At 43.4% G+C, this 51,239-nt stretch overlaps 2 protein-coding genes across 3 annotated transcripts; one reads left to right on the top strand and one right to left on the bottom strand.

The window, feature by feature from the left end:
- Positions 1-1,306: 1,306 nt before the first annotated feature.
- On the bottom strand, positions 1,307-10,371 carry baxb (BCL2 associated X, apoptosis regulator b). 2 transcript variants are annotated; one of them, XM_045714919.1, is made up of 6 exons: positions 10,238-10,371; positions 9,181-9,211; positions 6,350-6,514; positions 4,185-4,323; positions 3,973-4,077; positions 1,307-3,462 (listed from the first exon to the last, which is right to left on the bottom strand). In XM_045714919.1, exons 3-6 carry the CDS (start codon positions 6,508-6,510, stop codon positions 3,319-3,321), a joined length of 549 nt encoding a protein of 182 aa, XP_045570875.1. In that variant the 5' UTR covers positions 6,511-6,514; positions 9,181-9,211; positions 10,238-10,371; the 3' UTR covers positions 1,307-3,318. The 2 variants fall into 2 exon arrangements, with proteins under 2 accessions (XP_045570875.1, XP_014047852.1); XM_014192377.2 differs by lacking the exon at positions 10,238-10,371 and adding an exon at positions 9,386-9,678.
- Positions 9,726-27,355, top strand: aldh16a1 (aldehyde dehydrogenase 16 family, member A1). The gene is made up of 17 exons (XM_014192367.2): positions 9,726-10,152; positions 16,292-16,391; positions 16,553-16,679; positions 20,235-20,392; positions 20,541-20,618; positions 20,817-21,004; positions 21,487-21,645; positions 21,965-22,123; positions 23,140-23,296; positions 23,386-23,461; positions 23,697-23,802; positions 23,986-24,116; positions 24,227-24,394; positions 25,479-25,683; positions 25,870-26,055; positions 26,185-26,310; positions 26,435-27,355. Exons 1-17 carry the CDS (start codon positions 10,066-10,068, stop codon positions 26,600-26,602), a joined length of 2,379 nt encoding a protein of 792 aa, XP_014047842.1. The 5' UTR covers positions 9,726-10,065; the 3' UTR covers positions 26,603-27,355.
- The last annotated feature ends 23,884 nt before the right edge of the window (positions 27,356-51,239 follow it).

Raw genomic sequence — 51,239 nt, forward strand, 5'->3', positions numbered from 1 at the left:
TTCCTCTTTCTCTGTCAGCCAGTGGTGAGAGGATGGGGGGGAATATGCAAACTGAAACACTCTTTAAAAAAAAAAAAATGTCTATATCACTGTTTTATGTTCATTTTTTTGTTGTAATATTTTTAGTTTTTACTGCAGTGTGGCTTGACTGAATTGGTAGAAATACACTGGCTATCTTTCTATGTGTATTGCACTTGAAAGGAAAGGGAGGTGAAATGGGCTCAGTTTCATGAGTCCGATATCTTTCCTGATACACATACAACAGTTTGGGAGATCTCAGCAGTGCTAGTAGCATTGTGCCAATCTGTCCATTCTGTTCCATTTGTACATGTCCATCTGTCTTTTGCATCTGTACATCTCTATATATCATTCTGCCTGTCACTTCTTCTGTCTATAACAGTAGATGTATATTAATCTACCCCTCTAGATGCAGATACGTCAATATCTTTGTTTTGTATCAGTTGTTTTCTGTTAATTGTCTTTATTTGGAGCTTTTACTTAATTTCTTATCATTTGGTGCCTTGTTTTACTCTTTTGTCTGATTCATGTTGTCGGTGATTTGTTTTTGTGAATTTTACATTTCAAAGAACATTGCACTACTAGCGCCAATGCAGCTAATGTTTCTATTGGTCCTGCCAACTGTTGTGACTACATCGCCGCTAAGCGAATAAGGCACTGGGTGCAGCCATGCCACTTTCCTATCAGGGGAGAAAGAGAGGGAAGACAGAGACGGAAGAAGAGGAGGTTACTACAATAACACTGAATGGGGTTTATGCTATAAAGACTGATGCTGGATACAATTTTAATGTCATAACACAGGAAAAAAATAAAAATAATCAAGAACTGTATAAAATATATTTCAATGGAATGTTTATTATTTACCTTTTATATTTTTGAAATGTGTAAAGAAAAAATACGAATAAACCGTAATAATTTAACCAAGTTTGTGAAAAAAAGACACTTAAACACAGTTCTATTATTAAAAGTATGAAAGTTTGAAAGTGAATGCTAATTAAACTGAAAAACTCTTCTCCATTACAGATAGGAAAATAAAACAAGAATAATAAAACGAAATACCCACAAAATTAACTGGAAAAACAAACGAATCCAATTTAAAGATAAAACGTCAAAAACTCTATAAAAATATTAAAAGCTTATGCCAAAATTTTCTATTTGTGTCCTGTGCATTTTTTTGTACATTTAGCTAACAATTACTATCACAACTGATATTATGGAGCTGACTGACTGACTCATGTTGAGGACTTTTAGGGGTCATAGTTAAAACATGATTATTGCAGAACAAACATCATCGTTAACTCATATTTATTTTGTTTATCCTAATAAAATGTCACATTTAATACATTACATTCAAGTCAAACGTCCCAGACGTTTTATTCATTATCAAAATACATGTTTCCTACATTTTCATAAACTTAAAAAAGATTCAATCGGTATTCATGTGTTATTTCTGTATAATATTGTATTGAAAAATAATATGGCAATTCTGTTAAAACCAACCACATAACATGATGCTTGGCTGTCTGTTAGACTTACACTGGTTTCTCATTTCAGGCACAGATACCCTAGTCTAGCAGAATACCAACAAACATGATGATATACCCTTATGGGAAAAACCACATGATTTCACATGTGAAATTTCCACATTTTGCACATATAACATTTTATTTCACATGTGAAATTTCACATGGGAAATCATTTGAAACCATGTGGTTTTGGAACACTTCATGTGATATACATTTTTGTTGTTGTTGCAGTTTCACATGTGAAAATCACATTTTCACATTTGAAATCATATTTACACGTGAAATAACTGTTCACATGTTGAGCTGAAATGTTCACATTTCAAAACAAAAAGAGACACATGCGAGCTCAGTTCTTCACATGTGAAACCATTTGTTCAACAGAGTTCACACCACCCTTTCATATGTGAGAATATCATGTTTTCACCTCACATGTGAATTGCAGTTTCACACGTGAAAGACTTTCAAATGTTGTGAGGTGTAGTTTCATAGTATCACATGTTGATATTTTGCAATTTCATATTATCACGTGTTGCTTTAACATGTTATCACATTAACTTCCCATAAGATCACATGTTAAACACGTGATCATGTGAAATTCATGTATTTTTTTCCCCGTAAGGGTAGTGAGACAAAATGTACTGAGCTCTGCCCCAACACTTTGGGTTCTTTACTGTAGGTCAATATATACAGTGCCTTCAGAACGTATTCACACCCCTTTGTGTTACAGCCTGAATTTAAAATGGATTACATTGAGATTTTGGGTCACGGATACACACACAATACCCCATAATTTCAAAGTGGAATTATGTTTTTAGATTTTTTTAAACTAATTATTAAAAAATGAAAAGCTGGAATGTCTCGAGTCAATAAGTATTTAACCCCTTTGTTATGGCAAGCCTAAATAAGTTCAGGGGTAAAAATGTCCCATAATAGTTGCATGGACTCATTGTGTGTGCAATAATAAGTGTTTAAAACAGAATCATTTCCTACACCAACATTAGACAACTATACCGAAAACCCTCAAATTACTGAAATAAGTCAATTAAATCAATGAGAGAAAAGTCAGATTAACTGATGACTAAAATAGCAGTGCAGATGACACTTTTTTGCTAAGTGCAGAGATGTATAGAGTATTTTGTGTAGATCATTGACAAAAATAAATGTATTAAATCCCTTTTAATCCCACTTTGTAACACTACAGAATGTGGAAAAATGAGTTTTATTCGATTTAAGCCTTATTTTACCAGGTAGGTTTGACTGAGAACACATTCTCATTTACAGCAACCACCTGGGGAATAGTTACAGGGGATGATTAGGTGACCGTGATGGTATGAGGGCCAGATTGGGAATTTAACCAGGACACCAGGGTTAATACCCCTACTCTTACAATAAGTGCCATGGGATCTTTACTGACCACAGAGAGTCAGGACACGTTTTAATGTCCAATCCAAAAGACAGCACCCTACAAGGGGGAATGCCCCCAATCTTTGCACTGGGATCTCTTTTTTTTTTTTTGACCACAGGAAAGATTGTCTCCTACTGGCTCTCCAACACCACTTTCAGCAGCATCTGGTCATCTTATTTATCCTGAGCAAACCAGAAGGTAGGTAACTAATAATACATAGACTAGATAAACAAATGTATTTGTGTGTGTGTGTGTGTGTGTGTGTGTGTGTGTGTGTGTGTGTGTGTGTGTGTGTGGCACGCCCACACGTTTGCGTGTCCTCACACAATTGCGTTTGAACCGGAGTGGAACTGTGTGTGTGTGTGTGTGTCAGGTCCTCCTGGCCAGTTTCCAGGTGATAACACTACCCAGTATGACACCTCCGAGGAAGACCAGGATGAACCCTGAGGACCAGGTGTTCATAGAGGACATCTTCTCCACCTGCACACGTGCCAGCTCAGCAAAACTGTTCATCTGGGTGGAGAGAGAGAAAGATAGGGGGGGGGGGGAGAAAGAGGGGGAAGAAATAAAGATGAGGAGAAAGGGGGAGAAAATAAGGGGGAGAGAAATAAAATGGAGAGAAAGAAAGAGGGCAGAAAGAAAGAGAAATCAATGACAATCCAAGTTCCGTTTTCTCTAACAATAGTTAATACCACATAATTTATTTTTATGTAACCTTTATTTAACTAGGGTTGTCAGTTAAGAACAAATTCTTATTTACAATGACGGCCTATCTCGGCCAAACCCGGGCCAGTTGTGCAATGCCCTATGGGACTCCCAATCACTGCCGGCTGTGATTCAGCCTGGATTCGAACCAGGGACTGTAGTGACGCCTCTTGCACTGAGATGCAGTGCTTAGACCGCTGCGCCACTACTCTACAACCAATACCAAGTTTATATCAATATAGAATATTGGCAATTTGGTTTATTTTAATACAAAGGGGAAACACTTGGGGTCAGCCTCTGATGGTATCCATATCTTACCCATCCTCCATGTTTCTGGATCCAATCCAGTAATTTGTTTCTGAAGTACTCCAGAGTCCACTTCAGAATGTCCTTCACTAACTGGGGGATGTGAGCAATCACCACCTAACAGAGACGAAAAGACTGATTTAATACACACACGCACACACAATTGTTATTATTATTATTATTGGACGTACAGTACAAAGTAACAAGAACACTGTATAACATACCTTGACAGCTATCCTCCCTGCTACGTAAAACAGCACAGCAATTCTCTCCCAGGTGATTTGACTGTCCTCAAATACCTTTTCTACCAACTTCCAGTAGCTGGTCTTGCTGGTCATTTTCCCCACCATTCCATCTATCGCACTGGAGGTAGGGTAGGAATTAGACTACTGACTTAGACCATTGTTAACTAACACACAGATGGACACACATACAGTACCAGTCAAAAGTTTGGTCACACCTGCTCATTCAAGGGTTTTTCTTTATTTTTACTATTGTAGAATAATAGTGAAGACATCAAAACTGTGAAATCAATCAAAATATATTTTATATTTGAGATTCTTCAAACAGCCAACCTTTTCCTTGATGACAGCTTTGCACACTCGTGACATTCTCTCAACCATCTTCATGAGGTAGTCACCTGGAATGCATTTCAATTAATGCCTTCTTAAAAGTTAATTTGTGGAATTTCTTTCCTTCTTAATGCATTGAGCCAATCAGTTGTGTTGTGACAAGGGGAGGGGTATACAGAAGATAGCCCTACTTGGTATTATGGCAAGAGCAGCTCAAATAATCAAAGAGAAACCACAGTCCATCATTACTTTAAGATATGAAGGTCAGTCAATACGGAACATTTCAAGAACTTTGAAAGTTTCTTCAAGTGCAGTCGCAAAAACCGTCAAGTGCTATGATGAAACTGGCTTGCATAAGGACCGCCACAGGAAAGGAAGACCCTGAGTTACCTCTGCTGCAGAGGATAAGTTCATTAGAGTTACCAGCCTCAGAAATCGCAGCCCAAATAAATGAGTTCAAGTAACAGACATATCTCAACATCAACTGTTCAGATGAGACTGTGTGAATCAGGCCTTCATGCACAAATTGCTGCAAAGAAACCACTACTAAAGTGGAAATTTGTCCTTTGGGCTGGAGTCGAAATTGGAAAGTTTTGGTTCCAACCGCCGTGTCTGTGAAACGCAGTGTGGGTGAACGGATGATCTCCGCATGTGTATTTCGAACCGTAAAGCATGGAGGAGGAGGGGTTATGGTGCGGGGATGCTTTGCTGGTGACACTGTCTGTGATTTATTTAGAATTCAAGGCACACTTAACCAGCATGGCTATCACAGCATTCTGCAGCGATACGCCATCCCATCTGGTTTGCGCTTAGTGGGACTATCATTTGTTTTTCAACAGGACAATGATCCAACACACCTCCAGGCTGTGTAAGGGCTATTTTACCAAGAAGGAGGGTGATGGAGTGCTGCATCAGATCACCTGGCCTCCACAATCACCCGACCTCAACCCAATTGAGATAGTTTGCGATAAGTCGGAATGCAGAGTGAAGGAAAAGCTGCCAACAAGTGCTCAGCATATGTGGGAACTCCTTCAAGACTGTTGGAAAAGCATTCCAGGTGAAGCTGATTGAGAGAATGCCAAGAGTGTGCAAAGCTGTCATCAAGGCAAAGGGTGGCTATTTGAAGAATCTCAAATATTAAATATATTTTGATTTGTATAATACTTCTTTGGTTACTACGTGACTCCGTATGTGTTATTTCAAAGTTTTGATGTCTTCACTATTATTTTACAATGTAGAAAATAGTAAAAATAAAGAAAAACCCTTGAATGAGTAGGTGTTCTAAAACTTTTGACCGGTAGTGCACTCTATATTCATATTTCTTTACCTACCCAGCAAACCAAAATTGGTTCTGTGAAAGTTCCCAGAACATTCGTTAGGTTGCGGCAAATGTTCTCATAACACAAAAACTGTCCAGTTGTGCTGATGATTATACAGTGTTTGTATAAAACATTTGCCTGATGTTGCAAGAAAGTTCCCAGAACACATTTAGTTTTTGTTATTACATTACCTGGAAATCTAAATGAGAACATTTGGGGAATGTCCTGTCGTGATTATTACAAATGTTGTTCACAACATTTTAGTGAATGTTAGGAGAACATTCCAAGGATATTTAATTTAAAACATTTTCTGAAGTAAAAAAGGCTAATGTTAGATAAAGCCCTAACTAGAACTTAATGTGATTCGTAGATAATGTTATGGGAATGTTCCCAGTTTGCTGGGTAGTCTTTGCATCAAATTCATCAATGTGAATTCACATGAATAATAGTTTGAGAAATTGAACAGGTACTGTAAAACACAAAGCAATGGCAACTGACTCGTCCAGCTTCCCGTCCTTCTTGACGGCGTCTCCGATGGTCCGTATCATCATAGCTAGCTGTGACACAATCTTCTGCTCCTGATCACTCTCCACCTCCTGGGTTTCTGTGGAGACCACTACCGGGATGTCTGATGACACCTCATCCAGCTGCTCCTGCATCACTCTGGGGATGAGAGAGCATTCTGGTCCAGAACCACTCCTTCTTAGAGCACATAACTGGGGAGTGGGGCTGGGGCGGCATGTAGCCAAGTGGTTAGAGCGTTGGACCAGTAACCGAAAGGTTGCTTGATCGAATCCCCGAGCTGACAAGGTAAATATCTATCGTTCTGCCCCTGAACAAGGCAGTTAACCCACTGTTCCTAGGCCGTCATCGTAAATAAGAATTTGTTCTTAACTGACTTGCCTAGTTAAATAAAAAAATTGGCTACTGTGTGTTCAACTAAACTGCTGTTGTCACGACACACAGTGTCTGACGGTTTTTATTTGTTCCTTGCACTTAGCTGATAACGTAGAGAATACATCATATTTTTTCTGTCTGTTTTGTCAATTCCCAACCCCATGGAAAGTGCATACACGCATACACATCCAAGCAAGAGGCTGGAAGCAGCCAGTGGTATTAAGTACTTAAGTAAAAATACTTTAAAGTACTACTTAAGTAGTTTTTGGGGGTATCTGTACTTTACTATTTATATTTTTGACAACTTTTACTTCACGACATTCCCAAAGAAAATAATGTTCTTTTTACTCCAATTCACACACTTTTCAAGAGAACATCCCTGGTTATCTCTACTGCCTCTGATCTGGTGGACTCACTAAACACAAACGCTTTGCTTGTAATGTATGTCTGTGTTAGTGTTCCCCTGGCTATCTGTAAAGAAAATAAAATTGAACACACGAATTGTGCCGTCTGGTTTGCTTAATATAAGGAATTTTAAATTATTTATATTTTTACTTTGATACTTACAGTTGAAGTCGGAAGTTTATTTACACTTAGGTTGGAGTCATTAAAACTCGTTTTCAACCACTCCACACATTTCTTGTTAACAAACTAGAGTTTTGGCAAGTCAGTTAGGACATCTACTTTGTGCATGACACATGTACTTTTTCCAACAATTGTTTACAGACAGATTATTTCACTTATAATTCACTGTATCACAATTCCAGTGGATCAGAAGTTTACATACACTAAGTTGACTGTGCCTTTAAACAGCTTGGAAAAGTACAGAAACTGATGTCATGGCTTTAGAAGCTTCTGATAGGCTAATTGACATCATTTGAGTCAATTGGAGGTGTACCTGTGGATGTATTTCAAGGCCTACCTTCAAACTCAGTGTCTCTTTGCTTGACATCATGGGAAAATCAAAAGAAATCAGCCAAGACATCAGAAAACAAAATTGTAGACCTCCACAAGTCTGGTTCATCCTTGGGAGCAATTTCCAAACGCCTGAAGGTACCACGTTCATCTGTACAAACAATAGTACGCAAGTATAAACACCATGGGACCACGCAGCCGTCATACCCCTCAGGAAGGAGACGTGTTCTGTCTCCTAGAGATTAACGTACTTTGGTGCGAAAAGTGCAAATCAATCCCAGAACAGCAGCAAATGACCTTGTGAAGATGCTGGAGAAAACAGGTACAAAAGTATTTATATCCACAGTAAAACGAGTCCTATATCGACATAACCTGAAAGGCCGCTCAGCAAGGAAGAAGCCACCGCTCCAAAACCGCCTTAAAGAAGCCAGACTACGGTTTGCAACTGCACATGGGGACAAAGATTGTACTTTTGGAGAATGTCCTTTGGTCTGATGAAACAAAAATAGAACTGTTTGGCCATAATGACCATCGTTATGTTTGGAGTAAAAAGGGGGAGGCTTGCAAGCTGAAGAACACCATCCCAACCGTGAAGCACGGGGGTGGCAGCATCATGTTGTGGGGGTGCTTTGCTGCAGGAGGGACTGGTGCACTTCACAAAATAGATGGCATCATGAGGCAGGAAAATTATGTGGATATATTGAAGCAACATCTCAAGACATCAGTCAGGAAGTTAAAGCTTGGTCGCAAATGGGTCTTCCAAATGGACAATGACCCCAAGCATACTTCCAAAGTTGTGGCAAATTGGCTTAAGGACAATAAAGTCAAGGTATTGGAGTGGCCATCACAAAGCCCTGACCTCAATCCTATAGAAAACTTGTGGGCAGAACTGAAAAAGTGTGTGCGAGCAAGGAGGCCTACAAACCTGACTCAGTTACACCAGCTGTCAGGAGGAATGGGCCAAAATTCACCCAACTTATTGTGGGAAGCTTGTGGAAGGCTACCTGAAACATTTGACCCAAGTTAAACAATGTAAAGGCAACGCTACCAAATACTAATTGAGTGTATGTAAACGTCTGACCCACTGGGAATGTGATGAAAGAAATAAAAGCTGAAATAAGTCACTTTAAACTATTATTCTGACATTCTTAAAATAAAGTGGTAATCCTAACTGACCTAAGACAGGGAATTTTTACTAGGAGTAAATGTCAGGAATTGTGAAAAACTGAGTTTAAATGTATTTGGCTGAGGTGTATGTAAACTTCCGACTTCAACTGTAAGTATATTTTAGCAATTCCATTTACTTTGATACTTAAGTACATTTAAAACCAAATACTTTTACTCAAGTAGTATTTTACTGGGTGACTCACTTAGACATGAGTCATTTTCTATTACTGAAGTAGGATAATTGGGTACTTATCCCACCACTAGAAGCAGCACAGTGTCAGCCACAGGTTTACAGCTAGGTGTCGATATGATGCGTCTTTCTATTTTCTATCTGTGAAAGTAAAACTCACCTATTCAGCAGGACCTCTCCTACTCTGTAATCTGTAGAACAAATAAAACATTAACCAAAATCAGCTTAGATCTAATCAACATTAAAAAATATATATATATATAAATGTAAAATAGAACAGAATCATGATAGCTTGCAATGACAATGTACTGATAACTTGGTAACGTTGTTGCAGCAATGAGACATTGCACTGGCAAGCTAGCTACCTGATGTCTCTACACACGCCATTGGCAGTCCACACACAGCCAGAACGATAACGTTAGCTAGCTACTATCACTAACTTCAGAAAACTTCAGTATCGTAATTGTAGTTATTCTCTTATAACATAAAACTATTATAGCTCTATTTGACAGACGATGGTTGCTGCTGTTTTATCTCTATTAAGAAAATATTACACTCTTTAGAGATAATATGCAGAATCTACAAGCGCAAAAAATAAGAAAGACCACAGACAATAACAAGACCAGACAGCAAAACGAAAGTGGAGAGCAGACGAGAAACGAACAGACAATCGGCGCATGCGCATTGTCAACATGGGTCCACACGCTAATGTGTCGGTGTAGAAACTGACTACCGTACACAACATGGTAGCTAGTTGATTTTAGTCCGACTAGTTAAAGCAAAGAGGGCAGCGACGAAGCTAGTAAAGTAGGGGAGAGTTAGTGCGACAGGGCAGAACATTCCTTCTTTATTCAACACGTTGCAGTTCGTCGCGGGGAACTTTTCTTTTGATATCTGAACTCGCAGACCACAGATTTAGCAAAGCTAGCTAGCATTATTTCTGGTTAGCACGCTGACGGATTACAGAGCAAGCAAGCCAGTGTCTGATATATAGTATTCTTGTTGATCAAAACAAGTTATAAGTTACTTCTTGCAACATTGTGTAATGGCTGGCAGCACCTCCAAGACAATACACGATATCTTTCAATCTATGGAGTACGGACCGAGTAGTTCCAGCACTGCTACTGCTCAGGTAAAAAAAAAAAAAAAAACATGTATTTGCTGCACAAGAGTCGAGATATTAATTGCATAGGTCTAAGTAGTAGTAAGACACATACCTTCGAGGTCAATTTACTCGAAATAAAGAACATTTTGTTAGAATTTCACCCATGTAATGACATTTAACCTCTCTCTCTCGTCATGTTTTAGATAATAGGATTTATGTTAGCTGGCTATTACCATGTGAAGTATATTACGGTAACTAACTCAAAGGCAGTCATGTGAGAAATGGTCTTGGAGATCAAGTTGGATGGGATATTCTGTAGAGAACAGCAGTCTGTCTGACTCTTTCAACAGCTAACCACCTAACATGTCCAGATTACGTTTCAGAAATGTAGTTTTTGCTAGATTATGTGCAGTATGGTGTGCTTGGAACTAGTGAAACGTGTATCCTGACCGCCCTACTCTCTGTGTTGGAGGTGTCTGTCTCTGCAGCCAATCAAATGTGACCATAGCCCAACTCAGAATTGGTCTCATTCATGTCTACCTGTCCAGATTTTAATAGGTCTACATTTATAAATAGGGCTGACCCCAATTAGTCGATGTTTGGACACACCTACTCATTCCAGGGTTTTTCTTTCTTTATATTATTTTCTAAATTGTAGAATAATAGTGAAGACATCATCTATGAAATAGCACATATGGAATAATGTAGTAACCAATAAAGTGTTAAACATATCAAAATATGAATCTTCAAAGAAGCCACCCTTTGACTTGATGACAGCTTTGCACACTCTTGGCAATCTCTCAACCAGCTTCATGAGGTGGGTCAGCTGGTCAGCAGTTTAACCTGTTATGGCTAGGGGGCAGTATTGACACAGCCGGATAAAAAACGTACCCGATTTAATCTGGTTACTACTCCTGCCCAGTAACTAGAATATGCATATAATTATTGGCTTTGGATAGAAAACACCCTAAAGTTTCTAAAACTGTTTGAATGGTGTCTGTGAGTATAACAGAACTCATATGGCAGGCCAAAACCTGAGAAGATTCCATGCAGGAAGTGGCCTGTCTGACAAGATGTTTCATCTAGGCTGTTTTTATTGAAGATTTAGGATCTTTGCTCTAACGTGACACTTCCTACGGCTCCCATAGGCTCTCAGAGCCCGGGAAAAAGCTGAACGATATCGAGGCAGGCTCTGGCTGAAACACTTTATCGCGTTTGGCAAGTGGCCGCTCAGAGTACTGTGGGCTTAGGTGCGTGCCCGAGTCGACCGAATGCTTTATTTTTTTTTCGTCTGTTTACCTAAATGCAGATTCCCGGTCGGAATATTATCGCTTTTTTACGAGAAAAATGGCATAAAAATGGATTTCAAACAGCGGTTGACATGCTTCGAAGTACGGTAATGGAATATTTAGATTTTTTTTTGTCACGAATTGCGCCATGCTCGTAACCCTTATTTACCCTTTCGGATAGTGTCTTGAACGCACGAACAAAACGCCGCTGTTTGGATATAACGATGGATTATTTTGGACCAAACCAACATTTGTTATTGAAGTAGAAGTCCTTGGAGTGCATTCTGACGAAGACAGCAAAGGTAATAACATTTTTCTTATAGTAAATCTGACTTTGATGAGTGCTAAACTTGCTGGGTGTCTAAATAGCTAGCCCTGTGATGCCGGGCTATCTACTGAGAATATTGCAAAATGTGCTTTCACCGAAAAGCTATTTTAAAATCAGACATATCGAGTGCATAGAGGAGTTCTGTATCTATAATTCTTAAAATAATTTATGCTTTTTGTGAACGTTTATCGTGAGTAATTTAGTAAATTCACCGGCAGTGTTCGGTGGGAATGCTAGTCACATGCTAGTCACATGCTAATGTAAAAAGCTGGTTTTTGATATAAATATGAACTTGATTGAACAAAACATGCATGTATTGTATAACATAATGTCCTAGGGTTGTCATCTGATGAAGATCATCAAAGGTTAGTGCTACATTTAGCTGTGGTTTGGGTTTATGTGACATTATATGCTAGCTTGAAAAATGGGTGTCTGATTATTTCTGGCTGGGTACTCTGCTGACATAATCTAATGTTTTGCTTTCGTTGTAAAGCCTTTTTGAAATCGGACAGTGTGGTTAGATTAACGAGAGTCTTGTCTTTAAAATGGTGTAAAATAGTCATATGTTTGAGAAATTGAGTAATAGCATTTCTAAGGTTTTTGAATAACGCGCCACGGGATTGCACTGGTTGTTACGTCGGTGGGACGATTTGGTGCCACCTAGCCCAGAGAGGTTAAAGTAAATTTGTGGAATTTCTTTCCTTCTTAATGCGTTTGAGCCAATCAGTTGTGTTGTGACAAGGTAGGGGTGGTATACAGAACATATACCTAATTGGTAAAAGACCAAGTCCATATTATGGCAAGAATACCTTGAATAAGCAAAGGAAAATTTCAAAAACTGAACGTTTCTTCAAGTGCAGTCACAAAAACCATCAAACGCTATGATGAAACTGGCTCTCATGAGGACCGCCACAGGAATGGAAGTCCCAGAGTTACCTCTGCTGCAGAGGATAAGTTCATTACAGTTACCAGCCTCAGAAATTGCAGACCAAATAAATGCTTCGGAGTTCAAGATCGACTGTTCAGAGGAGAATGCATGAATCAGGCCTTCATGGTTGAATTGTTGCAAAGAACCCACTACTAAAGGACATCAATAAGAAGAGACTTGCTTGGGCCAAGAAACTCAAGCAATGGACATTAGACCCGTGGAAATTTGTCCTTTGGGCTGATGAGTCCAAATGTGAGATTATTTTTCTTCAAGGCACACTTAACTAGCATGGCTACCACCACATTTTGCAGAGACATGCCATCCCATCTGGTTTGCGCTTAGTTTGTTTTTCAACAGGACAATGACCCAAAACACACCTCCATGTTGTGTAAGGGCTATTTGACCAAGAAAGAGTGATGGAGTGCTGCATCAGATGACCTGGCCACCACAATCACCTGACCTCAACCCAATTGAGATGGTTTGGGATGAGTTGGACCGCAGGGTGACGCAAAAGCAGCAAATAACTGCTCAACATATGTGGGAACTCCTTCAACACGGTTGGAAAAGCCTTCCAGGTGAAGCTGGTTGAGAGAATACCAAGAGTGTGCAAAGCTGTCATCAAGGCAAAGGGTGGCTACTTTGAAGAATCTCAAATATATATTTTGATTTAACAATTTGTTTTGGTTAATATATGATTCCATATGTGTTATTTCATCGTTTTGATATCTTCACTATTCTACCATATATTAAAAAATAAAGAACCCTGGAATGAGTAACTTTTGACTGGTACTTATATAATCACTACTGTTCAAAAGTTTGGGGTCACTTCAATTTCCTTGGTTTTGAAAGAAAAACACTATTTTTTTTTTGTCCATTAAAATAACAGCAAATTGTTCAGAAATACAGTGGAGACGTTGTAAATGGCTATTGTAGCTGGAAACGGCTTTTATTTTGATGGAATATCTAAATAGGCGTACAGAGGCCCATTGTCAGCAACCATCACTCCTGTGTTCCAATGGCACGTTGTGTTAGCTAATCCAAGTTTATCATTTTAAAAGGCTAATTGCTCATTAGAAAACCATTTTGCAATTATGTTAGCACAGCTGAAAACTGTTGTTCTGATTAAAGAACCAATTAAACTGACCTTTAGACGAGTTGAGTATCTGAATCATCAGCATTTGTGGATTCGATTACAGGCTCAAAATGGCCAGAAACAAAGAACTTTCTTCTGAAACTTGTCAGGCAATTTCTCAGAACAAGAATAAAGGCTATTCCATGTGAGAAATTACTAAGAAACTCAAGATCTCATACAACGCTGTGGACTACTCCCTTCAAAGAACAGCGCAAATTGGCTCTAACCAGAATAGAAGGAGTGGGAGGCCCCGGCGCACAACTGAGCAAGAGGACAAGTACATTAGTGTCTAGTTTGAGAAACAGATGCCTCACAAGTCCGCACCTGGCAGCTTCATTAAATAGTACCCGCAAAACACCAGTCTCAACGTCAACAGTGAAGAGGTGACTCCGGGATGCTGGCCTTCTAGGCAGATTTGCAGAGAAAAAGCCATATCTCAGACTGGCCAATAAAAATAAAAGAGAGGCAAAAGAACACAGACACTGGACAGAGGAACTCTGCCTAGAAGGCCAACATCCTGGAGTCGCCTCTTCACTGTTGATGTTGAGACTGGTGTTTTGCGGGTACTTGAGGTGTCTTTTTCTCAAACTAGACACTAATGTACAAGGACATTTCTAGGTGACCTCAAACTTTTGAATGGTAGTGTGTGTATGTGATGTATGTATCTATGTATGTATGTACAGTTGAAGTTGGAAGTTTACATACACCTTAGCCAAATACATTTGAACTCAGTTTTTCACAATTACTAACATTTAATCCTAGTAAAAATACCCTGTCTTAGGTCAGTTAGGATCACCACTTTATTTTTCGAATGTGAAATGTCAGAATTATAGTAGAGAGAATTATTTATTTCAGCTTGTATTTCTTTCATCACATTCCCAGTGGGTCAGAAGTTTACATACACTCAATTAGTATTTGGTAGCATTGCCTTTAATATGTTTAACTTGGGTCAAACATTTCGGGTAGTCACAATAGATTGGGTGAATTTTGGCCCATTCCTCCTGACCGAGTTGGTGTAACTGAATCAGGTTTGTAGGCCTCCTTGCTTGCACACGCTTTTTCAGTTCTGCCCACACATTTTCTATAGGATTGACGTCAGGGCTTTGTGATGGCCTTATGATTTTATTGTCCTTAAGCCATTTTACCACAACTTTGGAAGTATGCTTGGGGTCATTGTCCATTTGGAAACACCCATTTGCGACCAAGCTTTAACTTCCTGACTGATGTCTTGAGATGTTGCTTCAATAAATCCACATAATTTTCCTGCCTCATGATGCCATCTATTTTGTGAAGTGCACCAGTCCCTCCTGCAGCAAAGCACCCCCACAACATGATGCTGCCACCCCCGTGCTTCACGGTTGGGATGGTGTTCTTCACCTTGCAAGCGTCCCCCTTTTTCCTCCAAACATAACGATGATCATTATGGCCAAACAGTTCTATTTTTGTTTCATCAGACCAGAGGACATTTCTCCAAAAAACTACGATCTTTGTCCCCATGTGCAGTTGCAAACTGTAGTCTTGCTTTTTTATAGCGCTTTTGGAGCAGTGGCTTCTTCCTTGCTGAGCGGCCTTTCAGGTTATGTCGATATCGGACTCGTTTTACTGTGGATATAGATTATTTTGTACCTGTTTACCTCTAGCATCTTCACAAGGTCATTTGCTGTTGTTCTGGGATCGATTTGCACTTTTCGCATCAAAGTACGTTCATCTCTAGGAGACAGAACGCATCTCCTTCCTGAGCGGTATGACGGCTGCGTGGTCCCATGGTGTTTATACTTGCGTACTATTGTTTGTACAGATGAACGTGGTACCTTAAGGTGTTTGAAAATTGCTCCCAAGGATGAACCAGACTTGTGGATTTTCTTTCTGAGGTCTTGATTTTCCCTTGATGTCAAGCAAAGCGGCACTGAGTTTGAAGATATGCCTTGAAATACATCCACAGGTACACCTCCAATTGCCTCAAATGATGTCAATTAGCCTATCAGAAGCTTCTAAAGCCATGATATAATTTTCAGCAATTTTCCAAGCTGTTAAAGGCACAGACAACTTAGTGTATGTAAACTTCTGATCCACTGGAATGGTGATACAGTGAAATGATCTGTCTGTAAACAATTGTTGGACAAATTACTCGTGTCATGCACAAAGTAGATGTCCTAACCGACTTGCCAAAACTCTAGTTTGTTAACAAGAAATTTGTGGAGTGGTTGAAAAATGAGTTTTAATGACTCCAACCTGAGTGTATGTAAACTTCTGACTTCAACTGTGTCTGTATGTGTGTGTGTGTGTGTGTGTGTATGTATATATAGCATTGCTAGCATTAGCATTTGGCTATATATATATCTCACACACACACACACACACACACACACACACACACACACACACACACACACACAGTTGAAGTATATATAAATAATATAAAATCCCCTATCCTCCATTGTATAGCCTACTCTCTCAAACACACTGATGTAAGCTCTATCTTTCCTCAGGCTTGGCTTGAGTCTCAGTCTCGTGCTCTCGGCCTGTTCATCGATGGAAAGTTTGTCCGTTCTGCAGACAGACAGACATGCAATCTGACCGACTCTTCAGGTATAAAGAGAACCTACAGGGGAGCTATCCCCTTAATTTAATATTGTTGTTCTATCTATGTCTCTTGTCCTCCACTGCCCACTGTTTTCTCTTGTTATATTTTAAATGCATCATCAATAAAATACTATTTTGACATGTTTTTCCTCCCACTCCCTCCCTAGGTGGTACTGTGTGTAGTACTGTGTGTGCTGTGGATGAGGATGCATCCCTGTCTGTGTCCTGTGGGGCCAGTGGCTTCAAGGCCTGGAGTGCTCTCCCCTGTCATCTCAGAGCCAAGACTCTACTCAGGTAGCTACACACCACCCCTTTACCTCTGTCTAGGGTTCACTGATACACCCCTTTACCTCTGTCTAGGGTTCACTGATACACCCCTTTACCTCTGTCTAGGGTTCACTGATACACCCCTTTACCTCTGTCTAGGGTTCACTGATACACCCCTTTACCTCTGTCTAGGGTTCACCGATACGCCCCTTTACCTCTGTCTAGGGTTCACTGATACACCCCTTTACCTCTGTCTAGGGTTCACTGATACACCCCTCTACCTCTGTCTAGGGTTCACTGATACACCCCTTTACCTCTGTCTAGGGTTCACTGATACACCCCTTTACCTCTGTCTAGGGTTCACTGATACACCCCTTTACCTCTGTCTAGGGTTCACTGATACACCCCTTTACCTCTGTCTAGGGTTCACTGATACACCCCTTTACCTCTGTCTAGGGTTCACCGATACGCCCCTTTACCTCTGTCTAGGGTTCACTGATACGCCCCTTTACCTCTGTCTAGGGTTCACTGATACACCCCTCTACCTCTGTCTAGGGTTCACTGATACACCCCTTTACCTCTGTCTAGGGTTCACTGATACACCCCTTTACCTCTGTCTAGGGTTCACTGATACACCCCTTTACCTCTGTCTAGGGTTCAATGATACACCCCTTTACCTCTGTCTAGGGTTCACCGATACACCCCTTTACCTCTGTCAATGGCTCACTGAGATACACACTAATAATACTTAATGTAAAGTGCTTCTCTCACCCAAGATGCTGAATGAAAATAATAGAAAATAAATTAATAACAATCAGAAACACAGAACATTGTAAGCGGACCACAATCAAAGCTATATACAGGTGTCGCCAGGAGAACAGAATTAACATAGGTCTTTGAAAGCTTTTCTGAACAGCTCTGTCTTTAGCATGTGCCTTAAACGAGGCCAGAGACTCTCCAGCCCTAACAGTGACTGGAATGCTGCACTGAGGTCCAGCACTATGAGGGTGCTGGCAGCCCCAGAGTCGGCATTCATGAGTCGGCATTCATGAGCTGTGTCCAGCTCTGATGCCCAGCTGGAAGGGCTCGAGTAGGTTGTGAGTGGCCAGATGGCGTTAAAGTTGGCTACACACAGCACGTTCGATAAGCTTACTCAGAAATGGCAGGTTGAAGATGGGCCTGTAGTTCTAGAGGTTGTCGGGGTCAGAACCAGGCTTTTTTAAGTACTGGTATGACGGCAGCGAGTTTGAGCTGAGGAGGGACACACCCAGTGGTGAGGAATGTGTTGATGATTTCCGTGAAAGAAAGGCTCCAGAGCAGGTAAACAGGTCTTGACAAGGGAGGTGGTGACAGGGTCAAGTGAGCAAGTGCTGGGCCTCATTTGTTCTAACCAGCTTGGTTACATTTTTTTACATTTTTTTTTTTTTACATTTTTAGTCATTTAGCAGACGCTCTTATCCAGAGCGACTTACAGTAGTGAATGCATACATTTCATACAATTTCATACATTTTTTTGCTGGCCCCCCGTGGGAATCGAACCCACAACCCTGGCGTTGCAAACACCATGCTCTACCAACTGAGCTACAGGGAAGGCTGCGGTGACTGTGGAGAACCTTGACTCAGGGAGGAGAGGACCGGCTAGATCAACCACAGGCGCTGGAGAGGACAGAATGGTGTTGTTGACGTTTTCAATTTTGCTTTGGAAGCACAGGTATTGATTGCAGTGTTCTGGGGAGGCTGAGGCCGGAGGAGCTTACTCCCAGTAGGAGACCACACCCAATAGCTTCCACTGCCTTTGCTGATCAGTTGGGAGTAGTAGGATGTCTGAGCTTTAAGGCCTGTTTGTAGTCTTTCTGATGTCGCTCTAACATCTGCACGTGTACAGTTAGCTCGGTTTTCTTATACTGCCGTTCTAGACGACGGCCAGTTGCTTTGAGAGAGCGTAAGCTCCTCGTTGTACCAGGGAGAAGATATGGAGGGAAAACGTTTTCAAAGGAGCAACTTCATCAAGTTTGGAGGCCAAGGCAGTGTTGTATTGAGCCACAGAGTCAGTAACTGGCAGGTTGGAGATGGATTCAGTAAGCTGGGCTGTGTTTGTATAGTTTTAAGACTCCTAACCCGACTAGAGCGTTTCTTGGGCTGAGTGGGCAGAGGAATAGCTAGGGTGAAGGTGATGAGTTTGTGGTCGGACAGGCCTGGCATAAATCCATCCAGTGTGGCCAGATCCACGCCTCTGATTACAGACCAGCTCTAGTGCAATGGCCTTTGTTGTGGGTGGCAAAGTCCACATGCTGTTGGAGTCCACAAAGTTATCCAGAACATCAGCCAGGCCAGTAGAGAGAATGCAGTCAGGGGAGTCGACTTGCATGTTGAAATCACCAAACACTAGCATAGCAGGGCACAAGTCTTAGGAGTGTTCGTAGCTCAGATAGTTCAGCAAGAAAGTCACAGTTGAGCTTTTTTTAAAAACATTTTTATATAATTATTATTATTATATATGTTTTTTTTAAATCAACACAGCCAGTACTGACGCAGATCCAGTGATCTTGAAAACCACGCATTCAAAAGATGAGACAGCTGGTACTGGAGTAGACTTCACAATAGTCAGTCCTGTAGATTTACAGCCAATCCTCCACCCCATCCGGATGTGAGAGGACAGTCCCAGGTCGGTGTAGCCAGTTGCAGCGCATTGGCTGAGGGAAGATATACTCATTGCGCTGATGCCAAGTCTCAATGAGGCAGAAAGTCCAGACCTCTATCAGCGACCACGTCATTCAGCAGTAAAAGCTCTTGTTGTTTATGGATCTTGCATTTTCAAAAGACCTCAGCTGAATGACTTTGGGAGTTGCCCTGAGGCCCAGTGTCCGTTATCATCCAACTCTGGCGTGCATGGTCTACTGCACTCATTAGGAGTGCACGCAATAGACGTTTGTTAAAAAGTCTGGTACCGGGTCCCATATTGAAAGAGGCTGTTCTCAAAGCTTCTCACACGGGGGTTGTTTTAATATGTTGCAAAACTTCTGCGGAATCATAATGAGTGAAGGTGTGCTGCCACTTCTGAATCTTTTGGTGCAGACTTCGGTCCTGTCCGTGGTAAATGAGTTGAGATGACGATCTAGCTAGTCTGGTATTTGAATCCAAACAATTAGCTAGTTGATTGGAGAAGTAGCCAAATGTGTCAGCTAATTTAACAATGATAATAAAACCTTTTTAAAATGAGATTCCTGTCTTCTATTCCTGATAAGCTGGGGCGGCAGCGTAGCCTAGTGGTTAGAGCGTTGGACTAGTAACCGAAAGCTGACAAGGTACAAATCTGTCGTTCTTCCCCTGAACAAGGCAGTTAACTCACTGTTCCTAGGCCGTCATTGAAAATAAGAATTTGTTCTTAACTGACTTATATAAAATAACAACAAGAAGTTGATAAACAATGCACATTAAAAACAATGCCAGCCAAACACTACAGATCACAATTGAATATCTAATATTTATGCCGGGCAAATTCAAGTTAGCATTTTGAGAAATGTTCTATATTATCTGTATAACGTCTCTCTTCGCGTGTGCTTGCGTGTGTGTGTGTGTCAGGTTGGTGAGTGGCCTCCAGAGACACGGTCAGTGTCTGTCAGAGCTGTGTGACCTGGCCCGGTCTCCCAGTTCCCCTTCAGCACTGGTCAGACTGCTGCAGTACTACTCCGGCTGGGCTCAGCTCAGAGACTCACTCATTCCCGACTGGACACCACGCGGTAAGGCCGTGCGCAGTGTGCGCGCGTTTGTAAGTGAATCTTTAATCCGTGTGTGCGCGTGGACGTAGTGGAGATCTTTCCTTGAGTATTGTACAGCTGTGATTGTGAAGTGTGTGTGTTGAATGTACTCTGTGTTTGTGTCTTTCAGGTGTGGTGGTAGTGGTTGTCTCTGACGACTGTTCTCTCTACTCTCTCATGCTGAAAGTCTTGCCTGCACTGGCCATGGGTATGACACACACACACACACACACAGTTACAGATCCAGGCTATCTAATCAACACGACCAAAGGTCAATTTCCTAGAAAGTCATGGGGGGAAAAAGTATCAAAACGGACCCTGTCACATTCTACCCTGACTAAGATACCCTTCGGGATGGTAAAGCTTTACTCTACCGTTTGTGACCCTTAATGTTTCTGTTTCCCAGGCAACGCAGTGGTGGCGATCCCTGGTGCGGGGACAGCGCCTCCTGTTCTGTTATTGGCTCAGCTGTTTGTGGAGGCGGGACTTCCTGCGGGGGTGCTGAATGTGGTGACGGGCAACGTTTTGTCACTGGGTTCTAAAGTGTCTCAAAACCCGCACGTCAGCTATGTCACTTACAGTGGCAATAAAAAGGTGGACACACACACACACACACACACACACACACACACACACACACACACACACCACTCAAACCAGTGTGTTAGTCAGTAGGGCTTATGCATCCTTTTTGATGTCTTTCTTCCTGTCTGCTCGTGCGTCTTCTTACTAGCACTCATTTCACTGATAACTTCTTTATCGTGGAATGTTTTCACTTGCTGTGACTGTGATATGCTGTCGTTTTATCTGCCCTAGTTGAAACCACTGACTGTAAGTCGCTCCGGGTAAGAGGGTCTGCCAAATGACCAGAATTCTCTGTAAATGTAATGGGACTGCAATTAGCTGTGTGACGTGAACGTTTTCCGGTTGGCGCGGCAGTGAATTCGACAGTTGTCCCGTGACAGTCGCGTGTGTGTGTGTGTGTGTGTGTGCTTTCGATTGAACTTCCTCTTTTCTCTCTCTCTCTCACACTAACTAGTAACTTCCCTCCAATCTCTTCTTTCCTGCTTTTTCAGGATGGAGAGATTCTGTGCAGGGCCACAGCAGGCATGGGTGTTCCCGTCTCTCTCTCCCTCTCCCTCGGAGCCACCTGTCCCTTCATCATCTTTGAGTCTGCCGATATCGACAGTGCCGTGGATGGAGTGATAGAGACCGCCTTTAAGAAGAACAGAGAGGTGAAACAGATGGCTTTCTTTTCTCACTCGTTTATTTTTATTTTTTTAATTTTCTAAAGCAAAATCATTGAATGAATCGAGATTCCGGTGAAAGAACAAGATGCAATCCGAATCATGGCCACAGGTGGTCAGTGTTGGTCATACTGTACAATCTGTACCTCTCCCTCGCTACAAAATCAATAAAATAATTAAAGCCCCCATTTAAAGCCCCCTCTCAATGACTCAGTAGGCCTATATGACTTATATGAACAGTAGACTAATAAAATAACCTGCCCCCCCCCATATCTTTATTTTTCTCTTTCTCACCCTCCTCCCTCAGTACCAGTGGATGCTGTGTGTCCAGGAGTCAGTGTTGGACAGTGTTGTAGCCCGTCTGAAGGTTCGGATGGCAGGGATGAAGAGTGTTCCTCTCCTGGCCGAGGGGGACCGAAGGCTGGTAGACGCTGCAGTACAGGAGGCCCAACAGCAGGGGGCCACGGTCAGTCACGATATTTACATTTAACGTTTTAGTCGTTTAGGAGATGCTCTTATCCAGAGTGACTTACATGAGCAATTAGGGTTAAGTGCCTTGTTAAGGGCCCATGTTGACTCCAATGCTTCCCACAGTTGTCAAGTTGGCTGGATGTCCTTTGGGCGCTGGACCTGAAACTGTTGAGCGTGAAAAACCCAGCAGTATTGCAGTTCTTGACACACTCAACCCGGGTTCGCCTGGCACCTACTAACATACCTCGTTTAAAGGCACTTCAATAGTTCATCTCGCCTATTCACCCTCTGAATGGCACACCTACACAATCCATGTCCGAAAGCTGAAAAAATCCTTCTTTAACCTTGCTCTTCCCCTTCATCTACTCTGATTTGAAGTGGATTTAAGAGGTGACATCGATAAGGGATCATAGATTTCAGCTGGATTCGCTTGGTCAGTCAATGTCATGGAATGTTTTGTCCACTCAGTGTACAAACTATAACCTGTGAAAGTAACCGCCCGTTCCGCTTTACTTCTGGGTCATGTCCCCTCATGTTTTTATGGGCTTGACGATTACAGTGAATCATAGAATGTGTGAAACCGGGGGCATTTTAGATATACAATTATATTAGTGTTCTTGGAGAAACATACTTCTTCAAATGCCTTTGTATGACATATTTGACTTGAAGACGTACAGCCTTAGTATAGGTGGGGGACATCAGTCACTCAATATCAATTAGGCCATAGGAGGGCAAAATGTTGTACAAGCATTTTGAACAAGCACTGCAGTGAGCAAAATAGTCATAACATTTCAAGAAGACCTGAAGGCAGTAAATCCAATGCAAGTTCCAAATACTGCAACTCGAAATTGCATCTTGGACTATATGGACTATTTCATCTTGCTTTTTTTGTCATTTGCATTTTCTTTGTTTGTACCATCATTTTGTTAGATATGGTGTTGAGCACAATGAATAAAAATTACCTTTAAAAATAAAATCAATTGTCACCTAATTGTGTTTTGCTTGTATCAGCTGATCCAGCCGTGTCCCCCGCCCTCCTCCGGTGCTGCCTATCCCCCCACGGTGCTGTGTGGAGTAGCCCCCTCCTGCTCCTGTGTGGTGACCCCATCGCCCGGCCCTCTGTTACCCCTCCTCTCCTTCAGGAGCCACGGGGAGGGCGTCACTCTGGGTAAGAAGGACCACACCATACTGTCTCTATGCCCACACCAACCACTAATGAAACACTCATCTATCCATCTGTTTTATCTGTCTTGACAGGGAACCACAGCCCTCACGGCCAGGCTGCCTCTCTCTGGACTGAAGACCTAACTCTGGCCCTGGAGGCTGCCAAGAGGTACAGGACACACAAATGCACCCATACTTACACACACACACACACACACACACACACTATCTTGGTCTCCCAATATTAATCTCAAGTCACCATGGCTGAAAACATTTTAGTGTGGTGTGTCCTCTCTGCGTTAGATGTATAATTCCTATCACCCAGAAGCCACCTGACAAATAATGGACTATGAGATATAACACATACACACCTTATTAACCCTTCCTCGAACCTCTCTCCCCAGCCTGTCTGTGGGTGCAGTGTGGGTAAACTCCCACTCTGTGATGGACCCTTCCCTGCCTATCTCTGGCCACAAGGAGAGTGGCAACTGCATCGACGGAGGGAAGGAGGTATGGACAATAGCCATGTTCTGTCCCTGTCCAGAGGGAATTTTGTTGATAATGCTTGTAATTATCCCATTTTTTTCTGATATTCACACATGCCTTCTAGAGTGTCGGGCTATAGGTTGCTTGTAGACAGCGTGCCTTTATGTCTGAGTGTCTCCTAAATGACTCTTTCCTTCTCTTTTCCAGGGTCTGTTCCAATTCCTCCGCCCTTCCTCCTCTCCTCCTCTAACCCGCTCCTCTCCAGCCTCTGTTGATTACTCCAAGTTCGGAACGGCGGCATCATCGGCCATCATTCCAGAGGGATCTAATTCATCCAGGTGTGTGTGTCTTCCTTGACTTCTTTTTAAAGTTGCTTTTGTACTTATTCAGTCACTTGTAATGTTCTTAATTCCCTCTTTCCCTCCCTCCCTGTTTCTCTCTCCTTCAGTACCCCTCGTTCCTATCTGCAGTATGTGGGCGGGAAGCTGTGTAAGTCTGAGTCTGGCAGCAGTGTGTGTGTCCTGGCACCAGGGGGAACTGTCCTCGCCTACTGTCCTGACGGGGGGAGGAAAGACGTCCGCAACGCCGTGGAGGTGGCCATTAAGGTCCAACCTGGGTAAGCTCTGCTCTAGGCTGGATTTTTAATCGACCAAACGTCACCGACACAGTGTCGTCAGGGCCATATGGTACTGTGGCAGTATGGAGGTGTGTTTGACCCCTGTATACTGACATATCGGGGGGACACACACACACACACCAACAAATAGCACTTCATTGTATTCCAGTAGAGTATGTAAGTGAGCTGTGTTTAATGTGAATCTAGCGTTGTCTCTGAGGGGTTGGGTTAAATGAGGAAGACATATTTCGGGTGAATGCGTTCAGTTGTGCAACTCACTTAGGTGTCCCCCTTTCCCTTTAACTCTGGCAAGCACCACATTCTCTTTGCAGAGCCCTCTGCGGTGTGGTGAAGGCGGTTACGGAGTACGTTTAGTGGAGCATTAATCTTACTCTGGGCTCTATACAGTATGGACTATCATATATAAATGCCCTCTCTCATCTCTCCCTTTGAAATGACTGGCATGAAAGGAGTTTGAAAAGAAAATGCATTTGAGTCTGTGTGTGATTTACACTGAGTATACCAAACATTAGGAACACCTTCCTAATATTGAGTTGCGCACCCTCAACCACCCCCTTTTGCCTTCAGAACAGCCTCAATTCTTCAGGGCATGGACTCTACAAGGTGTCAAGTGTTCCACAGGGATGCTGGTCCATGTTGACTCCACTTCCCACAGTTGTGTCAAGTTGGCTGGATGTCTTTTGGGTGGTGGGCCATTCTTGATACACACGGGAAACTGTTGAGCGTGAAAAACCCTGCAGCGTTGCAGTTCTTGACACAAACCGGTGCGCCTGGCACCTACTACCATACCCTGTTTAAAGGCACTTAAAAAAATGTTGTCTTGCCCATTCACCCTCTGAATGGCACACATACACAATCCATGTCTCAATTGTCTCAAGACTTAAAAATCCTTCTTTAACTGGTCTCCTCCCTTTCATCTACACTGATTGTAGTGGATTTAACAAGTGACATCAATAAGGGATCATATCTTTCAGCTGGATTCACCTGGTCAGTGTGTCATGGAAAGAGCAGGTGTTAATAATGTTGTGTGTGCTGTGTATATTTTCTCTCGCTCTCCTGACAGTTGGATGAAGAAGAGCCCTGTGGCCAGAGCTCAGTGCCTCTTCTCTCTGGCTGAGACCTTGGAGCTGATGAGACGGGACGTGGCCGCGTCACTCCACTCCCAGACAGGCCTCTCATTGGAGAAGGCGGACATGGAGGTGGAGCTGAGCATCGCTCAGCTCTGTGATTGGGCTGCCCGCTGTGATAAGGAAAGGGGCGGAGTTCCGGTGAGACTTTATGTATTCTGTCCTAATAGTAGTAACTTCTGTATAATACTAGTGGCTGTTTGTGTTCAACACTTACTCACGCACCCCCAACGCTCTGGCTGGCACACAGGCCACCAACAAAGCCTCTCCACTTTAGGAGGTCATACTGTAGATAAAGTGTCTCTTCTCGAACCTCCTTTTCTCTAGTCCGTCCCGCAGTCTGGTTCGGCTCTGTCCATCCCCGAAGCTCTAGGAGTGGTGGGTGTGGTTCTCCCTGACTCCTCCCCCCTCCTCTCTATGGTCTCCCTGCTGGCAGCTGCTGTTGCCATGGGCAACGCTGTCGTCATGGTGCCCAGTCCAAAGTACCCCCTGCCTGCTCTAGAGTTCATCCAGGTGAGTTCTGTCCTGCCCCCTGACATTTTGATTCAACTGTGTACTTGTGTGCACACGCTTGCTTGTGTATGTTGTTGCGTGTGTGTGCATGTATTTTCGCCCAAACACATCTATTCCCTGTCTCTCTAGGTTCTCCAGTCCTCAGATCTTCCAGGAGGCGTGGTCAGCATTATAACTGGTGGCAGAGATCAGCTGACCCAGGCTCTAGCCAATCACAGTGTCATCAAGGCCATATGGTACTGGGGGAGTATGGAGGTGTGTTTGACCCCTGTATACTCACACAACAACAAATAGCACTTAATTGCATTCCAGTAGAGTATATAAATGAGCTGTGTAATCTCTCTCTCTCTCACACACACACACACACACACACACACAGGGTTGCCAGTTCCTACAGCACACGTGTGCCAGCCCTCTGAAGAGCCTGTGGCTTCACTGCCAGGAGGAGGATGGAGGGAGAGACTGGGCCCAGCCTCATGCCTCACTCCAGGAAGAGATGTGGAGACAGGCCGTCCAGTGGAAGAGTGTCTGGATACCCACTGCTTAGAGAGAGGGGGGGAAGAGGGAGGGAAAGAGACAGATAGGTGAGAGAGAAAGAGGCAGGGGGAGACAGATGGGAGACAGTAGAGTGAGAGATTAAGTCTATTAAAACAATAACATTTTATTTGAAGGGGGCGGGGGGTTGTAAGGGTCATTCTTAGTCGCATTCTGGGAACGATTTTATGTAACGCACTTGACTATGAAACCTTCTAGGATGTTCCAGTGGTTTCCTCCCATCAGAGGACTGTATGCCGACGACTCAGTGGTAAATAACACCAGATACATAGAAGTCAGTTATAACATCTCTCTACTTCCAGCGCTCCTATGCCTGATCTGATGCCTTAATAGCACTGGCGGTGATGCATTCTCTACAGGAAGCCAGCTTTAGTCAGCCAACAATGTCTTCATAATTTTGCCTTACTGTATGTTATTAAGAAGGGCCTTAGATTGAGGAAGAAAAAAAAAAAAGTTGACTTCTGTCCCCCATGAGAAGTTAGTACAACTGTATCAATTTTTTGATTATTTGTACCGTATTATGTTAAACTGTAGTCGTGTTCCAAACACAAAAGTAGACATTCCTTTTGTGGGGATCTTCAATCGTGCCAGATATGCTGAAACAGTAGGCCTAGCCTGAGTAGTCTTCACGTTTTAGTCTTAATTTTCCATGTCCAGTTAGACATTTGGAAATATATATGATAAAAACATTCTAAATAATGTAGTTCTGATGTTCAAAAGCCATAATAAAAAGATAATCACCTCATGAAATATCTTGTGCCCTCTTTTTAAGGAGTAGGCCATCTTAGTCCATGAGGGCTGGTCATGAGATTGCTTTTTCAGGAAGTGATTGTATGACTGGCGTGTGTGTAAGGTCATGAAGATGTTATTTTTTTTACCTCAATTGTATACCATGATGAATTGAACTGTTTATAAATTCGTTCCCCACTGTAAAGCGGCAGGCAGCTACAGGTTTTCTGTGGCTTTACATCACACAGTGCTGCTCTATTTTCTTTAGGTGTGTGAAAACGGTTGGACGCTAAATCCGGCACGACCTAGGACCATGTAAAAACAGCTAGCTGGAGTTTGTCTGCGCCCTCAGCTGCTATGTATTTAATGCTGAGGCTACATTACAGGCACCCTAGTCTGATGGCGTCTCACATTTCATTATTGTGCTGATAGTGCATCCTTTACGGTTATAATTGTATTATACAAGGGCAGTGACTTTCCCACGTTGTGGTCATTTCCAGGTCCAGTGCTTTATCATAGCCTTATAGCATACCCGACATGGCTAATGCTAGCTTCAGGCTCTACCTGAGCCTGCTTTTATTATACTGAACAAAAATATAAATGCAGTATGCAACAATTTCAAAGATTTTACTGAGTTGGTTTGGATAAGGAAATCAGTCAATCGAAATAAATTAAGCCCTAATCTATGGATTTCACATGACTTGGCAGGGGTGCAGCCATGGGTGGGCCTGGGAGGGCATAGGCCCACCCACTGGGGAGCCAGGCTCAGCCAATCAGAAATATTTTTTCCCCACACGGGCTTTATTACATACCAAAATACTCAGCACACCCCTCTACAGTTGCCTTGTACACAGAGTATACCAAACATTAGGAACACCTTCCTATTGAGTTGCATCCCCTATTGCTCTCAGATCAGCCTGAATTTGTTGAGGCATGGACTCTAAAAGGTGTCGAAAGTGTTCCATAGGGGTGCTGGCCCATGTTGACTCCAATGCTTCCCACGGTTGTGTCCAGTTGGCTGGATGTCCTTTGGGTGCTGCACCATTCTTAATGCACACGGGAAACTGTTGAGCGTGAAAAACCCTGCAGCGTTGCAGTTCTTGACACACTCACACCGGTGCACCTGGCACCTACTACCATAGCCTGTTCAAAGGCACTTTAATCTGTCTTGCCCATTCACCCTCTGAATGGCACATACACCACCCGTGTCTCAAATGTGTCAAGGCTTAGAAATCCTTCTTTAACCTGTCACCTCCCCTTCATCTACACTGATTCAAGTGGCTCTAACAAGTGACATCAATAATGGATCATAGCATTCACCTGGTCAGTCTGTCATGGAAAGAGCAGGTGTTCCTGATGTTTTGTACACTGTGTATAGTCTTGTGTTTGTGTACGATTTGCATGTATCTCTTTCCTCCTAGAAGCCACACACCCATCTGAATATGTACCAAGTGAACAGGGGTGCAGTAAGACCCACGCAGTATACGAAACAATAACACCTGCTCTTTCCATGACAGACTGACCAGGTGAATCCAGGTGAAAGCTATGATCCCTTATTGATGTCACTCGTTAAATCCACTTCAAATCAGTGTAGATCAGGCCTCCCCATCCCTGTTCCTGGAGAGCTACTCTCCTGTAGGTTTTCACACCAGGAACAGGAATGGAGACCTCTGGTGTAGATGAAGGGGATGAGACCATTCAGAGGGTGAATGGGCAAGGGGTATGGTAGTAGATGCCAGGTGCACCTGTTTGTCAAGAATTGCAACTCTTGAGTTTCACGCTCAACAGTTTCCCATGTGTTTCAAGAATGGTCCACCACCAAAAGGACAACAGCGGGAGGCATTGAAGTCAACATGGGCCAGCATCCCTGTGGAACGCTTTTGACAACTTGTGGAGTCCATGCCCCGGTGAATTGAGGCTGTTCTGAGAGCAAGGGGGTTGCAACTCAATATTAGGAAGGTGTTCCTAATATTTGGTACACTCAGTGTATGTGTGTCTTTGATTAGAAATTATTTCCCTACTGTAAAGCGCCACGCAGCTACTGGCCTTCTGTGGCTTACGCCACGCAATGCTACTCAGTTCCACATTTGAATGTGGGCTCAATTCCTCATTTTGTGTTTGAAACCCGGTGCTGCCAATTACGCTTTTGGTTGGTCCTGAGGCAGAAGTTTGTGATGGGGGGAAAAAAGTTGAACAAGGCTTATAAAAGAGAACAGAGGCGCAATACGTCTTCACTCTTTTCCCTTTTGTGACGGTGATGTGGAAATATGGCCAACAATGTCCTCATCACCTAATTTTTATATAGTATTCTGTAACGAATATAATAATATTGTATAGTGGCCTATTCCTCTCGAGGCATGTAAAAACTGTTGGGTGCTAAATCTGGTAAGACCACGTAAAAACGGCTTGCTGGAGCTCATCTGAACCGTTGGCTTCTGAGCCCTCATCCTCTATGTACTTAATGCTGAGGCTACGTACAAACACCCTAGTCTGATGGCCGTCTCATTTCATTTTTATGCTGATAGTGCATCATTTAACTGTCAGTATTGTACGCTACAAGGGCAGTGCCTTTCCCACATTGTGGTCATTTCCAGGCCTAATGCTTTATTATAGCATTAGCCATGTCAGGTATGCTATAAGGCTATCTTCAGCCTCTATCTGGACCTGCTTACTGTTCAGCCATCCGTGTTCATTGACATGTGATTCAGGCACTGCAATCATGTATGTTTAGCTTTTGGGCTCTTCAATCAGATTAGCTTTAGCTGACATTCGCATAGCGGTTGTTTTGGCGGCGTCAGAGGTGGAATTGCGTTGGTGGAACTGGCATTATAACTAAAGTGGACATTGCCATTGACCACACGGAGTCGCATTAACAGAAATCCCATGCAGCCTTGTTCGCCACAATGAAACGGGGGAGGAGACTGTGGATCAGTTTTCGTCCGTTAGTATGTTAGGTCACGCGATATTAGACCGCACTGGCCAATTTTGACGAAACTTGTGTGAATGATGCGTCTTGCAATAGTCTGACATTTACAAAATTACACAGGTTGGCCACATGGTGGCGCTATAACAAGAGATTGAAAATGCAAATGTCAAAGGTCATGCCCATCACCTCATTTGACCTAAAGTCATGAAATTTGGTACACACATCAATCTCCTCAAAAGGAACAAATTTGCCTCGGTGACCCATAAGGTCCACCCTGATGGATTGTCTGCCATTTTGAATTTGATAAACACTTAAAATGCTACTCTTCTGGCACCGAATGACCGATCTGCACAAAACTTGGACAAAGGTCTCTTAATGCAATATTTCCTAATACCTAAAACAACATGGATGCTACTGGCCAATAAACATTCACGAGGGCGTGGTCTGGCACATAAATCATTCAAGGATATTAATATTATAACAACATTTGGTGCACATTGTCATGACTGGCCTGTGAGGATCATCTCTACAGAGATATCTCCCCATCCCGCAGAGGAGGAGAGGTATGGAGGTGGGGGGGGGGGGGGTTTTATGACCTCACGCCCATTGTAAACTAAGGCAGCAGACCAACTCCTTTCCAGTCTCTAATGCAAGAGATCGGAATGTCCTTGTGCCTTAGGGAGAATCTACTGCCCAAAACTACAGAACATCAAATAAATGGACTTTGGGACAATATATTTCATCATCCGCATGGGTGGGAATAATGATGGATGGCATATGAAAATTAATGTCTATTTTATGGTGTTAATCTAACCACACTGTCCGATTTCAAAAAGGCTTTACAACGAAAGCAAAACATTAGATTATGTCAGCAGAGTACCCAGCCAGAAATAATCAGACACCCATTTTTCAAGCTAGCATATAATGTCACATAAACCCAGAAGACAGCTAAATGCAGCACTAACCTTTGATGATCTTCATCAGATGACAACCCTAGGACATTATGTTATACAATACATGCATGTTTTGTTCAATCAAGTTCATATTTATATCAAAAACCAGCTTTTTACATTAGCATGTGACTAGCATTCCCACCGAACACTGCCGGTGAATTTACTAAATTACTCACGATAAACGTTCACAAAAAGCATAAATTATTTTAAGAATGATAGATACAGAACTCCTCTATGCACTCGATATGTCCGATTTTAAAATAGCTTTTCGGTGAAAGCACATTTTGCAATATTCTCAGTAGATAGCCCGGCATCACAGGGCTAGCTATTTAGACACCCAGCAAATGTAGCACTCACCAAAGTCAGATTTACTATAAGAAAAATGTTATTACCTTTGCTGTCTTCGTCAGAAGGCACTCCCAGGACTTCTACTTCAATAACAAATGTTGGTTTGGTTCAAAATAATCCATAGTTATATCCAAATAGCGGCGTTTTGTTCGTGCGTTCAAGACACTATCCGAAAGGGTAAATAAGGGTGACGAGCATGGCGCAATTCGTGACAAAAAAAATTCTAAATACTTCGAAGCATGTCAACCGCTGTTTAAAATCAATTTTTATGCCATTTTTCTCATAAAAAAGCAATAATATTCCGACCGGGAATCTGCGTTTAGGTAAACAGACGAAGGAAAATAAAGCATTCGGTCGACTCAGGCACGCACTAAGGCACGCACCTAAGCCCATAGTACTCTGATCGGCCACTTGCCAAAAGCGATAATGTGTTTCAGCCAGAGGCTGCCTCGATATCGTTCAGCTTTTTCCCGGGCTCTGAGAGCCTATGGGAGCCGTAGGAAGTGTCACGTTAGAGCAAAGATCCTCAGTCTTCAATAAAAAGAGCCAAGATGAAACACAACTTCTCAGACAGGCCACTTCCTGCATGGAATCTTCTCAGGTTTTGGCCTGCCATATGAGTTCTGTTATACTCACAGACACCATTCAAACAGTTTTAGAAACTTTAGGGTGTTTTCTATCCAAAGCCAATAATTGTATGCATATTCTAGTTACTGGGCAGGAGTAGTAACCAGATTAAATCGGGTATGTTTTTTATCCGGCCGTGTCAATACTGCCCCCTAGCCCTAACAGGTTAACCTCTTACATCTAGACGTTCCGCTAGCGGAACACCTGCTCCAATATCCAATGATAGGCGTGGCGCGAATTACAAATTCCTCAAAAATACAAAAACTTCAATTTTTCAAACATATGACTATTTCACAGCATTTTAAAGATAAGACTCTCCTTTATCTAACCACACTGTCCGATTTCAAAAAGGCTTTACAACGAAAGCAAAACATTAGATTATGTCAGCAGAGTACCCAGCCAGAAATAATCAGACACCCATTTTTCAAGCTAGCATATAATGTCACATAAACCCAAACCACAGCTAAATGCAGTACTAACCTTTGATGATCTTCATCAGATGACAACCCTAGGACATTATGTTATACAATACATGCATGTTTTGTTCAATCAAGTTCATATTTATATCAAAACCCAGCTTTTTACATTAGCATGTGACTAGCATGTGACTAGCATTCCCACCGAACACTGCCGGTGAATATACTAAATTACTCACGATAAACGTTCACAAAAAGCATAACAATTATTTTAAGAATTATAGATACAGAACTCCTCTATGCACTTGATATGTCCGATTTTAAAATAGCTTTTTGGTGAAAGCACATTTTGCAATATTCTAAGTACATAGCCCAGGCATCACGGGCTAGCTATTTAGACACCCAGCAAGTTTAGCACTCACCAATATCAGATTTACTATTATAAAAGATAGATTACCTTTTGTTGTCTTCGTCAGAATGCACTCCCAGGACTGCTACTTCAATAACAAATGTTGGTTTGGTCCAAAATAATCCATCGTTATATCCGAATAGCGGCGTTTTGTTCGTGCGTCCCAGACACTATCTGAAATGGTAAATCAGGGTCGCGCGCATGGCGCAATTCGTGACCAAAAAAATCTAAATATTCCATTACCGTACTTCGAAGCATGTCAACCGCTGTTTAAAATCCATTTTTATGCCATTTTTCTCGTAAAAAAGCGATAATATTCCGACCGGGAATCTCCTTTTAGCTAAACAGAGGAAAGTAAACAAAGCTTTCGGTCGACGCGGGCACGAGCCTGAGTCTCACAGTACTGTAACCAGCCACTACCCAAACGCGCTACTTTTTTTCAGCCAGAGCCTGCAAAGCCACGATTCAGCTTTTTACCGCCTTCTGAGACCCTATGGCAGCCGTAGGAAGTGTCACGGGACAGCTAAGATCCTCACTCTTCAATAAACAGAGACAAGAAGAACGACACCTTGTCAGACAGGCCACTTCCTGCATGAAACCTTGTCAGGTTTTTGCCTGCCAAATGAGTTCTGTTATACTCACAAACACCATTCAAACAGTTTTAGAAACTTTAGGGTGTTTTCTATCGATATGTAATAAGTATATGCATATTCTAGTTACTGGGTAGGAGTGGTAACCAGATTAAATCGGGTACATTTTTTATCCAGCCGTGAAAATACTGCCCTCTAGCCATAACAGGTTAACGAGAGTCTTGTCTTTAAAATGGTGTAAAATCGTCATATGTTTGAAAAATTGAAGTTTTTGCATTTTTGAGGTTTTTGAATAACGTGCCACGGGATTACACTGGCTGTTACGTAGGTGGGACGATTTGGTGCCACCTACCCTAGAGAGGTTAATAAAAGTTAGAGGACGTTATAATGAAAACACTTGAAGAGTTCATAATGTGTATATGTTTACATCCTTCACGTTGTGTAGAAAATATCCAGATTAACCTGTTAGGGCTAGGGGGCAGTATTGACACGGCTGGATAAAAAACATACCCGATTTAATCTGGTTACCACTCCTACCCAGTAACTAGAATATGCATATACTTATTACATATGGATAGAAAACACCCTAAATTTTCTAAAACTGTTTGAATGGTGTCTGTGAGTATAACAGAACTCAAATGGCAGGTCAAAACCTGAGAGATTCCTTTACAGGAAGTGGCCTGTCTGACCACTTCTTGAACTTCTTTTCCATCTCTATCATTTACTAAGGATCTCTGCTCTAACGTGACACTTCCCACGTCGTCCATAGGCGCTCAGAGCCCGGGAAAAAACAGAATGTCGTCATTCCAGCCCCAGGCTGAAACACATTATCGCCTTTCTCAAGTGGCCGATCAAGGGACACTGGGCTTAGGCGCGTGACCCGACCGCCCCCGCCTTTGGGATTTTTTCCTCTGTTTGCCGAAAAGGAGATTCCCTGTCGGAATATTATCGCTTTTCTACGAGAAAAATGGCGTAAAAATTGATTTTAAACAGCGGTTGACATGCTTCGAAGTACGGTAATGGAATATTTAGAATTTTATTGTCACGAATTGCGCCATGCGCGCGACACTTCTTTACTATTTCAAATCATCGGTTGTCTACACGGCTTCCATCCCCACACCGGGATAATCGACATGGCTGATTAGCCGTCCTCAGAAGATCCCATCTCACAGAACGAGTGCAAGGAAACAGACAACTAAGAGAAAGGACATTGTGACATCTTGTGGACAATCAAAGACTTACACCTGATAACAAAAGAGACCGCCATCCAAAGAACAGGCATCTGTCGAACCTCTCCCACTAAGTAGAACTCGGCCCACCAAAGCCTGGGCCCAACCGTGATGCCCAACGGAGACCTTCAACACGTAAATACATGCAGTTTGGGGCAAGGAATTAGGGCTAAACTAAGCATAGTTTACAACACTTGGATACATTTGCTTTACTCTCTTTCTCTCTCTCTTTAAAATCTCCATCTTGTGTAATACTGTGTTGGTCCGCTAGGGACCTGTTGTCATTGTATTAAGTTCTAATCAATAGCCTAGACTGTGTGTGTAACTTATGTTATCTTTTAGCGTGTTAGTAAATAAATAAATCAACTCAATTTGTGTGGTACGGAATGATTAACCTGTTGGGGGTAGGGGGCAGTATTTACACGGCCGGATAAAAAACGTACCCGATTTAATCTGGTTATTACTACTGCCCAGAAACTAGAATATGCATATAATTATTGGCTTTGGATAGAAAACACCCTAAAGTTTCTAAAACTGTTTGAATGGTGTCTGTGAGTATAACAGAACTCATATGGCAGGCAAAAACCTGAGAAGATTCCTTACAGGAAGTGCCCTCTCTGACCATTCCTTGAGCTTCTTGTCTCTGTTTATTGAAGACTGAGGATCTTTGCTGTAACGTGACACTTCCTACGGCTCCCATAGGCTCTCAGAGCCCGGGAAAAAGCTGAATGATGTAATTTCAGCCACAGGCTGAAACACATTAGCGTTTTTGGCAAGTGGCCGATCAGAGGACAATGGGCTTAGGTGCGTGCACGAGTCGACCCCATGCTTTATTTTCTTTCGTCTTTTTACCTAAACGCAGATTCCTGGTCGGAATATTATCGCTTTTTTTACGAGAAAAATGGCATAAAAATTGATTTTAAACAGCGGTTGACATGCTTCGAAGTACGGTAATGGAATATTTAGAATTTTTTTGTCACGAATTGCGCCATGCGCGCGACACTTCTTTACTATTTCGGATAGTGTCTGGAACGCACGAACAAAACGCCGCTATTCGGATATAACGATGGATTATTTTGGACCAAACCAACATTTGTTATTGAAGTAGCAGTCCTGGGTGTGCATTCTGACGAAGACAACAAAAGGTAATCAAACTTTTATAATAGTAAATATGATTATGGTGAGTGCTAAACTTGCCGGGTGTCTAAATAGCGAGCCCGTGATGCCTGGGCTATGTACTTAGAATATTGCAAAATGTGCTTTCACCAAAAAGCTATTTTAAAATCGGACATATCGAGTGCATAGAGGAGGTCTGTATCTATAATTCTTAAAATAATTGTTATGCTTTTTGTGAACGTTTATCGTGAGTAATTTAGTAAAATGTTAGCGAATTCCCCGGAAGTTTGCGGGGGGTATGCTAGTTCTGAACGTCACATGCTAATGTAAAAAGCTGGTTTTTGATATAAATATGAACTTGATTGAACAAAACATGCATGTATTGTATAACATAATGTCCTCGGGTTGTCATCTGATGAAGATAATCAAAGGTGAGTGCTGCATTTAGCTGTCTTCTGGGTTTTGGTGACATTATATGCTGGCTTGAAAAATGGGTGTCTGATTATTTCTGGCTTGGTACTCTGCTGACATAATCTAATGTTTTGCTTTCGTTGTAAAGCCTTTTTGAAATCGGACAGTGTGGTTAGATTAACGAGAGTCTTGTCTTTAAATAGCTGTAAAATAGTCATATGTTTGAGAAATTGAAGTAATAGGATTTTTAATGTTTTGAAAATCGCGCCACAGGCTGCAAGTGGCTGTTACGTAGGTGGGACGAATTCGTCCCGCCTAGCCTAGAGAGGTTAAAGAGTGTTTTTGTGACGATGAGGCTGTGATTTTAGTTGTCTAACGAGATCATAGTCAATTGTGATACCTTGCCTCGTAACGAGCTACAGCCCAGAGAGTGTGCCATAAAGATGGAAACGCCTCCTTTCTACCCTAGGGTATAAAACAGAGTGAAGAATTTACATATCAGACTAAAACAGACCACAGCTGCAGCGTGATCTAAGACAGTCGCGACCCCAAATGCAACACGAGGTTGAAGACAAAGAACACCTCTGAACAATCAAGGCTATGGTGGAGTAGCTATTCCAAGTACTGTATCTAGGAAGGTGAATTTAAGCAGGACCCTCCGGCTATTCTCTTCAAATCATCGGTTGTCTACACGGCTTCCATCCCCACACCGGGATAATCGACATGGCTGATTAGCCGTCCTCAGAAGATCCCATCTCACAGAACGAGTGCAAGGAAACAGACAACTAAGAGAAAGGACATTGTGACATCTTGTGGACAATCAAAGACTTACACCTGATAACAAAAGAGACCGCCATCCAAAGAACAGGCATCTGTCGAACCTCTCCCACTAAGTAGAACTCGGCCCACCAAAGCCTGGGCCCAACCGTGATGCCCAACGGAGACCTTCAACACGTAAATACATGCAGTTTGGGGCAAGGAATTAGGGCTAAACTAAGCATAGTTTACAACACTTGGATACATTTGCTTTACTCTCTTTCTCTCTCTCTTTAAAATCTCCATCTTGTGTAATACTGTGTTGGTCCGCTAGGGACCTGTTGTCATTGTATTAAGTTCTAATCAATAGCCTAGACTGTGTGTGTAACTTATGTTATCTTTTAGCGTGTTAGTAAATAAATAAATCAACTCAATTTGTGTGGTACGGAATGATTAACCTGTTGGGGTAGGGGGCAGTATTTACACGGCCGGATAAAAAACGTACCCGATTTAATCTGGTTATTACTACTGCCCAGAAACTAGAATATGCATATAATTATTGGCTTTGGATAGAAAACACCCTAAAGTTTCTAAAACTGTTTGAATGGTGTCTGTGAGTATAACAGAACTCATATGGCAGGCAAAAACCTGAGAAGATTCCTTACAGGAAGTGCCCTCTCTGACCATTCCTTGAGCTTCTTGTCTCTGTTTATTGAAGACTGAGGATCTTTGCTGTAACGTGACACTTCCTACGGCTCCCATAGGCTCTCAGAGCCCGGGAAAAAGCTGAATGATGTAATTTCAGCCACAGGCTGAAACACATTAGCGTTTTTGGCAAGTGGCCGATCAGAGGACAATGGGCTTAGGTGCGTGCACGAGTCGACCCCATGCTTTATTTTCTTTCGTCTTTTTACCTAAACGCAGATTCCTGGTCGGAATATTATCGCTTTTTACGAGAAAAATGGCATAAAAATTGATTTTAAACAGCGGTTGACATGCTTCGAAGTACGGTAATGGAATATTTAGAATTTTTTTGTCACGAAATGCGTCGTGCTCGTCACCCTTCTTTACCATTCGGATAGTGTCTTGAACGCACGAACAAAACGCCGCTATTTGGATATAACTATGGATTATTTTGAACCAAACCAACATTTGTTATTGAAGTAGAAGTCCTGGGAGTGCATTCTGACGAAGAACACCAAAGGTAATAACATTTTTCTTATAGTAAATCTGACTTTGGTGAGTGCTAAACTTGCTGGGTGTCTAAATAGCTAGCCCTGTGATGCCGGGCTATCTACTGAGAATATTGCAAAATGTGCTTTCACCGAAAAGCTATTTTAAAATCGGACATATCGAGTGCATAGAGGAGTTCTGTATCTATAATTCTTAAAATAATTGTTATGCTAGTTCTGAACGTCACATGCTAATGTAAAAAGCTGGTTTTTGATATAAATATGAACTTGATTGAACAAAACATGCATGTATTGTATAACATAATGTCCTAGGGTTGTCATCTGATGAAGATCATCAAAGGTTAGTGCTGCATTTAGCTGTCTTCTGGGTTTATGTGACATTATATGCTAGCTTGAAAAATGGGAGTCTGATTATTTCTGGCTGGGTACTCTGCTGACATAATCTAATGGTTTGCTTTCATTGTAAAGCCTTTTTGAAATCAGACAGTGTGGTTAGATTAACGAGAGCCTTGTCTTTAAAATGATGTAAAATAGTCATTTCTAAGGTATTTGAATAACGCGCCACAGGATTCCACTGGCTGTTACGTAGGTGGGACGATTTCGTCCCGCCGACCCTAGAGAGGTTAATGAAACCTGGGTTTGTGCAGATTTAACGGATTATGCAACGTTCAGAATGAGACTGATATGACGAAATGATTCACTGCTGTGATAGAGATTCTGATCTATTCTTGAGTTCATTTGGGAAACGGTAACTCATTAAACCAACTTTTCCTGTGGTGCCCCAGGTTACTAATGAGTTAATTGTTACATGATTAATTTAGTCACAATAATTAACCATAGTTAAGTCGATAAATAGCATGTCATCACATTAATGATAGCAACGTCACGACAACATGTTGCACACATTCAAAGACTCAACATATGCAAGAACTCATATCGACCGCATGGTTGCGCTATAACGGACACGTTTTTGTACCTCTTCATCTGATTGACCCAGAGTGATGAAATTTGCCACACATGCTCAGGGATATGAGTCTAGCTAACCCACACGATCTCTCAGATACCACTGGCCTGATTTTGACTGATCTTGGTTTTGCGCCCCCTCGGGCTCGTGCGATGGAAGAGATCTTCATGGGCTATACTCAGCCTTGTCTCAGGGTAGTAAGTTCATGGTCTGTTGATATCCCTCTAGTGGTGTGGGGGCTGTGCTTTTGCAAAGTGGGTAGGGTTATATCCTGCCTGGTTGGTCCTGTCCAGGGTTATCATCGGACGGGGCCACAGTGTCCCCCAACCCCTCCTGTCTCAGCCTCCACTATCTATGCTGCAGTAGTCTATGTGCCAGGGGGCTAGAGTCAGTCTGTTATATCTGGTGTAATTCTCCTGTCTTATGTTGTCCTGTGTGAATTGTTGTCTTAAGTATGATCCCTCTAATTCTCTCTCTCCCCCCTCCCCTTCCGGAGGACCTGAGCCCTAGCACCATGCCTCTGGACTACCTGACTACTCCTGGCTGTCCCCAGTCCACCTGGTCATGCTGCTTCTCCAGTTTCAACTGTTCTGCCTGCGGCTATGGAACCCTGACCTGTTCACCGGACATGCTACCTTGTCCCGGACCTGCTGTTTTCGACTCTCTACCGCACCTGCTGTCTCGACCTCAATGCTTGGCTATGAAAAGTGAAATGACATTTACTCCTGAGCTACTGACCTGTTACACCCTCTACAACCATGCTGGTCATCATATACGTTTCAACATCTTGAAGAACAATCTGGCCTTAATGGCCATATACTCTTATCTCCACCCGGCACAACCAGAAGAGGACTGGCCACCCCTCAGAGCCTGGTTCCTCTCAAGGTTTCTTCCTAGGTTCCTGCCTTCCTAGGGAGTTTTCCCCAGCCACTGTGCTTCTACATCTGCATTGCTTGCCATTTGGGGTTTTAGGCTGGGTTTCTGTATACCACTCTGTCACATCTGCTGATGAAAATAGGGCTTTATAAATAAAGACCCATCATTTATAAAATTGCACTGGTTGGCCCAAGGGGTGCCCAAGGGGTGCCCTGCATCGTTCATGGGGGATGATATGTTTACTGTTGCCCTGTTTCCAAGTTCAACACAAGACTCTTCCTTGTGGCTAGCTGAGGAATGCTCAACGCCATTCTCTTATAGAGGCAGAGTTAAGTATTGATAACTGGTCACGCAATTTGTTAGCAAGAACATTGTCACCATTCATCATCAATCGATACCTATAAAATGTCAATTCTGAAAATGCTTACCTGTACATCTGCGGGCCTTCTGCATGGTGCTGAAATTCCAAACAGATGCAACGTGGTACATCTCCCGTGTTAATTCTGTGGAAGACAGGACAAACAAATGGTTCATTAAACGGAAGCTAGCTCCACAGAGTGATGAGCAATTGACTTATGACCACAGCCATACATTTAAATGTCAACTTGACTCAGGATCCAACAGTGAATGTCATAAGCTATGGGGACCTACAACGTGTCATGCAAGACGGCAATCCAGTTCCCCTGTCAAGCAAAGCCACACTCAAGCTATATGACGACACACTGATAAAGCCAACAGGAGAATGCAATGTCAAAGTAGACCACGATGGAAAAGTGCTTACTCTCAAGTTTAAGGTCATGGAGACATCACAGATTCCTCTGCTGTCAACTGACACGTGAGACTCAACCTACTACATGTGAACCACAGCCATGTGTTAAATCATGTCGACACCCCAAGCACCACATCCGCTGAGGCACCGTGACAACTGAGGAAATCATCTCCAAGTATAACCTAGATAGAAGCGGACACAGCAGCCCGGCCCAGCAGCAGCTACAGAGATTAATATCTATTCCACTGATGGAAAAGATTACAAAGGCCATACATTCAATGGACAAAGCAGACATCATCACAAAAGTCACTGGACACCCATAAGCAGGTATAGATGGCTCAGAATGGCATTTTGAATCAAGCCACCAGCTTGTCGTGGAAATTACCACTAGGGACAGCTGACGTCCATCTTAAATAAATAATTATTTATTATCAGCCAGCTGGAGAGGTTCCAACAAACTTAATGCAACATAGTACATGTTGGTTGGGAGCTACGCCGGGGCAATCCTGTTAGTTCTCTTATGTACTGCTTACACAGACAAGATATATTTGCATGATTATGCTTATTCATTATTCATAAATAATTTATCATTAACGTTTGGTTCATGCATGTGACCGACCAATACCTCACAAGACTTCTTCTCTCCAAGCTGAGACCTTGAAACTGAGACACCCCTTTCGGTTCTCAAAACAATGTTCTGGGGTACTGCCAAATTGCTGAAGTTGAACACGGACCACTTCCCATGTCTCCGCCGTGTGCCTGAACCAGTCGTCCACCGCAGGAGCCTCGGTTTGACTCTGATGCCAAGGCCCCAGAACCGGCTGGTACCCCAGTACACACTGGAAGGGAGAGAGGTTAGTGGAGGAGTGGCTAAGCGAGTTCTGTGCCATCTCAGCCCAGGGCACAAACGCCGCCCACTCCCCCGGCCGGTCCTGGCAATAGGACCGCAGAAACCTGCCCACATCCTGGCTTACTCTCTCCACCTGCCCATTACTCTCGGGGTGAAACCCTGAAGTAAGGCTGACCGAGACCCCCAGACGTTCCATGAACGCCTTCCAGACCCTAGACGTGAACTGGGGACCTCGATCAGACACTATATGCTCAGGCTCCCCGTAGTGCCAGAAGACGTGCGTAAACAAGGCCTCCGCAGTCTGTAGGGAGACCGGGCAGAGAGGGAGGAGACGACAGGACTTAGAGAAACGATCCACAACGACATATTACATTTTTTTTAAACATTTTAGTCATTTAGCAGACGCTCTTATCCAGAGCGACTAACAGTAGTGAATGCATACATTTCATTTCATGCATTTATAATTTTTTTCCTTGTACTGGCCCCCCATGGGAATCAAACCCACAACCCTGGCGTTGCACACACCATGCTGGCATTGCAAACACCATGCTCTACCAACTGAGCCACAGGATCGCTGTGTTACCCTGTGAGGGTGGAAGACTCTGTGAGGGTGGAGGATCGCGGTGTTACCCTGTGAGGGTGGAAGATCAGTCAGAAAATCCACCGACAGGTGTGACCAAGGCCGTTGTGGAACGGGTAAGGGGTGTAGCTTACCTCTGGGCAGGTGCCGTGGAGCCTTACACTGGGCGCACACCAAGCAGGAGGAAACATAAACCCTCACGTCCTTAGCCAAGGTAGGCCACCAGTACCTCCTGCTCAAACAGCGCACTGTCCGACCGATCCCAGGATGACCAGAGGAGGGTGACGTGTGGGCCCAATAGATCAACCGGTCATGAACAGCAGACGGGAAGTACAGACGCCCAGCAGGACACTGGACGGGAGCGGGCTCTGCACGTAACGCCTGCTCAATGTTTGTGTCCAGCTCCCACACTACCGGCGCCAACAGGCAGGGGACGGGGAGTATGGGACTGGGATCCATGGGCCGCTCCTCTGTGTCATACAGTCGGGACAATGCGTCTGCCTTCATGTTCTGGGAGCCTGGTCTGTAGGAAAGGGTAAACACAAAACGAGTGAAAAACATGGCCCACCTTGCCTGGCGAGGGTCCAGTCTCCTCGCTGCCTGGATGTACTCCAGATTGCGGGTGTTTAGCCCCCTCAAGTCAATGTCTCCACGCCTTCAAGGCCTTGACAACAGCCAACAGCTCCCGGTCCCCCACGTCATAGTTTCGCTCCGCCGGACTGAGCTTCTTCGAGAAGAAGGCACAGAGGCTTCGGTGGCGTACCAGAGCGCTGAGAGAGCACAGCTCCTATCCCAGCCTCGGATGCGTCCACCTCCACTATGAAAGCCAAAGAGGGATCCGGATGGGCCAGCATGGAAGCCGAGGTAAACAGAGCCCTCAGGTGACTAAAAGCCCTGTCCGCCTCAGCTGACCACTGCAAACGCACCGGGCCCCCTTCAGCAGTGAGGTAATGGGAGCTGCTACCTGACCAAAATCTTGGATAAACCTCCGGTAGTAGTTGGCAAACCCTAAGAACCACTGCACCTCCTTTACCGTGGTGGGAGTCGGCCAATTACGCACGGCTGAAATGTGGTCACTCTTCATCTCCACCCCTGAGGTGGAAATACGATACCCTAGGAAGAAGACGGACTGCTGGAAAAACAGGCATTTCTCAGCCTTGACGTACAGGTCATGCTCCAACAGGCGACCAAGCACCCTGCGCACCAGGGACACATGCTCGGCACGTGTAGCGGAGTAAATCAGAATGTCATCAATATACACCACTACACCCTGCCCGTGCAGGTCCCTGAAAATCTTGTCTACAAAGGCTTGGAAGACTGATGGTGCATTCATCAACCCGTACGGCATGACGAGGTACTCATACTGCCCTGAGGTGGTACTGAAAGCTGTCTCCCTCTCGTATACGCACCAGGTTGTAAGCGCTCCTGAGATCTAATTTGGTGAGGAAGCGCGCCCCGTGCATTGATCGCTGTGGCTACGAGTGGTAGCGGGTAACTATACCTCACAGTGATCTGGTTAAGACCCCGATAGTCAATACACGGGCGCAGACCTCCCTCCTTCACAAAAAAGAAACGGAGGAGACGGGTGACGTGGAAGACCGAATGTACCCCTGACGCAGGGATTCGGAGACATATGTTTCCATAGCCTCCGTCTCCGCCTGTGAGAGGGGATACACGTGACTCCTGGGAAGTGCAGCGTCTACCAGGAGATTTATCGCACAATCGCCTCATCGATGGGGTGGTAATTGAGTCGCCTTCTTTTTAGAGAAGGTGAGAGCCAAATCGGCATATTCAGGGGAATGCGCAGGGTGGAGACCTGGTCTGGACTTTCCACCATCGTAGCACCAACGAAAACCCCTAAACACCTCCCCAAGCACTCCCGCAACCACCCCGTGAGAGCCCTCTGTGGCCAAGAAACAGTGGGGTCATGACAAACTAACCAGGGTAGGCCTAGCACCACGGGAAATGCAGGAGAGTCAATAAGGAAGAGACTAATTCTCTCCTTGTGCCCCCCCTGCGTCACCATGCCCAGAGGAGCGGTGGCCTCCCTAATCAAACCTGACCCTAATGGTCGACTATCTAAGGCGTGAACGGGGAAGGGCACAGCTACGGGAACAATGGGGATCCCTAAACTATGAGTGAACGATCTATCTATAAAATTCCCAGCCGCGCCTGAATCGACGAGCACCTTATGCGGGGAAAAGTGACATACACAAACATATGTGCAACAGAGGGCTCTGTGTGAGAATGGTGCCATCACACCTGGTGTGACGCCAGAGCGCCCTGCCTGCTGCCTCGATCCCCAGAGGAACCAACCCGGCACCGACCGGCAGTGTGACCTCTTTGGCCACAGATGGTGCACGAGCTGGAACCCCCTCCGGTCTCCCTGCGCACCGCCCCTCCCAGCTCCATGGGTATAGGAGAGGGGGTGCGGGGGGATGGAACCAACAGACCCCGATCTGGACGTCCGCGGGTAACCAGCAGGTTGTCCAGCCGGATGGACAGGTCCACCAGCTGGTCGAACGTGAGGTTGGTGTCTCTGCAGGCCAACTCCCAACGGACGTCCTCGCGCAGACTGCAGCGTAAGTGGTTGATCAGGGCCCTGTCGTTCCATCCCGCGTCGGCAGCCAGGATCCTAAACTCCAGGGCGAACTCCTGGGCGCTCCTCGTCCCCTGCCTCAGATGGAAGAGGCGGGTGAACTCCTCAAACTGTTCCAACGCCGCATCTCCCTCTCTCAACACGGCATTGGCCCACTCCAGGGCTTTCCCGGTGAGGCACGAGACGAGGGCGGACACCCTCTCATGGCCCAAAGGAGCCGGGTGGACGGTGGCCAGGTATAGGTCCAGTTGTAAAAGAAACCCCTGGCAGTTCGCAGCCTTCCCATCGTATTTCTGGGGCAGGGAGAGACGAATCCCACTGGGACCAGGTGAAGGAGGAGCGCTTAGTGGAGACCCCGGTTGTGCTGGTGGAGGCACTGGGAGAACTCCCTGTCTCTCCCAGCGGTTCATTGTCTGGACAACACGGTCCATGGCGGGGCCCAGACGCGCTTCTCCACCCCTATACCCGGGGTACCTGCTCCTGCTGACTCCATAGCTTGGGTCCGGAATTTTGTAACGTGGTGCGTACTGGAAGCAGAGAAGTCAGGCGCAGGAGAGCGAAAACTGATTTACAACGGTGTCGTTTAATAAACATAAAAAAACACCGTAAACAGAACAATCAATGAATGGGTCAAACAAAACCCGGTATCCACCAGCATAACGTGCACAAGCACTACAAGAAACAATTCCGGACAAGGACATGGGGGGAAACAGAGGGTTAAATACACAACATGTAATTGATGGAATTGGAACCAGGTGTGAGGAAGACAAGACAAAACCAAGGGAAAATGAAAGGTGGATCGGCGATGGCTAGAAAGCCTTGTGACGTCGACCGCCGAACGCCGCCTGAACAAGGAGAGGGACCAACTTCGGCAGAAGTTGTGACACCACCTATTTGATGTGTGCTAGACGACTGACTGACACGGACATTGAATGGACATGGCTATCACAGCATGACGCAGCAGTTGAGACTATAAAACAGCTAGTCACACAGCACCCAGTCCTCAAATACTATGACCTGAATGATGAAGTCACTCTACAGTGTGACTCCAGTGGGATAGGCCTCAACAGATATCTTTCAAATGTTAAAAACACCATGTTATCAAGTAAAAAAATTGCCAACGCACCTTTGGACTTACATTATGTATCTAAATGATTGAGAAGATGGGTAATTTCCTCGGAATATGACCTTAAACTGGAGATGGATGTTCTAACATAGGCGTTTAGGCTACAATTTATGTAATATCAAAATGAAACCGCTACCCAGCAGATGAAAGTGTTACATTTGGTAGAGATGCTCTTTTGGGATGTATTAATTGATATTAGGAGTGCCCAAAAATTGGGGCATGGCACCCCAATTTTTTGGAACATAATCCAATATGGCCGCCAATACTGAATCAGATTTTGGAAAGGTGATATTACTGATATTAATTTTGGTTGCCATATATATTACAAATCTTGTGTATTTGTGAGTAGTGGACCAGTCTTTAACTTCTCTAGGGCCAGTGGGACGACCTACGTAACAGCCAGTGGAATCCCGTGGCGCGTTATTCAAATAACTTAGAAATGCTATTACTTCAATTTCTCAAACATATGACTATTTTACACCATTTTAAAGACAAGACTCTCGTTAATCTAACCACACTGTCCGATTTCAAAAAGGCTTTACAACGAAAGCAAAACATTAGATTATGTCAGCAGAGTACCCAGCCAGAAATAATCAGACACCCATTTTTCAAGCTAGCATATAATGTCACATAAACCCAAACCACAGCTAAATGCAGTACTAACCTTTGATGATCTTCATCAGATGACAACCCTAGGACATTATGTTATACAATACATGCATGTTTTGTTCAATCAAGTTCATATTTATATCAAAAACCAGCTTTTTACATTAGCATGTGACTAGCATGTGACTAGCATTCCCACCGAACACTGCCGGTGAATTTACTAAATTACTCACGATAAACGTTCACAAAAAGCATAACAATTATTTTAAGAATTATAGATACAGAACTCCTCTATGCACTCGATATGTCCGATTTTAAAATAGCTTTTCGGTGAAAGCACATTTTGCAATATTCTCAGTACATAGCCCAGCATCACAGGGCTAGCTATTTAGACACCCAGCAAGTTTAGCACTCACCAAAGTCAGATTTACTATAAGAAAAATGTTATTACCTTTGCTGTTCTTCGTCAGAATGCACTCCCAGGACTTCTACTTCAATAACAAATGTTGGTTTGGTCCCAAATAATCCATTGTTATATCCAAATAGCGGTGTTTTGTTCGTGCGTTCAAGACACTATCCGAAAGGGTAAATAAGGGCGACGAGCATGGTGCATTTCGTGACAAAAAAATTCTAAATATTCCATTACCGTACTTCGAAGCATGTCAACCGCTGTTTAAAATCAATTTTTATGCCATTTTTCTCGTAAAAAAGCGATAATATTCCGACCGGGAATCTGCGTTTAGGTAAAAAGAGGAAAGAAAATAAAGCACGGGGTCGACTCGTGCACGCGCCTAAGCCCATAGTACTCTGATCGGCCACTTGCCAAACGCGATAATGTGTTTCAGCCAGAGGCTGCCTCGATATCATTCAGCTTTTTCCCGGGCTCTGAGAGCCTATGGGAGCCGTAGGAAGTGTCACGTTATAGCAAAGATCCTCAGTCTTCAATAAAAAGAGCCAAGATGAACAACAACTTGTCAGACAGGCCACTTCCTGCATGGAATCTTCTCAGGTTTTGGCCTGCCATATGAGTTCTGTTATACTCACAGACACCATTCAAACAGTTTTAGAAACTTTAGGGTGTTTTCTATCCAAAGCCAATAATTATATGCATATTCTAGTTACTGGGCAGGAGTAGTAACCAGATTAAATCGGGTACGTTTTTTATCCGGCCGTGTCAATACTGCCCCCTAGCCCTAACAGGTTAACACTTTTTTGGTTACTACATGATTCCATATATGTTATTTCATAGTTTTGATGGCTTCACTATTATTCTACAATGTAGAAAATAGTACAAATAAAGAAAATCCCTTGAATGAGTAGGTGTTCGAAAACCTTTGACAAGTAGTGTATACAGTTGAAGTCAGAAGTTTACATACACTAAGGTTGGAGTCATTAAAACTCATTTTTCAACCACTCCACAAATGCCTTGTTAACAAACTAGAGTTTTTCCAAGTTGGTTAGGACATCTACTTTGTGCATGACACAAGTCATTTTTCCAACAATTGTTTACAGACAGATTATTTCACTTATAATTCACTGTATCACAATTCCAGTGGGTCAGAAGTTTACATACACTAAGTTGACTGTGCCTTTAAACAGCTTGGAAAATTCCAGAAAATGATGTCATAGCTTTAGAAGGTTCTGATAGGCTAATTGGCATATTTTCAGTCAATTGGAGGTGTACCTGTGGATGTATTTCAAGGCCTACCTTCAAACTCAGTGCCTCTTTGCTTGACATCATGGGAAAATCAAAAGAAATCAGCCAAGACGTCAGAAAAAACATTGTAGACCTCCACAAGTCTGGTTCATCCTTGCGAGCAATTTTCAAATGCCTGAAGGTACCACGTTCATCTGTATAAACAATAGTACGCAAGTATGAACATCATGAGACCACGGAGCCGTCATACCTCTCAGGAAGGAGACGCGTTCTGTCTCCTAGCGATGAACGTACTTTGGTGCGAAAAGTGCAAATCAATCCCAGAACAACGCAAAGGATCTTGTGAAGATGCTGGAGGAAACAGGTACAAAAGTATCTATATCCACAGTAAAACGAGTCCTATATCGACATAACCTGAAAGGCCGCTCAGTAAGGAAGAAGCCACTGCTCCAAAACCGCCATAAAGAAAGCCAGACTACGGTTTGCAACTGCACATGGGGACAAAGATCATCGTTTTTGGAGAAATGTCCTCTGGTCTGATGAAACAAAAATAGAACTGTTTGGCCATATTGACCATCGTTATGTTTGGAGGAAAAAGGGGGAGGCTTGCAAACCGAAGAACACCATCCCAACCGAGAAGCACGGGGGTGGCAGCATCATGTTTTGGGGGTGCTTTGCTGTAGGAGGGGCTGTTGCACTTCACAAAATAGATGGCGTCATTAGGAATGAAATTTAAGTGGATATATTGAATAAACTTCTCTTGACATCAGCAGCAAGTTAAAGCTTGGTCGCAAATGGGTCTTCCAAATGGACAATGACCCCAAGCATACTTCCAAAGTTGTGGCAAAATGGCTTAAGGACAACAAAGTCAAGGTATTGCAGTGGCCATCACAAAGCCCTGACCGCAAACCTATAGAAAATATGTGAGCAGAACTGAAAAACTGTGTGCGAGCAGGGAGGCCAACAAACCTGACTCAGTTACACCAGCTCTGTCAGGAGGAATGGGCCAAAATTCACCCAACTTATTGTGGGAAGCTTGTGGAAGGCTACCTGAAACGTTTGACCCAAGTTAAACAATTTAATGGCAATGCTACCAAATACTAATTGAGTGTATGTAAACTTCTGACCCACTGGGAATGTGATGAAAGAAATAAAAGCTCAAATAAATCATTCTCTCTATTATTCTGACATTTCACATTCTTAAAATAAAGTGGTGATCCTAACTGACCTAAGCCAGCGAATTTTTACTGGGATTAAATGTCAGGAATTGTGAAAAACTGAGTTTAAATGTATATGGATAAGGTGTATGTAAACTTCCGACTTCAACTGTAGGTATTTGTAGGATGACACTTTTTAAATGGATAAGCCACCAGATGTGACAATGCTAATGTTCTCTGGCAGAGTTCTAGCTCTGGTAAAGGTCATGAATGTAGTTTGTTGTACATTCAAGACCAGTTTGAGACCATAAAGGGAGGCCTGCAGTGACTAAAAAGCAGTTTGGAGCTCTTCAACAGCCTTAACCAGAGAAGGAGATTTGAGATTCTTCAAATAGCCACCCTTTGCCTTGATGACAGCTTTGCACACTCTTGGCATTCCTTCAACCAGCTTCACTTGGAATGCTTTTCCAACAGTCTTTATTTAACTAGGCAAGTCAGTTAAGAACAAATTCTTATTTACAATGACAGCCTACCAAAAGGCAAAAGGCCTCCTGCGGGCAGGGACTAAAAACTAAAATAAATTAAATAAAAATAATGGACAAAACACACATCACGACAAGAGAGACAACACAACACCACATAAAGAGAGACCTAAGACGACAACATAGCATGGCAGCAACACAACATGACAACAACATGGTAGCCACACAACATGGCAGCAGCACAACATGCTAGCAACACAAAACATGGTACAAACATTGTTGGGCACAGACAACAGCACAAATATGCTGAGCACTTGTTGGCTGCTTTTCCTTCACTCTGCGATCCGACTCATCCCAAACCATCTCAATTTGGTTGAGTTCGGGGGATTGTGGAGACCATGTCATCTGATGCAGCACTCCATCACTCTCCTTCTTGGTCAAATAGCCCTTACACGGCCTGGAAGTGTGTTGGGTCATTGTCCTGTTGGAAAACAAATGATAGTCCCACTAAGTGCAAACTGGATGGGATGGCGTATCATAGTAGAATGCTGTGGTAGCCATGCTGGTTAAGTGTGCCTTGAATTCTCAATAAATCCCAGACAGTGTCACCAGCAAAGCATCCCCACACCGTAACACCTTCTCCTCCATGCTTCACAGTGGGAAATACACGTGGAGATCATCCATTCACCTACTCTGCGTCTCACAAAGACACGGCGGTTGGAAACAAAAATCTCCAATTTGGACTCCAGACCAAAGGACAAATTCCCACTGGTCTAATGTCCATTGCTCGTGTTTCTTGGCCCGAGCAAGTCTCTTCTTATTATTGGTGTCCTTTAGTAGTGGTTTCTTTACAGCAATTCGACCATGAAGGCCCGATTCACGCAGTCTCCTCTGAACAGTTGATGTTGAGATGTGTCTGTTACTTGAACTCTGTGAAGCATTTATTTGGGCTGCATTCTGAGGTGCAGTTAACTGTAATGAACTTATCCTCTGCAGCAGAGGTAGCCCTGGGTCTTCCTTTCCTGTTGCGGTCCTCATGAGAGCCAGTTTCATCACAGTGCTTTTTGCGACTGATGGTTGGCCTGGGTCCAACAGAGATAAACGATGAAAGAAGACATTCAAACACGTAAATACATGTATTATTTCTTACTCCAAACGGGCGGCGGGTCGGGTGTATTATGATTACTGTGAGCATAGTTCCAAGTGTATAAGTGTTTTCTATTTTTCTCTCTCTCCACTCCTCCCTCTTTTGATAAACAA

This window comes from Salmo salar, chromosome ssa03, assembly GCF_905237065.1.
Source record: "Salmo salar chromosome ssa03, Ssal_v3.1, whole genome shotgun sequence".
Lineage (NCBI taxonomy): Eukaryota > Metazoa > Chordata > Actinopteri > Salmoniformes > Salmonidae > Salmo > Salmo salar.

Bases quoted from the DNA above. Each gene is read 5' to 3' on its own strand.
- aldh16a1 (XM_014192367.2), top strand. From the start codon at position 10,066: ATGGCTGGCAGCACCTCCAAGACAATACACGATATCTTTCAATCTATG. The intron at 16,392-16,552 runs GTATAAAGAGAA...CTCCCTCCCTAG, and splicing joins CAATCTGACCGACTCTTCAG to GTGGTACTGTGTGTAGTACT. The intron at 25,684-25,869 runs GTGAGACTTTAT...CCTTTTCTCTAG, and splicing joins AGGAAAGGGGCGGAGTTCCG to TCCGTCCCGCAGTCTGGTTC.
- baxb (XM_014192377.2), bottom strand. From the start codon at position 9,407: ATGGCGTGTGTAGAGACATCAG. The intron at 6,515-9,180 runs GTGAGTTTTACT...TCTCATCCCCAG, and splicing joins GGAGAGGTCCTGCTGAATAG to AGTGATGCAGGAGCAGCTGG. The intron at 4,324-6,349 runs GTCAGTTGCCAT...CCCTACCTCCAG, and splicing joins AAGGACGGGAAGCTGGACGA to TGCGATAGATGGAATGGTGG.